Genomic DNA, 72,089 nt, shown 5'->3' on the forward strand with positions numbered 1-72,089 from the left:
AAACCAGCACTAGTCCCTGCAGCCTGGTGTTGGTTTCTAAAATACGGTGGAACCCTACACATTTTGTTCCCCGTATTTTTAGAAACCACCAATGGCTGCAAGCCTGGGGCTGGTTTGGCTTTTGGGGGGGACCTTATGTAATTTTTTTTGTAATTTTTTACTAATTTTTTTTACAGGTTAACTAAAACGGGAATTTTCGGGAAATATTCTAGGGACCCCCCTAAAGATGTCTAGACATGGGGGATCACTATGGGTACCCCCAGTTTTAACTCCTGAAGGAAGTCGGGGTTTCTAATAGCCGCGGCAGGGAAAAACACCTTGCAAAGCTATTTAAAAACCCGACTTTCTTAAGCAGGCAAAAACGGGGTTACCCATAGTGATCCCCCATGTCAGGACATCTTTAGGGGGGTCCCAGACATATTTCCCGAAAATTCCCGTTTTTTTCCTTAAATGGGCTCAAGGGTCATTTTTTGAAAAACAGGGATAACTTTTCTAAGCACTATAGCAAGTGAAAAAAAATGCAAAATAGGGGTTTGGGGGTGTAGGCTTATAAAAAATAGCCTGTAGTTTTGGGAATGTCCCCTAAAAAGTAAATGTTCAAAAAAAAATGTCCTACAAAAAATCGGGACACCCTTAAAAAAATAAATTTGGGTTTAAAAAAAAATAGGGACACCCCAAAAAATTTATTAAAAAATTGGGGTGCAAAAAAAAAATGGGAAAAAATTGTTTAACAATAGGGAAATAGGTTCAGGGCTATTCTGCAAGTATGCGGCAGGTGTTTTCTAGAATAGATTTATAGCGGCAGGTGCACAAATGCAGAATTTTTAAAAACTGACTTTAGGGACATCAAAATATGCTAGTACCCATTTTCATGTACCCCAAATTTGATGGGACCACTAAAAAAAACCCCAAAAAATAACCTAAGTGCTCTTCTGCAACACTTCTTCAATGTCGGGAAAAAAACACCTGCTGCAGCTATTTAAATCCCCGACTTTCATTTAAAGGCTAAAACGGGGGTACCCATAGTGATCCCCCATGTTTTTACAACTTTAGGGGGGTCTTACAAATTTTTTATGGAAAAAATCGAAACTTTACGCAAATCCAACTTCGGAGGTTCCCGTTTTCGTCGATTTCAAATTGAATACGGGGATACGCGGGAGCGCGCCAATACTTTAACGCAGAAAAAAACTCCGATATGAAACGTTAACTTCGGCAGTGAAGTTAACGTTTCATATTGAATACCCCTCTAAAATGTCTTTTAAGAAGAGATTTTATCTTTACAGTGGCCTTAGTTCACATTATGCCACTTTGTAGTGCCCCTTAGATCTCATTATAGCACATTATAGTGCCCTTTAGATCCCATTATGCCACTTTCTAGTGCCCCTTAGATCACAATATTCCTTATTATTGTGCCCTTTAGATCCCATTATGCAGCTTTGTAGTGCCCCTTAGATCACATTATATTATACCACTTTGTAGTGCTCCTTAGATCTCATTATACCACATTATAGTGCCTATTAGTTCCCATTATGCCACATTGTAGTACCCCTTAGATCACTATATGCCACTTTGTAGTGCCCCTTAGATAACATACTGTCACACAGTACACCCACTTCAGTGCCACACTCACCTGGTCCGATTTACTTAGTCAGGCTCAGACTTTTTGACGGGCTCCTGCTGCAGCTGCTTCCCACAGTCACACCACTAATGTTCATGCTGTGTGAGTGGTATGTGCAACTGTGTGGGCTGTGTCTTTTCTGCGCCACCTAGCCCCGATAGGCCAGTATGTGTCTGTGGCTGGGCCAATGTGTGCCCAGCAGGCCGGCTGTGTTGTAGCCGCAGCACACCGGATGGATATCAAATATATTCAAATATGATTTGTTTCTCTCTTTCAATGTCCTGTTGCTAACACTCAGAAACCATATTGGGTTACTGTGTTTTGCAGACCTGTAAAGAAATATTATTGATTGTAGATTATTTTTTGCCTTATATAAACTTTATATAAGGCAAAAAATAATCTACAATCAATAATATTTCTTTACAGGTCTGCAAAACACAGTGGGAGGATGTTGTTATATAGGACTGTCATATTGATGCAGATTTATGTATATGCACAGATATTGACATACTGTACAAGAGTACTGAATAGTGTTTTCTGAACCATATCAACAAAGATTCAGTAGTTAGTCACTGAGAACTGATTAGTACTTATTTTTCCTACTTAATATGCCCATTCTGTGTGCTACATTACATTACAATGAGAAACACTTCAGGATTCCTTAAATTACACTTATGTCTTTATTACACATGGACATCTTATAAAATACAATCTGCAAAAACTTTGATTTATAAAATGCATTATATAGAAGCATAATCTATTCACTGCTTAGGGTAATATTCAAATTACTTACTTTAGTTTGAGGTGATTTGCATTAATTAATTTAGAAACATAGAATTTGACGGTTGGCCCATCTAGTCTGACCTTTTTTACCTTTTGGTAACCTCACCCTATGTGATCCTCAGTTCTTTGTAAGTATATTCTTATGCCTATCCCGTGCATGTTTAAATTGCTCTACTGTCTTAGCCTCTACCACCTCTGATGAGAGGCTATTCCACTTATCTACTACCCTTTCCATGAAGTAATTTTTCATCATTTGAACCTACCTCCCTCCAGTTACAGTGCATGTCCTCGTCAGTGGCGTATCTATAATGGGTGCAGTGTGTACGGGGCACACAGGCCCCTGGGTCCAGGGGGGCCCCGCACCGCACACACTGCACCCATATTTTTTTTAAACTTACCTGTCCGAGGTCCCGCGTCAGGTGTCACTGCTGCTCAGAACGCCGGAAAAATGGCCGCGGCGGCCATTTTCCGGTATTCTGCACATGCGCAGTAGACTCCAGGCACTAGAGTGTGCCCGGAGTCTACAGAACGCTGGAAAATGGCCGCCGCGGCCATTTTCCCAGCGTTCTGTGTATGTCGAGTAGACTCCGGGCACACTCTAGTGCCTGGAGTCTACTAATGCTTCGGTGGCTGGCCAGCCACATCAGTCGGCTGCCAGCCACCAGGGAGAGAGGAGTGGGCCCCGCACAAGAAGTGCACACAGGCCCCCTCCTCTTTTAAAACGCCCCTGGTCCTCGTGTTCTAGTACTTCTCTTCTTTTGATGAATGTCTCCCTCCTGTACCTTGTTAAAACCCATGGTATATTTGACAGTTTCTATCATGTCCCCCTTTCCCTTCTCTGCTCCAAACTGTACAGTACATACAGTATTAAGATCTTTTCATCTGTCCTGGTACATTTTGTGATGTAGGCCATGCACCATTTTAGTTGCCCTTCTTTGTACAGTCTCTAATGTATTTATATCCTTCTGGAGATGTGGCCTCCAGAACTGAACATTCTTCTAGATGTGGCCATACCAATGACCTATACAGTGGCATTATCACTTCTTTCTTCCTGCTACTGATTCCTTTCCCTGTGCAACCAAGCATCTGACCTGCCTTTCTCATTGCTTTGTTACAGTGCTTATCTGCCTTTAAGTCACCTGAAATAGTGACTCATACAGTAGATCTCTTCCTCCTCTGTAGTTTCCATTAGGGTACTCTTAATACTATATCTAGCTTTTGCAGTGGTGAAACCTATGAGTGGTGGGCCTAGGTGCAAAAATTTGCTTTGGGCCCCCCTCCTCTGCCCTACTACATGTTCAAAGTGCAGTGGGTGACAGGCAGAGGTAGAGGGTAAAAGGGGTAGGCAAGAGGTAGACAAAGAGAGGCAAGAAGGTGACAAGGAGAGGGTGACAGGGAGAAGTAGTGGGTGACAGGGAGAGATAACAGGCAGTGGGTGACAAGGAGAGGGAAGAGGCAGTGGGTGACAGGGAGATTGTGATAGGGAGAGGTGACAGGCAGTGGCTGACAGGGAGAAGCAGTGGGTGACAGGGAGAGGTGACAGGCAGTGGGTGACAGGGAGAGGGAAGAGGCAGTGGGTGACAGGGAGAGGGTGATAGGGAGAGGTGACAGGCCGTGGGTGACAGGGAGAAGCAGTGGGTGACAGGGAGAGGTGACAGGCAGTGGGTGACAGGGAGCAGCAGTGGGTGACAGAGATGGGGAGAGGGTGACAGGGATATTTGACAGGCAATGTGTGAAAAGGAGAGGGGATAGGTAGTAGGTGACAGGGAGAGAGTGATAGGTAGAGGTGACAGGCAGTAGTGACAGGGAAAAGCAGTGGGTGAGAGGGAGAGGTGACAGGCAGTGGGTGACAGGGAGAGGGAGGGGCAGTGAGTGACAGGTAGAGGGTTATAGGGAGAGGTGACAGGCAGTAGTGACAGGGAAAAGCAGTGGGTGAGAGGGAGAGGTGACAGGCCATGTAGCTGCCGGCCGGCTCAGTCACAGCCTTGATGACTGACCGGCAAGCAGCTGCACAAATGGGGCCGGGCAGTGTGGACCCCTATATTGCGGCAGGCTCCGGTGAAGTGCACCGGCTGTACCGCTGGTAGTTCCGCCCCTGAGCTTTTCGGTTCTTGAGACCAAAGTGCATGATTTTGCATTTTTTAGCATTAAACTGTATTTGCCATGTTCTTGACCATTCCTCTAGTCTACCTAGATCCTCCATCATTTGTCTTACCCCTCCTGGTGTGTCTACCCTGTTGCATATGTTTGTGTCATCTGTATAAAGGCATACTTTTCCTTTAATACCATTTGCAATGTCACCAACAAAGATATTAAAAAGCACAGGTCCAAGTACAGAACCTTTGGGTACACCACTCCTGAGACTGCACTCCATATACTACAACTCTCTGTTTCCTATTCTGAAAAACAAGTTCATATCCATTTAACTGTCTGAATCCAATCCCAAGTTTTCGAGTTTATTTATCAGTCTGCGATGTGGGACCATGTCAAAAGCCTTACTAAAGTCTAGATAAGCTACATCTACAGGACCCTCCTTGATCTATTACTTTAGTCACCCAGTCAAAAAAGTCAATAAGATTTGTTTGGCATGATCTCCCCCTAGTAAACCCATGCTGTTTGGGATCCTGTAAAGTGTTGGATTTGAGATGGTCCAAAACTCTTTCTTTTAATAGTGTGTCCATTATTTTCCTTACTACTAATGTAAGGCTCACTGGTCGGTATTTACTTGCCTTTTCCTTTCCCCGGGGGACTTAGGTTTAGGCGGCGGGGAAGGGGGGGGTTAGGTTTAGGCACTTAGAGGGGGGATTAGGGTTAGGCACTGGGGGGAAGGTTAGGGTAGGCACCCCTAAGGGAGGATTAGGGTTAGGGGAGGGAATTAGGTTAGTCAATACTTACCTTAGGGACGATTGGGATTTTCACCCATGTCGGGCAGCCGTTGTCGGGATTCCATCCACCGGACAGGCGTCTGGCTATAAATCATACTGATTCCCTCCCAGCAGACCACAGTACAGTTTAGAAAAAAAAACAAAATTTTTTTTTCTAAACTTTATTGTGTTCTGCTGGGAAAACACAGTGTCCGAGCAGACACCGGAGCCAGAGGAGGGACCAAAGCACTGGTGGGAGATGGCGGGGGACCTGCAGACGCTGACACAAGTAAGTGTCACCTGCTATTCGCCACCTCACAGTTGGTGGATAGTAATTCCATCAAATTCCGAAAATACATAATTTTCGGGGTTTGATGAATAGCATAATTTCCATATGCCCATGCTAATGTATGGGGAGTGTGGAAATTAACGCAAGGGGACTTAACCAGGAGATATCAGTGATATCTCCTGTGTTAAGTCTCTTCATGAAAACTAAAATAACGGTAATTAAGGAAAAATGTCCGTAAAAACGTTATTTTAGTGTTGATGAATAGGCCCCAAAGAACTGTTGCTTTCAGTATTGCACTTTTTAATTTATCCCACCGCTCCTCTACTCCTTTCAAGTTCCTCCAATCTGCCAATGAATTGCTTACACATCTCCCCATCTCTGCAAAATCAGCCTTCTTAAAGTCTAACACCTTTGTTTTAGTTTGGCATGAGACGGACCCTGCCTTTATATTAAACCATACTGCTTGGTGGTCACTGGATCCTAAGTTTGCTCCAACATTTACATCTGATATTCTGTCACCATTTGTGAGTATAATGTCTAGTATAGCATCTTTGCAAGTGGGCTCCCTCACCAGTTGTTTGAAGGATGCTCCCTGCAAGGCATTTAGAATGTTCACACTTCTAGTGGAACTTCCAAAAGACCCCTCCCAGTTTACATCATGTTGATTAAATTCTCCCATGATTATTACCTCTCCTTGTATAGCCATTTTAGTGATGTCCTGCAAAAGGTTCTTGTCTAGTCCCTCCCCCTGGCCTGGTGGTCTGTAAATCACCCCAGTGCGAATAATGTCCTTCGCCCCTGTTTCTATGATCACCCAAAGGGCCTCAATTTTTAATTCAATATTTTGTATTGAAGTATTCTTTATGTTGTTTTTCACATACATTGCTACCCCACCTCCAATTTTTTCCCATTTTGTCCTTTCTAAATAAAGTATATCCCGATATAGCTATGTCCCAGTCAAGTTTTTCATTGCACCGTAATAGCCACAATATCCAGATCATCCCTTGTCACTTTTGCTATTAGCTCTGGGATTTTATCTGCTAAGCTCCTTGCATTTGCACACATACTGTAGCTCTAAGGGTTTTGTTTGTGCCTCTCTTATTCCTAGCCATACAAAGAAAACTCTAAAGGCCCACATACACGGTGCGATATAGCTGCCAATCCAACGGATTGGAACGATATCTCTGCTATATCGTTCCGTGTGTGGCTATGATATTATCCGCTGCACGCTCCCGTGGGCTCGTACATCACTCCTCCTGATCTTACATGCTGCACAAGAGATCTGGTAATGTGATGTACAATCCCATGCAGTGCTATGCAGGGGGGAAGGGGGTAGCCGGCATATCGGGCAGTCGTGCAGCGAATCGCTCCGTGTGTGGGGACTACCCAATTTGTCGGCCTGTCGAAGCTTCTATCACATTGCAAGATGCATATCGCACCGTGTATAGGGGCCTTTAGAGCAATTTAGATATAATTGGTTGTTACATTTAGTTTTTGCTTTGCTTTCATTATTTATTTTGTTACTGATTTTGTTGTGTTCTAGATTTCTATACTTTTTGAAACAACACAACATGAGAAATGTTGAAATAGTAAAAATACCTATTATTTGATGTTTCATGGTATGACCTTATGATAGTATATTCTTTGTGGGATGCCCAGTGCATTAACTTTTTCCATGATCATGTGACCCTCATTTGGAACACTGAGGATTTTGTTAATGAATCACATTTTAACCAATTTGTATTTTCATCATATTTCTGTGCTTTAGTTTTGCATTTCAAACATTCTGCCTATTGTTGTAATGCTGGCATTTTATGATATTTATGAAATTATTAATTCATCCCATGATGCTTAAAAATGTTCTTAGCTCTGCATGGTTCAACCTGGTTAGTTTTCCAGCACCTCGATATGATGCATGCAAAGCAAGGGGAAAAATGCCTCCACTTAGGGCACTAAAAACCATCATCGTGCAATGTATTTTTATATGTAATTCTTTATGTGGCTATAGTGAAAATAGAGTAGCTCAGGCCTCTATTATTAATTTGCTGTAATGTGGGGTGCACACTAGGGCGTAGCTGGAAACATACAAATGGAAAAAGTAATGTTGCATTTTTAGATCTGTGTAGATAATTGGTTTGCAAAATAGAAAAAAGTCAGCTGAAGATTAAACTTTCAGCTCATTAATGTTTCTGTTTAGCCCACAGATATGTGTAGATCAAAAAAAGCAATATAAGCAAAAAATAAATATATAATCATAAAAAGAAGGAATCCTTTATTTCAAGGTTCAATTTTTCTTTTTCATTTTATCATTTTAAATACAATTTATGTGCACAGAGTGATGTCTATGTTTCAGATTATGCAAGAAGAACCTATAATAGGTGAAATGAGGGATGGAAAGACTGTTTTTTACAGGGATAAAACAACCTATGTAAGGCAGTACAACTACAAATACAGTACTGACACAATTCTCCCCTATATCCAGTTTACATTATGGCCTGTAATTACTGTACACACTTTTTCTTGTTCCATTCCCAAAAGGTCCCAGCAGACCATGCAGTTTAAGGAATAGGGTATAATGCTTATCTTTATTAATCTTGTCATAAGTAAAGAAAATTATAAGATAATAAATAAACTCAAATACAGTCTGGAAGACAGTTACGGCAAACAATGCAGGATTATGCAGAATTCCTGAATTTATTAGCTGTTTCAGCTGTTACTATCAGTAATGGTTTAAGAGTGCAAAATTTGTTGGGTTTAACCCCAAAGAAGATAAAGTTATCCATGGTTTGAGGACCTGAAAGATTAAAACAATGATTTAGTGTACAAGTTTTGAATTTTGTTCATACCTTATATCTTGTAAATGACACTAATTATGTGAGGTACTCTGTATGTATCACACATTTATTGCACATGTGCAGTAATACAATTACATGAAAATTAATTTAAGGTTGGCCTTACACCTAACTCTACATGAGTCCCAGGGGAAGATGTATTAAGTCTTGGGGAAGGATGCATAAACATCACATTTTGCATGTGAGGCATCCCGCCACTCAACGCATGCATGCCGGCCGGCAGGCATCAATAACGCTGGTATGCATTAATAACCTTGCAGAGGACAGCTCTCCTGATAAGAGCTATCCTTTGCGATAGAAGGACTTCCAGGTTTATGACAGTATGAAGAGTGCGCCCTGCTAGTTGTGCTCTGCCGTGCGGCAGCTTGCTGTATTAAGTCGCCTCATGGCATATTTAGTCTCATCATAACGTACTGAGATGCTGGAAAGGCCAGAGAGTGTAATACAATTTTCTGTCCACCGATGTCACTTTTCCTGAACTGCACTGCGCATGCGTAAAACAGCCAGCCAGTCTGTAGCACCGCCCGCTGATTGGCTGACTGAACCTGTCATTTGGTACACTATACAGGTACAGCATGTTCTTCATGGATTGAGAGCTGTAATTGAGTGTGTAATAAAGGATTCGGTGTACAAGGCTTGTATTTTTTAAAATGTTTTAAATATTTTTTTTATACTGGTAGTACAGGTGTCAGCCGTCATTTACTGTCCAGACATGCGAGATGCCAAGGCAGTCTGACTGGGACCTGTAAATGGATAAATAGATAATACAGTATCACCCCTTATTTTACACTATCAACCCTACACATCCAGGAGATGAATTCATGGTAACGATTGTCAGGATACTGTGCGTAACTCACTACACACTGTACCTTCACACCATCTCTCCCAGACTTCATCCTTATGCCATGCCAACAGAGACAGGTTTGCTGCTAATCGCCACACACATTGCCGCGCTCAATATGACGCCAATCAGTGCACGTCACAGCAGTGGTGTAAAGACGCACTTTCAACTTACACTGAAACCAGATGAATTCATGGTAACCATTGTCAGGATAGTGTGTGTAACTCACTACATACTGTACCTTCACACCATCTGTCCCAGACTTCATCCTTATGCCATGCCAACAGAGATAGCTTTGCTGCTAATCACCACACACATTGCCGCGCTCAATATGACGTCAATCAGTGCACGTCACAGCAGTGGTGTAAAGACGCTCTTTCAATTTACACTGAAACCAGATGAATTCATGGTAACGATTGTCAGGGTACTAAGCTTAACTCACTACACACTGTACCTTCACACCATCTCTCCAGCCTTTTGAGATGGATAATCAAGCAAATGATTATCCAACACTTAATTTAGATTCTGCAGTATACTCTTACATGTACAAATGCATACACGGGTCTTTCTAATTTAATAAGTAATAGTATGCTTATTTGTGAAGTGTTTGGTTGTATTTAGAATTACTCAGTAACTTGCATTTAGCTCTCATTTGTTACCAGATTAGCTTAGTACTTTTTTATAGACAAGCAAAATATTAATTCATGTAAAGAAGAGGGAAAGTCTTTGTAATCCAGAAGAACATAGTCTGCTTTGTGCTTATCATTACATAAACACTGTACTCCCAGATGATAATACAACAGCCATCAGGTGTATTCCTCCAAATATCACTAAGTGCCTAAAATAATAAACAAAGTACACATAACAGAAGCTTAATAAACCTGGATGCTCTGCTATTATTCTTCTATCTCTCATAAAATAATTAAAGGTATTATAAAGAAAGTCTATTAAACTCTTCAACTATTAATTCCCAAGCCATGTTTATGCTTCCTATTCATGTATTGTTTCATCTTATCAGAGATGAGAATAAAGAACAATTTCAAGGTGATGAATAATCTAATCATTTTAAAGTGTCATTGAAATGCTATTTTATAAACTCTTACAATCTCTATTGCCAAGATAAGGAAAGTAAAACTAGTAGAATAAGTGTGTACTGTGTGCAGCTCAAATTCACTCAAATAAAATAAAAATACCCTTATTCTTAAAGTGGACATATTAATACTTTTGACATGGATCTTAATATTTACATCAAAATGTGTGTTTTCATGGTGCAGTGTAATATGACTATAATAAAGTCTGCAATTGGTTACCAATGATGTGTGTGCATATACTTACACAATTGTGTACTGTAATAGGTAGAAAATCTCATTGAGTAGAGAATTCTGTTAGACTTTGCTTTAAATGCTACATTTAAAAATGTTATTTATTGTGGAAAGTATGAGAAGTTAGTAGGATCTAGGATGCTCTTTATTGCTCAGTTCTTCTTTCCATCAACCAACTTGTGTGATATTTTCATGCTGATTTAATTCTTATACTGTACTGTTGTCAGCTTCATATAAAATAAAGTGACATTCATTTTTTTTTCCAAGTTTTTCAATACAGTTTAGGATTCCAAAAGATTCTGCCACAGGTGACCAAATAGTATCTTTTACTAAAGCTTTCAGATACTAAATAGCTAAAAGATTTTCTGTAACAACCGTGTGGCGATATACTGTCACTAAAAATAGAAGCCAAAAGTTTAGCCATTGTAGAGTATCATTGATAAGGTTAGGGTACAGTACTTACCAGCCCCAGTCGGGATCTTCAGCATTCAGGCTTGCGGCATCGGTATTTAGTCAGACGGATTCCCGGCCGTCTGCATTTCATACCCAACCCTATAAAGCATGTAAAGCAGAATAAATTATCTATAAATCAGATAAGACCAGAAAAGACACAAGACAGAGGATAAACAGGGGCGTGGTTTCGTAAACTTTTGCAAGCTTGAAATCTAGAGACAGAGGAGATGTTGAAACATGAGGAAATTGTTGAATTGGGAGTTATGAATGAGATCTAAAAATGTCAGTTAAGCTGGGCATCCACTATACAATTTTCTGTCAGATATCTGTCCAATCTGGCTGGTTGGAATGAAAACCTGGTAATGTATGGGAGCAAATGACAGTCGATCATATGGTTTTAAACACTGAAAAAAGGACCAAAAAAATTGTTCAATTGGTTAAATTTGTGTGTTTTAACCAATTTGTCTGAATGACCATTTTTGGCTATTTACCAGTGTTTGTGAGCAAATGGACTATTGACATTTCATCGCACACATTACCAGGTTTTCATTCCAACCAGCCAGATTGGACAGATATCTAATAGAATATTGTATAGTGGATGGCCAGCTTAAGAAAAGTGTAAGATAGAATTAGCACAGACCAGTTTGAGTTAGAAAGCCTCTATGGAGAGAACAGATAGTGAATGTTAACACAAGATCAAGGTATTAGAGGTAGTGCAGGCATCAGGTCTCAAAGAGGAACTAGGACAGCTTGGAAGGATTATTCCCTGTGGAGGCACCATGAGTTGTAGGAAGTACCAATATCTAGTGGGGCTGGAACTTTGATGGCGCAGGTTCCAAAATGGTGAAATGGCCTAGATAATGGAGAGGGGCCAGATGAAGCAGAGGTACACAGTGATTTCAAAGCTGTTTTGACAGGAGAGGCTCTACTTTTTTTTCTTCATAAATTATATTGTTTGTGTCAATGTTAACGTATTGCTTTTTTTAAAATCTAGCTACCAAATTAATATTTCTTGTATGACAAAGTATTATTATGAAATATTTAGATATACACTAAAATATCAAGTTTGTGTGGGTATGATTCACAATGGCAATATGTACTACTAAACACATCCATATACACACTACTATAAAAATAATACTTGTCAAACCTGTAAAAAAACACACAATTTCATACACACTTATACAATAGGAAACATATTTGCAAACAACACATAGAGGGGTAGATGTACTAAGCCATTGAGAGATATAAAGTGGGGTATGATAGAGTACCAACCAATTAGCTCCTAACTGTCAGTTTACAGGCTGTGTTTGAAAAATTCCAGAGCTGATTGGTTGGTACTTTGGGGTCTATGTACTAAGCCTTGGAGAGAGATAGTGGATGGAGATAAAGTACCAACCACTCAGCTAGTAACTGTCATTTTTCAAACACAGCCTGTAAAGTGACAGTTAGGAGCTGATTTGTAGGTACTTTATCTCTGTCCACTTTATCTCTATCCAAGGTTCAGTACATAGACCCCTCTATCTCTCTGCACTTTATCTCTCTCCAAAACTTAGTACATATACCCTACAGTACATAGTCAGAAAGTTCTTTAGATTACTATTTTAACTCTTTAAAGAACAATTCCATTTTTATTAATGATTGGATACATTTTGCTAGCATATGGTGGGAACTATATCAAACCTTCAAAAGAGTGAAGAAGCGGACAAGTGGAGAAATTGCCCATAGCAACCAATCAGCCTTTACCTATCACCGAATATACTTGATAAATACTAGCTAGAAGCTAGTGTGATAAGAAATGTCACTTACATTACACATGAACAGGGCCTGAATAAGGGTTCTGGATGCCGTAGGCTAATACACTTCTAGAGCCCCCTATAATGCTGCTAAACACAAATCACGGTGTGCATGCATGCTCATGAAAACTCCAGTCATACTGCACATTTGCAGTTAATGAATATTATACAACAGACATGTTTGATTTAATGATCTAATCTAATGATGTCTGTGTAGTGTAAAGGAGACTATGGCTTCTAGGGAATGGAAGGAAGACTAAAGAGAATGGCATGAAACTGTTCAGGCTACCCAGATGGCACTGTAGCAGAATGATTTTAGCAGTAAGTTACATGGTCACATAGGCACAGCCATCTGGTTGTCACTGTAAGAGCTTTCCCCTCAACACCACCTTGGGATGGCTGAATAACAAATAAGCTTCTTTAATTAAGCTGTGTGGCCCCACAAACATGGAATGAACTAGATCTTAATTTTATTCCCCAGCTGCCAACTATCTACCCCCCCCAAAAAAAAAAAATCTGGAGCCCTAGGCTGCAGCCTAATCATCCTAATGGTTGAAAGACACTGCATCCTCCACTGGGAGCAAAAGGAAATTAAGAAATGGTGGAAGAAGATAAGTCATTAAAGCCCTGTCTAGAGTGATACCTGCTATTCAGCAGCAATGTACCTTACTTTCGATTACCATAGTGTTACTATGGGAGGGGTATGTTGATTGTCCACTCCTGACAACTTTTCCTGCAGCTGGAATAAAGTCCTGACTGATTGTACAGTTTCCCAATTTGGGACTGTTGGCATAAAGCAACCTGTTCTTGTAGCTTTGAATGTTCCCTCTCTCCATCCCTACCTCCCTCCAATAACCTTGAAATTAAATCAACCACACCCACATTCAATAAGTACACCTCACTTTCCACAATCATCCCAAAAATTAAATGAACACCATTTATATTTGAAAAAAAGGGCCATTTCCTCCAAACAGTCACAACATTAAATGAATACCATTAACATCTAATAAATATCCCTTCTTCTTCTGCAACTGACCCCTCCATGATCAAACTAATGTTGTTCATAGTCCCATCACTGCAAGTTATAGTAAAATGCACTACCATGAAACCCCTGCTAAATAGGCCCTATGATCAAAAGCAACCCACCATTAAAATAAAAGCTCAATAGGAGAAAGAGAAAGCATCTATCACACTAGGAATTTTCTTAAAATTAATGTTTTCGTGTTAACCCCTATATATCAAAGATAAATCAAACTGTATATAGAAAAATAGGGGGTGCTACCACAGACAAGAAAGGGATCATTTACTACATAAAACAAACAAAAAAGTATCTGTAAATGCTACACTGATGATTAAAATATAACTTTTATTAACAAATATTAAAATGATGTACGGTTTACGTCAAGTATGTTTAAAACCAAGCAGTAAAAATATTTGTGATAAAAAAGTTGCATAGAAGGAAATTAGTGATAAAATATTTCCCAACTGTGTGCCTGTCTTGTGTCTTCTTTTAATATTTCATTTATTATTATTCTGTAGTTTTTTTGTATGTTGTTTGGTAATATTAATAATAATTATTTCTCTAATGCTATTAATATCCAGCTAGACATGTGACAACAGACACAGCTAACTCTGAAGATAGTTGCTCTGGATCAAGTTATTGGTTGTATGCTTTTACTTATATTTATACATAACGATATTTCTTCCACATTGAGCTGATTAGTCACTCATAAACAGGGGACATCTACTTTTATTAGCTAGTTGTAAAACTCTCTAGACATTTTTAGTAAGTGTCTATAAGATATTTATATAGAACAATATTTTTTCACATTACGCTAATTAGTTACTCATAGACATGGAACATCCACTTTAATTAGTTACTTGTAAAACTCCATAGAAATTTATTCTAAGTGTCCCCAAGTACAGTAAGTGTTGTGTCCATGAATTGAGGGCTTTACATTATGCAAAACACTGGGATAATCCCTCTAAATAATGTTTTAGAATATAGACTTAATTTATTAGAAATATATTATTTGTGGCACATACAGTATCTTTCAGGGCTTGAAATAAACAACACAGGGCCTGATTCACTATGGATCGCTATTCTGCTATTACGCACGCAACGCAGTTGCTAATATCAGCGGTGACATGTAAATGTTTGCATTCGCATTGCGATCGCAGCCTGACATAAAGACGCCCACTTTCCCTTACTCACATCCGTATACTTGGCCAACATAGAGAAACAATCGGTAACATCGAGTAACATCGGACAGTTAATGAAGCCCTGACCTTGCTCAGGTATTGCTTACTTTGCGCACGCTATGACGCCTCAGACGGCATCTGGTATCACAGTGGATCATTTATGCATGCCCCTGCAATGGCGTTGAAACGCACTGGTATACCTGCATTCGCCCAACCACCCCCTGTCACTACCCACAAATGGCACTTCCTGTCAATCAACCAGCCATGGGTCTACGTAGCCTATGTGATCGCTGTTCCGATCGCAGCATCTGGCTTGCGCTCACGCACTGCGATGCATATGCATGCGCAGTGCAAATTAATCGACCAATTGCATGCGTATAAGCAACTGCGTTCCTTGCTGAATCAGGCCCACATATAAATAGCTTAGTGGAGGATAAGTTATTATTTATTATATATTCCCAACAAGTTACTTCACAAAGTTCAGTGCACCTTTTACAGACACTTTTTTGTTTGTTTTCATAGTAAAGTAAAATAAAAGCTTCCAATAAATGAATAGCCCACGCCTCCCACCCACTGTAATCTGCAGCATTATATACTAAGGGCCCTCCCACACTTATCATTTTCCATCTGGACTATTTACTGTAGCTGTATACTGTAGGTAGCAGAATCTTCTGTCTGCCTGTCTTGCTACCTGTCCATGTGGGAAAGCACTGCTTGTGGGACATGGTGACAGTGGGACAGTCTTCACAGTAGGGGCTGAGCTATTTATCATGCATGGTATGAAAATCGAGGAAGATGATGCATCGTGAGTGGTTATATGTCTCCAGCTTTGAAGCAGGAATATTTATTGGAAAGGTGACATGCACATAATGGGGGGGTATTCAATTAGTCACAGGACTTACTGTACCCCAGGCTTTTAGCTCCAATGTTAAGAGCTTGGAGATATTCAATTGCTGCCTACGGTAAGTCCCGTGGCTAACGCAGTAAGACATAGAGTATGAGTTAAGTGCCTAGAGCTATGCAGTTACCACGTACATAAAGCCCATGGTAAGCCAGAAGGGAGCTAAAGGACAGCAGTAAGTTCTGCGACTAATTGAATTCCCCCCCATAGACTCTACTACTCTATAATATAATATAGTTTGATCAGCAAACTCTTAGGCTTGCTTTAGTGCTTGATATAATACTGTAAGTTGTTGTTATTGAGTATTTGAGTATGACTTCAAAGGGATACTGACAAATAATGATCTATTGTAATTGTTATTACCCGGTTTATGCAATATGCACTGGGAATAGAGAATTGGAATGTTGTGTAAATTATTGGCACTGTCACTTACTACTGTCATAGTCAGTAAGGTTTTGGGCAAGTTTTATGGGAAATGAAATGAGCCATAGAAATTGCAATATTCTCCGTCATAACCTACAGTACATACAAGTTCTTGTGAAATTCATCAGCATCACATAAGTTCAGCATCTACAGTGCTTACTGCTCTCCACAGATGAAAAATGACATGCCTTAGTGTAAAGCCATATATGATAATTCACACTCTTGTAGTGAGTTATGTAAAACAGAGGCTTATATCATCATTAAGAACATACAGATATTAATTCTATCATCATTCATCTTTGCATGTGAAGTAAATCACTCATGTATTCAAATTACTTTTTGTGATCTTTTTACATACAGATATGTCCTCATTCACCTACAGTTTTTTCGAGGTATGGCTTGAGACACTTGGCGCGACTCAGATGCTCTGCCATGTGTAGCGATTAGTACTTTTTCGTGAATTGTGCTTGTCATTCACATCATAGTCACATAAAAAGTCTGTTACAATGTACCAGACTGTGCACACATGCACAGGAGCCGACCAAGCGGGTGGTAAGTAATGCTGCTACTGAAGTACTAGAGCTACAAGTCACGGGGACAGCTGCTTTTCAGAGCAGCTGTCCCTGCAACGGGGAAATGCTGAATTGTTCCGGGGATAAGTAACTCCCACAACCCCTCCATAATGAATAGGTCCCAATATCAAACAATTAATTATTAACAACAGTTATTTGCAGTCCAAAATGTTATGAAATTTATTTTCTACTCCGGTGTAATAAACCAATAGGGCCCCAAACATAGGGTGAATAATCCATGAATAAGGTGATCAAGGTTTATAATACTGTGTGTGTGGCGTAAAACAGTTTCTAAAATATACTGTAGAGCACAAATAAAATGCACCAGCAAACCAATCTTTTTTAACACATCTTTATTTTCTTCACACATTCTATCTTGCTTTTATTTTGCTTGCTTGCCATGTGTAAAAAATATGCTTATCATGTGTAAAAATGTTGGATATGATACAATCCAATTTTTATTCAACAATATAATAAAAGTTACGTTTTAACATAATACTTTCCTGGTTATCTGTGTGCGCCAGCAAGAGACTTTGAGGGACATCCTGCACCCTATTGTGCTGAAGTTCTCCACCAAAGTCTCCATCAACTCTGCATAGTTTTCGGCCTTGTGATTGCCCAGGAAGCCCCAAACCACTGTGATAAAGCTGGTCCAAGCAGCTTCCTCCTTCTGAGAGAACATCTTTGGGAATTCCTTGCACTGCAGGATCTTCTTAATCTGTGGTCCCACAAAAACACAAACCTTGATCTCTGCCTCTCACAACTTAGGGAAGTAGTCTTGAAGGTACTTGAAGGTTGCCGAATCCTTATAACAAATTGTTTCATAAGGCCTAACTTGATGTGTAGGGTAGGCATCAGCACCTTCCTGGAGTCCACCAATGGCGCCTACTTGACGTTATTCATCAATACAAAGAACTATGGGCCTGATTCAGCAAGGACTGCAATTGCAAAGCTGGACGCATGCAGCTTTGCAATTGCGATCCTTGCAATTATGGCAATTCAGCAGGAGGCATCACGCCTCCTGCTGCATTACGTATCCGAGCTGCGTTGTCCAATGCAGCATCGTATACTCTGTGGGCCACCGGCCGGCTGCGTGACCCATGGCAGAGTTGGACTGCTCTGCAGCCCCCGTGTTGCTACCGCACTGAAGTATCAGAAATGTACTGGAAAATAGGAACATTTCAAAATATCTCTGACCAGGTCACAAAAGCATAGCTTGTGGGGAATAATTGGCGTTTTCTATACTCTTGGGGCATAGGCAATTAGGAAATAAAACTTCAAACACAAGGACAAACAAAAAAATAAAATTAGATACATAGTGATTCACATCGCCTTGTCATGAGCAACCTAGCCGGTGTTCAAACTGACTCACGAGATTACAACTGATGCAGGTCTGGGCATTTACAAGACATCACAGTACAGTGACGCCACCTACCATTACCATTACAACTGCTACCTTTGACTTTTGCCACTTCAGTGTATATATGCATTTGCAGCATGGAGTGTAATAATTCAGTTTGTTTTATATTTATATAATTTCCTAAGTATGTTTACATCCGCTATTTGAGGGTTGAATTTCAATGAATGCTCCAGCAACATTCTGACCCTCAAACCAACCTTACTGTGTGGTTGAATCATATAGCCCCACAAAGCCATTAGATTATCCATTAGAAAGTGCAGGTGTCTATTTAATGGATGTGCTTTTTATTTTTAAACGGTCTTATATGTATACTTTCTACATTTGTCTGTTTGAGGTAAATCAACTTTTGAAAATATATGTATAATTGCACAGTATATTAATTGCTGAACAATACCCAGATGCCAGGACTAAAAAATGCTGAAAAAATCCTGAAAAAAACTGGAGCTCTGCTCTTAGGGCCTGATTCTGCAGCGTACGCTAATGCGATCGCAGCTGGGATTCGCACGGAACGCAGATGAGAAAATATGCTAATGCCTGCCAAAGCACAGCCAGCATAAAGACACCCACTGCTGCCTTCTCATATCCGCCCACTGTCATTCTTCTACGTAACCATCGATGCACATCAGCCATTCACGCAGCATTTACAAGGCTGGCCAGCCGCAAACACTGCAAGTCTCCCCGCACACAGAGAGCTCTCATGCTGCGTATGCAATCACAGTGGCTAATTTATGCATGCCCAAAAAATGGCGTTCAAATGGACAGACACACCTGTGTTCTTCAGACCACGCCACCATCACCATCCCCAAACACTGACAGCCTGTCACTCACTTTGCGATGAATTCCTCTGTGCATTCGTAATCGCAACATACTCGCTGCACATGCACAGTGTGGTTTATATGCATGCACATATCCAGTGGTCGAAGTGAGCCGGTATACAACGGTATGGTATACCGGCACTTCAAGCACTGAGCCCTGCTGTGCCACCCGCTGCCTTAACAGCAGGAAACTACAACCTACCAGGCCCTTTTATGCCACACACGTGGGGCAATCAGAGAGACGCTGGTCTGGGTGGCAGCAGCGGGAGAGGAAGAGCCAGTGGGGGAGGCTAACTTTTGGTGCAGAGAGTCCCTACAACAGGTAATCCGGGGGAATGATCCCTACTGCGGGAGATGGACACCGATCCCCCTCTCCCGCGAGGTAAGCTGCTGCTGCTCTGCACTTCTCCTCCTGTGTTCTGACAGGGCTTCCAGACTGACAGGTCCACAAGCCAATTGGAGCTCGCCGACCTGTCAGCCTGGGAGCCCTGGCAGAGCGCAGGAGGAGAAGTGCAGAGAAGCAGCTTACCTCGGAGCAGCTTACATCGGAGGGCTTGGTGACGGTCCCCTGGATTTCCAGTTGTAGGGATTAATTGAGCCAAAAGTTACCCTCCCCACACATTCCCCACGGCTCATTGGCTCCTCCACCCTCCGCTGCTGCCACCCGGATCGGGACCAGGGTCTCCCCACTGCTGCCTCCCGCCCTCCAGTCCCTTGGGGCTTCTGCTGTTTGCTGAGTGCTGAGGAGCCATTGCCCTACTATCGATATACTGTCTCCAGCCCTACTCTCTGCTTGTCTGCCTACTACCTATCTACCTGCCTGCTCTCTACTTACCTACCTACTACCTGCCTACATACTACCTACCTGCTATCTACCTAACTACCTATTGTGTACTTACCAACTGCCCACCATCCTACTGCCTACCTTACTACTTATTTACAGTCTTCTGTCAACACTTACCTACCACTTGCCTATATACTCCCTACCTGCTATAAACCTAACTGCCTATTGTCTTCTTACCTACTGCCTAACTTATTACTTACCTGTCTACTCTCTACTTACCTACAACCTGCCTATACACTACCAACCTGCTATTAACCTAATCACCATTTCTCTACTTACCTACTGCCCACCTTCCGACTACCTACCTTACTACATACCTACTACTTACCTACTATCAACAATGCAGGAGAGATGGGATTGCTGTGCATGTAGCGGTCCATCAGCTCCAATTGACTAGCTGACACTGTCAGATTCAAAATGACTTCAGAGTTGTGCCGCTGTCTCTCCATGGATGCCTGCCGGGCACGGCACCAAATCCACACCTGGCACATGAGGGGGTGGTCTGCGGCTGCTGCCGTTTGCCCCATGACGTGGAGGGGAGAGGATGCTGGAGGGACAAGGGGAGGTAAGATGCTACGTGGTAGGGGGAGCTTTACTGTGGGGCATAATGGTTTAAGGGGCATTACTGTGAGGCATAATGTGTAAGGGGCACTAATTCTGCATGGCATAATTTGAAGCGGGCATTACTGTGTGGCATCACTTGTAAAGGGCATTACTTTTTGGCATAATTTGTTTAACGGGCATTACTGTGTGTGGCATAATGTGTAAGGGGAATTACTATTACATGACATAATGTGTTATAAGGGGCACTGCTATTGTGTGGTATAATGTGCATAAGGGATGCTATGGTGTGGTACACTACACTGATGAAAGGGGGCACGTCTTAAGGACACACTCCTTTTGAGTGACCACGCCTTCTTTTCCAGCACATCTACGATCTTAAATATTCCATACCCCCACTTCAAAATTCCCACTTCGACCACTGCACATATCCAAACAATTGCTCGATATATGCCCATAATCGCTATTCCATACGCTGCTGAATCAGGCCTATGGTGCTTCCTCCTCTCTTCCACAGGAGACAGGCCATGGGTGCAGGACCGCCGTCAGAGGGGGACTGCCGGGACTAGAGTCCTGGACCCGGTCCCTTGCTGAAGGAGGGGGGGCCCGCCCGCTTTCGCCACTGCACAGCCTGCAGCCCGAACCCCGCGATCTGAAGAAAAGGGGCCCAGCCGCTGGTGCTATTGCTACCGGCCACCACCCCAGTTCCTATAAATGGAAGAGTCCATGGGCCCGCTCGGGCCACTCCTCCACCGACCAACACCCGCCTGCCCCGTATATCAATAAAGTTTGCCGCTTTGAAGTTAGCGCACGTGACGTCATTATGTTCTGCCGCTCCGCTGGAGGAGGAGCCTGAGGTAGGAGGAGCTGCGGATCAAGAGGAACTGGACCAGCGTCTGCAGTGCTGGGGAAGAGGCAGAGAAGAAGTTGAAGACTTCTTCAGGAATTAAGGTAAGTGACAAAAAAGGTGTGCACAGCGGGCAGAGACTGGATCTAATAACCGGGGAAGGGGAGGGAGTGGAGTGGGAGGATAATTTGGATTTAATAAGGAGGGAGTCGGGAAAAACAATGTTGTGCAGAGGCTGGATCTAATAACAGGGGGGGGAAATGCTGGGCAGAGACTGGATCTAATAACAGGTGGGGGAATGGGGGGAAAAAAGCTGGGCAGAGACTGGTTTTAATAACCTGGGGGGGGGAGGCTGCCTATTTTGCCAGTCCCGGGCCCCCCAATTTCTGATAGCAGCCCTGCATGGGTGACAGACTCAACAACCGGTGTATATTGCAGAATCATAACAATTGCCTCCTGCATTTAGCCAGTAGACTGTTCAGTGCTGTACCCTTTCTGACAGCACAGGCAGGAGTTTTTTCGGCTGGGTCTTAAACCAGTGTATCGATTTTTTCTCTGGGGCACTGGCTGTTGTTATAATTTTTGTGAGGTCATACACTAGTTTATTGTTTTCTTGTGGTGTGTGACTTTTGTGGTGTGTGTGGTGTGTGACTTTTGTGGTGTGTGTGTGTGGTGTGTGACTTTTGTGGTGTGTGTGGTGTGTGACTTTTGTGGTGTGTGTTAATATATTTTTCCTTTTCTACTGAAAGTATTTTGATGACAGTTTTAAGAATTTCATCATTACATTACAGTAAAATGGATATAAGGTCACTTTGAAGATACAAGAAAAAGGGGATTGTTGTAATAGGCGCACAAATACAAATTATTAAAATGTCACTTTTATTAGTTCATATTAAAATGACTTATTCCATATCACATTGGTTATGGCCGAACCACAGTGAAATATATTGGTTAAGAAAGTAAACAATAATATCCGTGCAAAAAAAAAAAAGAACAAGGTGTCTGTTTTATTGTGTCTAGTTCTTTGTCAAGTACAGTATATCAACATAACTGCCCAATGATCATCATATTTTCCATGGTGGAGTCCAATATTATTACAGTATGTGCCAATAATTCAATATTATCAGATTAATATGTCGATTAGAGTAACGTATGAATTTTATAGACCAATCCATATTATATTATCACAGAAGATATAAATATCCTGGCAGGAGTGTATTTAGAGAGGTGGGGGCCCGTGTTCACTCACCACCCGAGGCCCCCTTCTCTCTCTCTGGCGGCCGCGGCGCACTGGCAGGTTCAGTAGTCTGTGAACACTGGGAAAATGGCGCGGCAGACATTTTCCCGGAGATTTCCCTACTGCGCATGCGCAGAACGTTGGGAAAATGCCCGCTGTGGCCATTTTCCTGGTGTTCTGTGTAGCGCCTCCCCAGCCAACGTGGGACTTCGGAGAGGTATGTATTAAAACATATAGGTGCAGATGTGCGGTGTGGACCCCCCTGGACCCAGGGGCTCATATGCTCCACACACCCTGCACCCATTATATATAGGCCCCTGTATCCTTGGTAGGGCTAACATTCCATGTGCAGTGATACCCACATACAAGATGCTGTCTCAAATAATAAGTGCCTCCTGTTATTTAATAAATGTCATCAAAAGGTAATAATACTTCCAATATTCTAGAGTTTTTATTATGTTCTTATTGTGGATTAGAGATTTCACAAATGGACAATAATATAGGTAAACAAGATAGCACATAGTAAACACTACGCATACCCAGTAAATCCAGTCACACACTTGTGCATATATGCAGATGAGTGATTTTGACATCTATGACCACCTGGGTCTCAAGAGGTGGGATTAGGTACATAAAGGGCATTCTATCATAGGTCAAGTACATCTATAAAAGCCATATAAATTGTGGATGGTGCAAAAACATACTGCTGATGGTGACAGTAACCAGCCTTACCTGCATTACCTAACTGCTTTAGATGTTTTCTTTGTTATGCCTGCATATTAGAGATGAGCGGGTCCAGTTCTCTGAGAAGCGGACCCACCCGAACTTCCAGATCCGAGGCGAGATCCGAGCTACAGTAGGCTCGGGTTTTCCTGCTTGACTCGGAACAAAAAACGAGGCAATAGGCAACATCCTCCTGCTGTCGGATTCTCGCGGGTTTTGGATTATATAAGGTCCCCGCGATCCGCTCCATTTTCACTCCAGCTGTAGAGAGAGAAGCTAGCAGACATAGTCAGTCACTGTCAGTCACTCAGTGTGTGTGTCCAGTTGGGGGGCTTGGCCTGAAGGCTGCTGCTGTGTTGTCTATAAAGGGGCTTAGGCTGCAGTATATAAAAGGGGGCTTCCTTCAGTGCGTGCTGCAGCTGCTGTGTCACTTGTCCTGTCAATTGACTGTGGCTTCTGCTGTTTTTGTCCTGTACATCAGGCTAGGGCTGCAGTCCATAAAGGGGTGCTGTGTTGTCCAGGGAGGGGGGGTGCTCTGTAAATTAGGGGTGCTCTTCCCCAGTGTAAAAAAAAATAAAAGTACATTTTTGCATTAGCAACTTAGCTGCGCTATTATTGTACAGTGACACTGCCGCAGTATATCGTTCATGTATTTGTTACTCTGCAGGTGTTGTCCATAAAAAAAGGGGTGCTCTCTGAGTTGTTCATTCGTGTTTGTTGATATGGCGAATGATCAGTTGAGACTTGAGAGGACAGCAGGAACCACATACTAGTGCTGGAGCTGCTGCCAGTGCCACCAGTCATGACGATACTAGTGCATCTACATCATCTACTAAAGCAGATGTCCGAGGGCATACAGGGCTTAAGTCAGGACATCTCAAATCAAGAACCAATCTTTTACAGTGGTAAAGAAGAAAACTTCAAAGGGAAAGTTAACTGCAGAAAGACATAAAATTGGCAATATGCCAGTTTCACCACATGAAGCGGCAAGGAAAGGCTAAGGCCTTGGCCTTTATTTATGACTGGTGGTTCTGCCTCTTATGATGATGTAAAAACAAATGAACATGCTGACGTAGAAACCGAGGATGCTTCTGTGGAAGTGCATCAGGATGAGCAGGATATCTGTGCAGCGGACGCTAATAAGGATGTTGATGATGAGGATGTTTATGATGAGGATGTTGATGATGAGGATGTTGTTTGTGTAAATTAGGCACCAGTGGATGAAACAGTTATTGCCCAGGATAAGGAAAAGCCTATTGTCATGCCTGTGCACAAGACAAAAAAATTTGGTTGTGTTGACTCATCTGCATCACCAGTGGGTTTTTTTTGGGGAAAGCTTAGTTTTTTCTTAGCAGATGCACTTGCTGGAGAAACTGAAGGAAATGCCACCGTTGCATCACGTGCCACTTGAGCTGACATTTTTCTTACCAACAGCTCTTTGCATCTCTTCAGATCTGTGTCTGTTGGGAAGAAAGACATAATGTCTTCAACCCTTTTGGGATGAAAATCCACTCCCAGCAGCAGGAGGCATAGCCCTCAAGGATTCTCAAGAAAGACACAACGTAAGACTAAAACCTTAAATTTTGCATTTGCTATGTTCAGATTGTCCACATATCTGTAGTTAAGTGGACAGTGGGTAAAATGGCATTTTGGAGGCCACTAATTAAGTTTTTTGTAATGTCCCTGTACAGGTTGGGAAATGCTTTTCTAGTGAAGTGTAATCTTTGCAAAGGATTATTTAATAGTCAATTGTTTTTTAAAGCACTACTAGTAGTCTTCCAGGTCCCCTTCTTGGATGAAAATCCACTCCCAGCAGCAGTAGCAGACATAGCGCTCAAGGATTCTTCTAGGGCAATGGCTGATGTGAATGAGTAAAATTTTTTTTGTAAATGCCTCCCCTCCTCCCTCATAAATTTGCTTCAGAATCAAACAATTTAATTAAATGTACTACTAATCAAATCTTTCTTTCCCTGCCTTCAACTACATACATACTCCAACTCCCTCAGGTCTCTTGAATAATAAAAACATTTGTTTCCTGATGTGCCATGTTGGAAGTTGAACTGCCACATGTTTGTGCTGCCCACTGCTGCCACTTAGCTTAGTCAGACAGCTAGCTTTGTGCAAATTTTGGGCCTAAACCGAATGAAAACAATATTGTGAGCTGTGAGGTAGTCAAAATTTCCTGGAAACGAGTGGAAATTAATGTTATTGAGGTTAATAATACTGTAGGAACAAAAAAAAACAAATGATGTGATTTAACTGATTTTATAAATTTTTTAAAAAAAATACAGATCGAAAACAAAAATCAAAACATGTAAGGGGCAGTTTTGACAAAGCCAAATCCAGATCTAAAACACAAGGAGATACAAATCCAAAACCAAAACATGGGGGTCAGGGCACATCCCTACTGCATACTGTATGTTATGTTTTCATGTGCATGCTTTAACATGTATTTCATGTACACAAAATGGATTTATGCCTGTTATATTGACTAGTTATTTTTTAAGTTTCAATGAATCCTAATAGTAATGGTGCATTTTGCAAGAAAAACAAATGATTATACATAGGCGTGAATGTTTGCGGCTGATGTAAATTAGGTGCATGTGCTTCTCATGCAGTCCGGCAATTTGAACACCTTACCTCAGTATATGATGACCATAAATATGATTACTCTACATACGACTGTATTAAATCTAAGTGGCATCCATTATGTGTCCAAATCAGCAATAGGCCCAATGTCTATCCAAATATAAGGGAAACGTTTGGCTAACTATATACGTGCCACACTTAGATCAGAATATAAATAATTCAGAAAATATATTCTGTCTCATAATCAGTTGTAGGAGTCTAAATGCCACTGTTATATTAGGTAGTGGTAATCAGGGCTGGAATATAGGCAGGGCGACAGGGGCAGTCGTCCAGGTGTCCCTGCCACTACTGCCCTTCCTCTCCTAAGACCAGCGGAATACAGCATTTAGCTGTCTCCGCTGCGGTCCTCCTCGGCAGTCACCAGTTTCTATGGTGACTGCAGCCGGGCAGCACTCACTGAGCACTTTAGCTCAGAGCACAGCACTGCTCCAGCCAGCGGGCAGGCTGCACGGTGGGGCTGTACGGCAATGCAGGCGTGATGTCAAAAGTCGCGCTGCACAGCCCAACGCCAGCCCTCAACAGCTGCATGGTCCGCATCTGAAGACAGTGGAGGTAAAAAGAATACAGTAGCTGCAGCAACTGCCTCGAGTCTGCTGCTGTGTAATTGGCCTGGAGGGTGAGTCGATTAATGTTTTTTTTATATGTGGGGTGCTGCTGGTTGCAGGGTTATATATATATAGTCAGGTGCATAAATATTGGGATATTGACAGAATTTTCATATTTTGGCCTCTATTCACTCACCACCACAATGGCTTTGAAATGAAACAAACAAGACTTTTAGATTTAATTTGAGGGTAATTACATCCAAATCAGGTGAACGGTGTAGGAATTACAAAGGTTTCTATATGTGCCTCTGAGACGGCCAGCTTGCGTGACCTGAGTGACCCCATGGTCAGCCGGGGGACAGGCAGATGATCCAATGTGGCGTCCAAGGACGCAGCTGGGATCATTAATGCATGCAAGTGACATGACGCCTCTTGCTGCATTATCATATTAGCAAGGATGGAATTGCAAAGCTGCTTGTGTGAGGCTTTGCAATCCGTCCTTTGCTGAATAAGACCCTGAGTTATATTCTCAGTATGCGATTCTTTCACATTATATTAATCGAAAAATATAAGAAAAAATAAAATAAACATTGAGCAGAGAAAACACAAAAATCCTGATGTTCAAAATGTCTCCTGCTCATTATCCCCACTCCTTATATTATCATGAACTGCAGTATCGGCTGGGAACACTGTGGCCCTGATTCAGAGCCGGACACTCTGACAGAGCGCTCGCTCTGAATCAGGGCCATCCTTCCTGATTTTAGAGCTGCCTCCTGGCCGCTCGCATAGCTGTGGGTGACCACCCACAGCTATAGCGAGCGGCCAAAAAGATGGTCGCGATGGTCAAGACCATCGCGACCATCGGGCTTGCGACGAGACCCTTGTGGTAGGGTCTCATCTGCTGCAAGCCCTGGAGTGCATTTGGCTCTATCAGAGCCAAAAGCACTCCCACTGACATCACTTGTGATGTCAGTGGGGCCGGCCCCAGATGCGCACTGTCCCAACATCGACCCGCTTGCGAGCAGGCGCTCAGCGCTCGCGAGCGGGTCTGAATCAGGCCCACTGTCTCTGTCACAGACATATCGATGAGGCCTATACAGTTAACTGGATGTAGCTAGCAGACCGGCAGACAGAATGTCACCGGTCTGAATCCCGACGGCAGAAGCCCGACACGGGACTTAAGATAGGGGTCAAAATTCCGATGCCTCTCTTAATTCCGATGCTGCCTTGAATACAGACAGATGCCATCCCGAACCAGGTAAGTCAGAGACGTCTTAGCTGTTAGCCATGAGGGAGGGGGTGTGTTAGGTTTAGGCTGCATAGCGGGGTTAGCATTAGGTTTTGGGGGCAGGGTTATGGTTATGCACCACTTGAGGGGGGTTAGTGTTAGGCAGTAAAGGGGAGGGTTAGGTTTTGGCACAAATGGGGGAGACTTAGGTTTAGGCACTAATGGGGAGGGTTAGGGTTAGGCTACAAGAAGAGAGGGTTAGGTGGAGAAGGGAGGAGGATAAGTATACTTACCCAACCCCTGTCGGGATACCGTCGCTGTTGACAGGAGGCATCCCGACTGCCAGTATTACATACCCATTCCCAGTAAACAGTTGGAAATACATATATTACAAATTATTAAATATAATAGGGCTAGTAAAATCACCCTAACAAACACTCCATTAACACTTTATTGCATTTTGGACTAATCTCAACTAATAACAAAGTTATCCATCCTCATAGAGGGTATGGGTTGCATGTTTGTCTTGTAACTACTTCTAGCATAATAAATGTTTGATATATTTGGTTAAAGCCAATAAATCTAGTATACATTTTAACTTTAGAAAAAAATGTATGTTAAGCGTATTACATCCTACTGTTAAATTAATTAGTTAAAAGAATGAAAAATTATTTTGGCTAGAAATTACTATATTTGTAAGGGGCATTACTGTATGTGGCATAATATTATAAGGGGCATTACTGTGTGTGGAATAATGTGTAAGGGGCATTACTGTGTGTGGTGTAATGTGTAAAGGGCATTACTTGGTGGCATAATTTGTAAAGGGCATAATTGTGTGGCATAATTTGCAAGTGGCATAATGTGTATAATTAGTACTACTGTGTGACATAATGTTAATGGGCTCTGTGTGGCATAATGTGAATGGGCACTACAGTGAGGTGTAACATGAATAAGGGGAACTACTGTGTGAAAAAACTTGAATAAGGGACACTACTTTGTGGTATAATGTGACTAAGGGACATTTCTGTGCAGTGTAATATGACAAAGGGGCACTACTGTGTGGTTTAATGTGACAAAGGGGCATTACTGTGTGGTGTAATGCCCCTTGCCAGCAAGACCACACCTGTTTTTTTTTTCATCGCAAAGCTTTGGAGTGCGCTCTCCCTGCTTCAATTGTGAATGGTAGCAGCAATGCTCTGTATGTACACAGGGCATCAATATGTGTAGTTACAGCTCTGCTTTGGTGTGCACAAATGTGTCCTCCTCTGTGTTCAGCACTCCTGCCCTAAAAATTCCTGCAGTGAACACTATCTAATCCTTTACAACTACTAAGATAGGGGTTGGTCAATAGGGAACATTTTTTGAAAAGCTGAGTATAAGGAGGAAAGACGACAAATAATGTAAAGGGAATAAAATCATGGCCCCAAATCGGTGTCTTGCTTAGCGCCCCATGAGATCTAAATCCGCCTCTGGAAACAAGGTACAGTATATATAGAACAACAACAATTTGTATTCTTCTGAAATACACAAAACACCACCTTATTGTTGGATTATATTCAATATTGTTTTCTAATTATATCTATTTTCCACCAAAAACTTGGGTCCGCCCCAGGTTTTTCAACACGGTTGAAAAGCCCAGGTCAGACCCCATTTGAACTGCACCTTGGACTCTTGTTATTCCTGGGTTGGCCCCAAAACCTTTGAATGTCAATAGAAATGGCCTTTTTCAGGCTCACAAAGATGAGGCCATAAAAGAGTGGGTGGTGACTGCATACTGAAGTTCCAATCAGTGGCTTTTTTGAATGACCCGGGTCAGATTCTCTCCTTAAAGCGCTGCGGAATATGTCTGCGCTATATAAATAACTGGTAATAAATAAATAAATTAATAATAAGATAACCTGGATAACGCCGTTTACACTGCACCATTACGCGGGTCCTCCCCAGATTTGACCCTGGTAGCCACCAGGGTCTGCTTCCTGGGTCACTGGATCCGGATTATTTTTCAAGGACCCTTTTAGGCAGAGTTGAGTCCCAGGTAGACCCAGCAATAACCCGGGTTATTGCGGCAGTGGAAAAGAGGTAAACTATAAGTGTTCATAGGAGCAAATATAAAGTGCATATCATTCTTCTTATATATATTTCAACTAATTATACACCTTCCAACATCTATTAATTTTATTTAGCTGGTTTTAACATGGTTATGTTTATAATGTCAACATTAAAAGTAATTGTTTAATACTATTTACTATGTACCACAAAAGACAATATTTTTCTCTTTGTGTATATTGATCATTTGGAGCCTTTAACTGCATGCTCCAATTCCCTTTCTGGCCTGCACAAGTTATTATGTGCTTTACAAATCATGGCCACAGGCTCATTTCAATTAGTTTGCTCACAAGTTTGAGATATTACACAGGTGACATTTTCAAGGCACTTTTAACAACTGATATGTGATGTAAAAAGGCTACTGCATACATAAAGTATATCAGCATCCTATCCTGGATGCATTGTAGAATGATCTAAAGGTAGTTTTCTAAATATCTCAGGATTCCTTGATGTTTAGAGGGCTATAGATTGCACAAATGTTGGTCAGTTCACCGCAAACAGACAAACACCATATAGCAATGCCATCATTAGGATTCTCTGAGCTGCTATTGTAGTGTTGGATAAAATTGCATCTCAAGTGCTAGATACAAATGTACATCTTTGCCCATAGCGCGGCATTCTGGATTCCCTGCCGCGGCATGTCGGTACGCGTTATGGAAGATACTGTCGTGGCGAGGGGTACTGTATGCCACGAAAAACTACACGCCATGCAGTACACAGTTTAGCCTCATGAAAACTACAGTGCTGAATACAATACTGTAGCAGTGCACGGTAATCAGTGAGAGGCTGGCAAATCACATTCAGGCAGTATAAACACTCAATCCTCGTGCTTGAATTGATCACTTTGTGTCAATACTACAGTAAATCGCACCAAGGCAGGGCGTGACTAGCATGGCGCACTACATGGTGTATGGAGCAAAGATGTAGTAGGACACATCTGTATGTCCCACAAAGGTGCGTCTTGATAGGCTAGCTGATCTGACCATATATGCAAAATGAGGCCAGCTCAGCCAGGGAAGCTCTTAATAAATTGTTTTAGATGATATTGAAACATTTATATATATCAGGAAGTGTAGTTTATTATGGACAGATAAAATGGCTATTAAATGTTTACAGAAGGACAAATTGATTGTAAAAAAAACCTTCTGATAACAGAGGGAGTGTGGTGATGTTAGACCACACCTATTATGAGGAAGAAGTCAATAGACAATTACTTAGAATATAGGTACAACTCTGCAAAATCCCTCATAAGTGTAGTAGTAATAGGCTATCATGGTTTATGTAATTATTTCTATATCCTGTATCAGTCATCTCTATACCATATGTGGAGAAATGCCAGAGGGAAGACTATAGGGTTTTCAAAAACAATCATTACTTTGTACAAACTGCCATCTTATTAAATGTAATATGTATTGTTTGAGTAATTTTAGGTGACTCAGGTTAAGGGTGTCCCCCAAAGCTAATTGCACCTCTGTTGAATCTACACATTCCTGTTGAGCACAAATTGATGAAGTATATATTAGCACAAGGTTTGTAACAGAGTATGACAACAAAGATGTTGACTAGTGCCAATGGTCAACAAAAGAAACAACAGTAGCAGCCAGGAGAAAAGAAGCTTTCAACCATGATCCTATGGTTCAACTTGTAAGAACAGTATTCTGGCAGATACTGTATTTTTAGCTGCAAAGTGATGCAAGTCATAATATCAAAGTCCTTAGTTCATAAATTTCAGTATGGAATCCAAAAACTGGAAATAAGAACAAACATATACACTGTGTGATACAAAATGTCCTTCAAATGGTGCATTGGTGCACTTTGTGTTGGTGATATGCACTCTTTGGACAATATTAAACTGATTGTTTACAAATAACAGAGCGGAATGGGTTGTTTGTCAATGTGATTTAGGGCACTTTGTCTTCTTAGCTGGTTAACCTCTTCTCAAACACACCAATAGTGTACACTGCAAAATAGACAGAACAGAAATAACAATTTGGATATTAATTTCACTAATGTAAACTGGTGGTGCTAATGCTTCTCAATTTATTTAGTTTATTTTAATTATATAAATATATATTGTTTGAGTCATTTTAGGTGACTCAGGATAAGGGTGTCCCCCAAAGCTAATTACACCTCTGTTGATTCTACACACTCCTTTTGAACACAAATTGATGTTTAAAATCATACATCTAAATAAAGAATTGAGCCACATGGACAAAATTAGAAAAATAATCCTTTTGGTGTAAAAAATATAAATATGTATAAAAATATATATATATAACTAAAATTAACATAAATATAATAAGTAATAAAACAAAACAAACATTAAAATGCAGTTGCTAAGACAAGGTAATGAATTATAAATTGAATAAAACAGTAGAATTAAATAAAATGAAATACTTTGAATCTAAACTCAACAGATACATAATTAATATTATTTAATTATGCCATGTAGAATTAGGGTAGAGTATGACTTAAATTTACAACTACTACCGCTTTCAGATATTAGACACGAGAAATAGCAGGGTCTATCAACCTGGCAAATTCCAGGGATTTCTTCTCTGGTTGTTTGTGTTCAGGTATACCAAAATCCTGGATTGATGCGCACTCACGTGCAAAAACCTGGGATTTTCATTTACAGTAGGTCTGAAAGGGGTATCACACTGTCAATCTGTATCTCTAAGGAATTGATGCCGATCCATTGCACTTAAAATTCCTTGACATTGACACATTTAGTCCTAACAGCAGAGAATAGGACCTTTTACCTCTCCTGGATTTTAAGCTTAAATACACAGATCCACAAGGATTCAATGATTACATTGAAATGCATTTTTAACAAGAATGTACCCTATATTTTGCTGCTCTTAAGTTGTACCCACATGTAAGATGTGTTGATTTTTTTAAGGAAAATGTATGATCGTTATAAAATGTTTTATTTAATTATTTATGTGCTACATTGTAGTAGACATCCACTGCCGTTGAGTTGAATGAACCAGTAACACTTGGTAACCCTAACTATTAATGATTTTATCAGCTTTTTTGTTCAGCAAAACTTGCTATAGTTTATCTTTATCTTTCTTCTATATATTATTATATGCATATGGCATTTGTATTTTTGCTAGTATTATTAGTTTTAAGAATATTGGAACACAGTAGACATTAGCCTAAGTTATGTTAATTTAATGTGACCTTTATATATCCACCACTAAACTCAGCAGTTAGTAGTGTTCCTGATTACATGTCAAAGGTAGGGGATGCTTCCAAAATGTGGACAGGCTATCTTCATTTTTGTTTAAACATATACTGTATGCTTTTTTATACTTTGCATGATATTATTTGTTGGATCAACATATGCATCTGGAACACAGAAAGCCTCCTTTAAAACACCTTATTATATCAACACATACAGGGTGGTCCAGAAGTGTGGAAACACCCTTATAAAAAGGAAATGAGTGCGGAAATTATAATCCAGTGTCTAGTAGTCATGTGACATATCAACCAGATGCAGATTTTCATAAGAACATCATTGTTTTTCTTATGAGATTCTGCATTTGCTTGATATTTCTCATGACTACATTCCCAATTAAAAATTAGAGTTCCATCCAAGATGGCCAATTTCAAGATTGCCGCCATAATGGTGATATACCCTAAAGAGTTTTTCCCCACTCCCATATCATATGTGTAGAAACTAGATTAATATTTCCTTACTAATTTCCTTTTTATAAGGTTGTTTACACACTTATGGACCACCATGTACATAATATTTAAAACAGAGGCCAATGAAAACTGGAAGCTAGATGGTAAAATAGTTCTAGGAATCATCTAAAGGCTGAGCCATCAAAGGTGAAAACCTATGTCTGAGCAGTTAGGACTCTGGATCAGATAGGCTTGAGGTAGACAATAGGAAATAGGCTTGTGTCTAATTCCTTTTGACACAGAAAATAACTTTGACATATGCTTGTAAATAAAAACATAATTTTGTAATGTCTGAACATTAATGATGATCAACTTTTTATCTGAAAAAACTCTTGAAACTCCTTCAAATACATACGTATACCTACATATGAACACCCACACATACACAACAAAGACATAGAGAGAGAGAGAGATTTATAGATGATAGATATATTTATAGGTGATAGATAGATAGATACTGTAGATAGATAGATAAATACTGTAGATAGATAGATAGATAGATAGATAGATAGATAGATAGATAGATAGATAGATAGATTTTGCATATTATATACATATATTCAATATATTTTGATATAGTCTCATAAAAGACCCAATGGTACTGTACATGCTGTTGACATGACAGTTATTTCTCATCTCTACTTGACAGTTTTATTACACATTCTTAAATATAAACTCATTATTTATTTGATGCTTCGCAATGATCATTTCTTTTGAGGACAAGTTTACTGTTAATGTCTCAGCCTCTACTGGCTAATACTTTCACATATCTTCATAAAAGTTTATATATAGTCATTAACATTAGACACAACAGTGTTTTTTTCTTCAAAGTACAATATTCACGTATGTTTAATTGTCCCAACAGGGCTTCAGCTTTACTTGTTATTCAGGAAATTGTTTTAATATAGATACGTTCACAACATATTTTATACAGAAGCAAGGAAAGATATTAACTCCAGTTTTCCTGTCTCTTCAGTTTTATACCCGTTCGCTCTGATCTGACAATCTTGCCCCCGAGCATCAACTGTTCTCTTACCCAGCATTGCCAGCATTTGCTCATGCGCCAAGAATAAACACGCCCCTTTAAAATGTCCATGACATACACTGCATCTGCCCCTTTTCAGTAATGAAGAAAATCCATTTGTCTCCTTCTCCAGCTTGCAAGTATTGACCATGAAAAAGCTACAAGCATTGTCCTACATGTCTGCATAATTTGAACAAGTAATGATAATGTATTCCCATGAATATCTAAACACAAAACTGAATACAAAGTTGCAGAGATGGGCATTGTATAGCTCTGAATAAACATCTGCTTATTACTGTAGTTGTAAAGAACTTGCCAATAACTTTGTGCGTCTATAATAGGATCTGAATGTTCAGCACCAAGGACAGTGGCAATGCTTGCTGCTTTATGTACAGATTCAGTACATAAGAACTGTCTTCAGGTTCCATCTATAATGTTATTATTCAAACCTTACATTTGCTGTATATTGCATCCATGACATTTTAGCAATATTAGGGATTATAACAGAAGACTGTGATGCTGCTATTTCAAAAGTAACTTAGTGAGATTTAGGCAGTACTTCAGCCTACAAAATCAAATGATTTATTTTATTTATCCTGGTTAATAAATATCTAAATGCCGTATACACATTAAATGTGGCGTGATAACTCTCTTTTTAATAACTATCTCCCCAATGTAATGCTGGGATAGCAGCATCTTGCTTGGTATGCATACTTTTACATCATTTTCAGATGCTGGATAGATGAAGGTTTCTATATTACAGGATTATATGGTACAGGTAATTGGTTATTGGTAATTCAAATCTTCTGTGGGCCTTTGTTGCAAGAGTGGAATGCGACAGGATGGAAACACATGCCCGTTCTCATAACACAGCATTGCAATACAACGTGCCTACTGTTCTTTAAAGCTTTAAATATTTTCCAAAACACAAAAGCTAAAATGCCATGAGCACCGACTTTGTGTATTCCAATTACACTATTGTGTTTGACACAAGTAACCAGGTCATAATCATGTCCTATTGGTAGAGATGGAATTATAATTCATTTTGTGAAGACAGATCTCAGAGCTATTACCAGGGGTGAGCTGGACTCACGGCGCAGGGAGGGGGGGACATGCCCCCTAGACCAGTCACATTTTGAATGTATTGAACTGGTGCCAGGCATTTATGTAGACTGCATGGCCTGCAGCTGACAGTAGAATCCAAAAGCACTAGCTCAGTTTTCTAGGTAGGGACCATGCATTCTATTGCTGCAGAGCAGCTAAGTGTGGACAAATCAGGGGCTTATAGCTAGTGTGGCGAGGTATTAAGGGGCAATATACTACATGTGGGTAGGTAGATGTGTGTGACATCAATGCAGCCTAACTGAGGAGAAGTGAGCAAGAAAATGAAGTGGACTTAGGAGATGAAGGCAGATGAGAAAGATGGTGGTTTTTACATTATATCTGCTAGAACTGCAAGCTAGAGGATAAATTCCCATTAGTTACCAGGGTTTATCCCTGCTCTGTTCATCTGCCTAGTATATAAAATATATCTGTGTAGTATGTTTTTTATTTGTTGCAATAACTTAGTAATACTGTTTATTGGCAGGGAAGACCCACTTTTATGATCAACTCTAAGAAAAAATTTAATATATTCAGTAAAATTAGATGATATGACACAGGCTGACAGGGATTTATTTAGTGACTGATGCTTAATGTAAGTACAATAAATCAGTGATTGTAATAGAATTACAGAAGGATACACACTATGAGCAATACTCTGTGTTTTCCTCATCGGTTATGTATTTCCTTCTGCCACCAAGTTATCTCTCGGTTTTTCTCTTTCTTTTACCTCATATTCACAATAATGCATCTGGCCGTGTGTCCCTAGACCGCTCTCTACTTGCTCCCTACCAGGTTTGTATGAGAGTATTACTCGTTCCTGACGGCTCCCACGGTCATGCTTGCTTTCTGCCTCCACTGTGTGCTGGAGCCCTCTACATAGTGTCTATTTGGGTTAGAAATCCTCAACTTGCCAATTCCAATTATAATTTGGTTGGAATTGGCGAATCAAGGATTTCCAACATGTTGGATTTTGCTGATATTTCTACACAATCATCAGCACAATGCAGAATTATGCCGATTGATTGTTGATGTATGGGTTGCTTAAGTCTAACACAATATTAAGGGGCCTATTCATCATTACATATTTATCACTTGTGTGATAATGATGTTTTTAACTCGCTGCGAGTTCAAAGAACAGTTCGGAGGCATTTATCATGCCTCCTTGCCTAAAGTATCACTTCCGAAAAACTGCTCTGCGGAATTGTGATACTTTCCTCCTTTTAGCTATGCTGTCTCCGCTTCCAGCACAAAGCCCCTGCCCCATTTCTCCCCTCTCCCAGCCCGCAGCCACAGCCCTGTGTCTCCCCTCAGACACCCCCCCACCACCTGTCCCAGCCCACCCGCTGCCACCATTCCCTCGCCGGCTGCCCCTGCTGCTCTAGCCACTTTCCCCATTCCACAGCCAGTGCTCGCTGTTCACAACCCCTTCCCCCCACGGCCACCACTGCTGCTGTATGCAAATCCTCCCCTGGTGTCTGTTCACCAGCAGTCGTCCTTCCCTCGCCAGCTGTTACTACCACTCTCCCCCTTCCTTGCAGGAGGTCTCTCCAGTGGGACACAGCCTCTGTATGTAACTGCCCCAGGCGTCTGTCCCCCCGCAGCAGCCCTTCCCCTGCCAGACATTATCCACTCACCACTCTTCCCCTTCTCCGCAGGAGGTCTCTCTGTCTCACTGACTGCCACTGTATGCAAATCCCCCTTCCCCGCTGCCACAATCCCCTTGTATCCCTGCAGGAGAAGCTGCAGCAGGAGGACGGACCTGCCTGGGGAAGGTAAAGAGAGAGATACAGCTAGAGGGATCTGAAAAGATCCCCCTGCTGCTGTGGCTGCCCTGTAAATCCTCACATGCTGCTGTGTAAATAGCAGCCTGTGTGATATTATCGGGGGTTGAATGCCATTTCAGGATGGCATTCTGTAACACCATCAAGTTCTGAAAAAAATGCTTTTTCGGAACTTGATGAATGGCCCGGACACTAATTTTTTACAAAAGTATGTGAAAATGTTAATTTTCACATGCTTTTGTGTATTATTAAGTTTAATATCCATGGTGGATGGTGGTTCAAATGATCATTTCACCAATGGCTCCCAGAAGTCTAGGTACAGCACTACATGCAAATGAATCAATGACATTTATTAATCAACATTTGATAACTCTTATATAATTTATTACCAAGGGAGAGATGTACTAACACTAAAATGCTGTCAAACCTCAGAAAATTGCAGTTTCCAGTGGTTTGATTGCATTTGTCATATGTATCAAGCTCCGGAAAGCTAAACTTGCACCCGACAGGCAACAACAGTCGTATAAATGGAATAACCTAATAAAAGTCTATGTGCTTCCCTTCAAAGCATTTCCTGAGAGGGAACCAACAGGATCCCACCCAGAGTCCTTCGTGACTCGTGCATGCATTGGCTGAAGGACACACATGTGCAGAAGGACTCCCAGGTCATGAACCCGAAAGCCCTCACACTGCAAAGACCAGCTCTTATCGGAAGAGCTGTCATTTCCAGTTTTATGTTCAATTATACATGAATTCACCATTAACAAAGGCTGCTATACATGCTGTAAGTGGCGGATGTATCACATTCAAAATGTAATGCATCCCTCCCCAAATATTTACCACTTATCTCAATAGTATGTGTAAGTATTATAACTATAGTTAAGGTGCTATCTGTATTTAGTGAATTAAAAAAAAGGCCAAAGCCACCAAGTAATCCTTAACTATTATTCTTTGGGTAAAACTGCCATTGCTACTGCAGGCACAAACTGAGGTCAGGCATCAGAACTCACACACTAGGACACCCTTAGTTATATCAGGCAGTCAATAGTGTATTTGTTACCGAGCAGGGCAGAATTCAATTTCTACATAAAACTCCAGGGAATTCAGTGCAAAGTATACTTACTTCTTCTGGCTATGTCTGAGGAATCAGATATTAGTGTTACCCAGGTCTGAGCTAAGTACCCAAGTCTGAGCTAATATATGTAGATGTTATCTTTTAGCTAGATATATAGTTAAGCCATTACAATGCTGTGGCTGACCAGTAGATGTCACAATAGAGCTATCCTTAATACAGGAAATAAGCACCAATAAGATAAATGTCTTTTACAGTTCATTAAGTTATACTTTTAATTGCGAATATATAAAGCTATAAAATTTCAAATTGAAACAAACAATAAAATGGTTCAAATATAGAATAATAAATATACTGTACAATAGGTATTAACTTTCCTTGTAATATTAAGCTACCTTGGCTTGAATGTCCTAAATTGTTAATGACATAATGAGCAGCAACAAATTTACAAATGACCCCTAAACATTATGTACAATTTGAAAATGATGTCATAGTGATGTCCAGGTCAACAAAATAGTCATCTGTACTCTAACCCATGAGACATAGACTGAAGCTTTCTGATTGGTCATTATCTTGCTTTATGTTTAAATAAGAGCTGTGCAGTACACTAACAAAACAAATCACTATACTGAGCCTCCAAAGGTTCTAATGATCATTAAGCATTCCACACTTACAGACTGATGGTGGGAGTTTAGTAAATATGACCAAAAGGAAAGATCCTTTCCACAGTGAGGATGAAAAACAAGCACATGCTCCTCATAGCCTGCTAATTAAATTCTCCCATTACCAAATGAAATGACTTGCCACACTATTGCCTCATTAATGTTAATGACTGCTCTGTATCACATCCTGCCATTTATACAGGTTGTTTGCTAAGTATGACTTAATGCAGCTACAAAAATGAATGGATTCAATGTTTTCTTGTTGCATAAATTGGGCTTCAATTCCATAACGAAAAATGCAGTTTTGTCAGTTGTTGCCGTTGCTTGTGTTATGATTGGTATAAGTAGACAAGAAAAATACTGACAAATGGAAATCCATTAGTAACATGTTCACATGTTTCCTGATCCACCTGCATTTCACCCTCTGCTATGACAGGCACCTCTATGGACTTTGTTTCCTTTCTATTTTTTTTCAATGCCACAGAGAGAGCAGAAAATTCAGTGTTTTATAGCAATTTATCCATTTGTCTTCTAAATGGAATCGATATGTTATACAGCCGGACGTCAGCCTGGCGGATGAAATACCAATGCCGGAAGGCCGGCCGATGAAGATTCCGAAAGGAGAGGTAAGTAGGCAATCCCTAACCCTCTCCCCCTAACCCTAACCCTCCCTTATGGGTGCCTGACCCTAACCTCACCCCAGCGGTGTCTAAACCTAACCCCCCTTCCCCGCACCCTAAACCTAACTCTCCCAGGGGGATGCCTAAACCTAACCTCCCCCCGGGGGAGCCTGACCCTAACCGCCCTTCCCTAGCCTAACCCTAACCCTCCCGGGGGGGTGCCTAACCCTAAGTACCCCCCGGGAGACCCTAAACCTAGCCCTCCGCCCCGCGGCTATCCACTCCTGACCCCCTGCTTACCAATGTTCTGACTACATACCTTCTGAATACCTGTGAAGCTTACCGACTGACGGCTGCTCCTGATTCTCTGCTAGTCACAGCTCCCTGCTTGTGAACGCAGTTATACAGACCAGTGCGTGCCCAACATGTTAACGGATGGTGTGGTATGTGCAACTCAAACTCCAATGAAAAGTTGAATTGCCTAATACTGTATATTTGTCTTCTAAAAAAATCAAATCATTATACTGTCTTTGGAAAGAGAGCACTTATATACTGTAACACAGTGAAAAAAACAACAAATGTAGCATTCAAAATACACATAAAACATGTTAACCTTTTCTAACATGAATGATTTACAATAGATTTTTTTGTATACTAACAAACGACCAAACCAGAACAAACAATTGCTGTTGCTGAAAATACAGTAAACATTTGTCCCTACCAAATAATCATTTCTGTGAAAGATATTTGTATTGCATTGTTATTGGAGTAGGATAAAAGTGTTTTACATGTATATGGATGCACTGAACATATAATATATTCATTATTGCTATGCTATGCTATACTGTGCATTATATCGCTTCTTATGATAATTTATAAGTACGAAATTGCAACTTATATGCTTCTTTTGATATTTGCATAAGTAAGAATAGCTTTATGTGGAAGGATTTTCAGGCCAAGAAAGTGGTATGTGCGGGAGAGTCAAAATTTGCACTAGGTGAAGGGAGGAGCTGATTGACATGAGATTGTTCCTTCCTAAGCACTTCTTCAAGCCTACATTTACACCAAGTGCAGACTAGATATATTCTAGGGCAAGATTATTTGAAAGATATGAACGATTATAGAAGATTCATTTGCAGGGGCAATTTTAGCTTTGCAGGATAGTTACCAAAAGGACTTGATTTTACTCCGCCTCCACTGTACCAAAGATCTCATCCATATTTTTATAATAAGACACACTTTGCACCTTTCAGCTGTATTTTTGCTGAAAAGCTAATTTCTAGGTGCATGTCATCTAATATAATAGAAAGCTTCAAAAACAGAAAGTGACATTTCAAATAAAGACTGACCCAATGTCCCTTCACAAGCTTTTAGGTAAACAGTAAGTAGCAGAGCAGTGATTGCACATAATTCAGAATTATGCTGAATCCATAATTTAAAAAGTTAGGGGACCTAATTCATTGTTTTTGGTTCCCATCATAATATATGGTTTTGTTTAAAATCCTCTTAGATGACCATTAGACCCCCTCCCATGTTATCAGACAGTCCATATGCCCCTTAAGTGCCAAACAGACCTCCCATGCCATTAGTCCACCCCCACATGTCCATATGACTCAACACTTAAATGCCAGTCAGGCCTCTCATTGCCATCAGACTACCTCTACATACCCATCAGACCACATGCCCCTTAAGTCCCAAACAGGCCTCACCAATGCCATTAGGCCCCTATTAAATGCTGCTCAAAAACCAATTGGACGTCCCCTATCCCATTAGACCCTGCATACCCTTTAAGTACCAATTATACTTTACCATGCCTCCAGACCTCCTTCACATACCTCTTAAGTTCCAATCAAAACTCCCTCTTGCTGTTAAACTACCCTCACATGCATCTTACTTCAAGTGCCAATCCGACCTCCCTCATGTCATCAGACCATTAAGTGCCAATTATTCCACTCCTGTGCCATCAGATCATCCCAACATGTCCCTTAAGTGTCAAACAGACCTATTTCATGCAATCAGACATTCCACAAGCCCCATAAGTGCCAAACAGACATCCACACATAATTAGTCCCCCTCCCATACACTTTAAGTGCCAAACAGACCTCTCATTGCCATAAGACACCCCACATGCCCCTTAAATACCAAAGAGACCTGCCCCACACCATCAGACACCCTGCAAGCCCTCACATCACCCACATATGCCCCTTTAGTTTGAATCATACCTCCCCATGCCATCAGATTTCCCATCCACCCTTAGTTGCCAATCACACCTACACCACGACTAGATGACTTCCCCACAGCTTCTGCCACAGAAAATAACTTCGCCCCAGTTCCTGGAGTACTGCCCCCTGTATGCGAGCTGTCATTATAAATACAATGTAATGGGAATGTACCGAGAAGCATATCTGTGAAATAAATGCCTGTGGCTGCACTGCTAGTGGGCAGGCGGAGGGTGGTTGATAACGGCCACACTAGGGGTGGTATATGCGCCGATTGTGTCTCTCTGAATCTGCCAGTAGACTACATTATCTGACCATCCAGGGCACATCATGCACCTTGAAAAGGACTTGGTGGACAAGTAGGTGCTTTTGCACACAGAGTAGTAAAACAGGCCTGCAGATTTTGTGGTTATTAAATTACCCTTAATGACAACAATTTTTGTTCAGTGCTATCATATGATATCCAAACCATTACAAAATACTGTTTTTCGTGGATCTAAAACATACACATACAGTTGTATACAACCCCTGCGAGGTACAAACATTATTACTATTTTTGTTTATTTCAACAGATTGAAAACAAATATAGAAAACAATAGATGTACAAAGATTGTGCATCGTTCCAATTAATTTATTAACACATTTTTAAGGCTTTAAAACTTAATCAACTTTTATGCCCAGGTGAAGACAATTCCAGATATGATCCTCCTAAACTACTCTCAAGAATTTACTACAGTAACAAACCATTACAAGTTAAAAGAAAAGATAATGGACTACAAAAAGCAAAGAAAGGCTATAAAAATGAAAATGATACATAAATTTCCCCCAACAGAAATATCATTAAGAAATGGAAGTTAAGGTAAACTTTAAATGTCAAGATAAGACATAAACAATCTCTAATAAAACAAATTTTAAACTGATCAGCTATGGAAACACGTCACTGGAAAGCACCTGCCGAACATTTAAGCTGATACTGGAGTAGTGGACCTATTATTCATTTGGTTGAGTGGCAACCAGTAGCATAGGAAATACTACGCAGATGAAAGGAAGAATAGATTGCAGTGAATATCAACAAATCCTAGAGGCTAATGTCACAGTCAGTGAAAGAATTGAAGTTGAAAGAGACTGGATATTTCAGCAAGAGATTCCAAACCTACCTCAAAATAGACCCTTTAGTTTCTTCGGGAACAAAAGATTAAGATTTTGGAATGGTCTTCACAGTAACCGGTCCTGATTTTTTTTTTCTCAAAAGCTGTGTGGAGACCTCAGACATGCAGCGCATACAAGAAAACCTAAAAATATTTCAGAGCTAGAACACTTCTAAAAGATAGAGTGGGAAAAAAGCAATAACAGCTCTTAGCTGGCTACAAGAAAGATTTTTGGAGTTTCTGCCAAAAGAAGTGTTACTAAGTACTGACTGGAAGGGGGCCCAAACCATTGTGTATGCCGCCGTCACCCTGTTTTATTTATTTATTTTTAATCTGATAACTTCAGCCAATAAATGTTACCTATACAATAAAATGTGCAGAAATATGTAATGCTTAAGACTTTACCTTGCAAAGCTGTGTTGACTTGTATTCACTAATGGTATAGATATAGCAAGAATGTAACATTATAACCAGTATGGAGTTCAATCTCTTGCATGTAACAGAATGACACAATGCTATTTGTCAGTGGTCACACAATTTAGTTAATCAAGATTTTATTTTTTTCTCAAACATAATGTTGATGATACAGAGAAGCGTCCATTCAATACATGTTGCCTAGTTCCGAAAATTGGACCTTCTATTTTGTGACACAAAACCATTTGTGGTTATGGGAAGCAGTCACCATGTCGACATTCAAAATGTCGACAATCATAATAGCGACACCACAATGTAGACAGTTATTATGTCAACATTTGCAGAATGTCGACATTCTCAGTGTCGACACGTGAAATGTTGACATGTAAAATATCAACATTCTGCACGTAGGGTTGGGGCTAGGCTACATGATGGGAAGGTTAGGGTTAGGCACTAGGAGGACTGGTTGGATGTGGAAGTAGAGGGCAGGAGCGCCAAGAGGGGGGGAGCGGGTACAGATACCCGTGCTGCCTGAGGGGCCCGGCACCACCCCCCCTCCCTCACAGCAGCCCAGCACACAGCGTGTGCTGAGCTGCAGTGGGAGACTGCTCGTGGCTGCTGAGCAGCAGCCACAGCAGTCTCCTATGTCTGTGGAGGGGGGAGCGATCACACTGATCGCACCCTCCCTGGCTTTGAGCACGGCTGAGGGTGCTCAGAGCACCACCCTCGACAGCGCGCAGCTGGAGAGGGGGGCGCTTTTTTTTTCATTATTATTACACAAAGTGGACAGAGAGCCTGATTCAGACCCGGTCGCTAGCGCTGAGCGCTCACAACCGGGTCGATGTTTGCCCACTGGGCATGCGTACGAAGGAGCTGGCTCCGTCGTGTGCATGTGCGAGACCCGGCTAGCGACGGGTGCTCCGTCGCTCCGGGTCTCGCACCAAAGGGGGCGAGCTGTCGATGGTAATTGACAGCTCGCCCCGTTTGGTAGGCGGGCAGGGGGGGTGGCTGGCCAAACGGAGGCATTCCCGAAGGAACGCCTGCCGTTTGGGGGCGGCCCCACTGACATCACCAGTGATGTCAGTGGGAGTGCTTCCGGCTCTATTAGAGCCAGAAGCTCTCTGGGTCTTGTGGCCACGAGACCCTACCACAAGGGTCTCGTCGCAAGCCCGATGGTCGCGATGGTCTTGACCATCGTGACCATCAACCTGGCCACTCGCAATAGCTGTGGGTGGTCACCCACAGCTATGCGAGCGGCTACGAGGCCAGACAAAGTAAAAAAAAAAGCCCTGATTATGAACGAGTGCCCGTTCAGATCGTCCGTCTCTGAATCAGACCCAGAGTGTACAATTATGCTATTAAAGAATGAAGGAGCTGCATAGCAACAGGTGTCCACAAACACCTTAAATAGCATATGTCACAAGAGGGTTATCCTGGGATTTACACATTGGACCCCAGATTCTTCAGTGTCATTATTTTAATACCTCTAACATAGTTGCCTCAGTGAAGAGCTATATTAACAACTAGATACATTATATGACTTAGGACTCTATTTATTAACATTATTTTTACTAAAGTAAAGTGAAAATGGATGTTTTCACACCCTTTTCACATTATTTTAGTTTCACATACATTTACTAAAGGGCAATTGGAGTAGAATTCATAAAATTTTACTCCAAACCCTAATTATCACATACTTTTAGTAAGCAGATCACATTTCCCATAATTGTAATGGAAAATGTGATCTGGTTACTAAAAATAAAATGAAATGTGAAAAAATACCGGGGGAAGCCCTGTGATAATAACGTCACCTGGAGATGGCATTATACAGGGTTTCCCCTGATTCCCTGACTCCTGCTCTGCTCTAACAGGCAGACCAGAGACAGGAGTCAGGCCCCAGAGATCAGCTGATCACTGCAAAAAAAAATTGTAAAGCAAATTCTTACCTGCAACCAGGGTGATCGGTGCTCCTGTGATGTCCTTCGGGGCTCCGGTCAGCTGGTCTCCCGACTCCTGCACTGTGACCCTGGTCAGCTGCTGCATATAACAGTTGACCGGGATTACAGTGCAGGATGGGAGACCAGCTGACTGGAGTCCCAGAGGACATCACTGGAGCACCGATCACTGGAGCTAAGTGTAATCCGAGTGGGGGGTTCGCAGGGGAGGCGGTCGCGAGGGGGGTGATTGCGGTAGCCGGTGGCGGGCACATGCGCAGACACACTCTCCCTGTATTTTTTGCAAAAAATACAGGGAGAAGTGTGCAAAGGGGAGACGCAGGGACAGGGCTTTATCGCAAGCTCTGTCCCTGCAAGGGATTTTTGATCAATCCCTGTAATATTTCCTAGATTCGCAATGCGAATTTAGTCGAAAATATCACACTACAACTACAACTACAAATGCACAGCACTTGCAAACGGGTTGATGGTCCCCCACTGCACATGCACCACCTTCGGCGTGCGCATGCGTGAGACCCGTCCAGCGACGGCAGCTCCGTCGCTACGGGTCTCGCTACAAGACAGGGCGGCTGTCGATGGTGAGTGACAGCTCACCCCATTTTGTAGGCGGGGAGGGAGGGTGGCTGCACAAACGCAGGCGTTCCCTTAGGAACGCCTGGTGTTTGTGGGCGGGCCTACTGACATCACTAGTCTATTCGAGCAGGAAGTCCACTCGGGCTTGCGAGAGCCGAGACCCTACCACAGGGTCTCGTTGTAAGCCCGATGGTCGCGGTAATCACGACGGACTCCAGGCCACTTGCACAAGCTGTGGGTGGTCACCCACAACTTTTACGAGTGGGCTGGAGAAAAAAGAAAAAAACGCCCATCAGACCTGCGAGCTGCCTCCGGCAGCGAGTGGTCTGAATCAGGCCCACAGTTCTGTCTGCTTTAAAGGGCAGACTAGATAGCCAAGTGGTTCTTATCTGCCGTCAAATTCTATGTTTCTATGCTTTAAAATCACGTGTACGTACAAATACTACACTAGCAAAGCACTTAGCTTGTAAAGATTAACATCATTTTATGCCTTTGCTGAACATAATCATTAAGAGACGAGAATGTGAGTATGGCCATTAAAATTAACACGCAGACATATTACCGCTATTCCCTGTGGCTACTTAGTTATTGAAACAAATTATTCTTTACTTAATGCAATGTTAAGGATCCTACCAGAGGCTTATCACTTGTCTACCTGTGGTATATAATTACACTCTTTTCTCAGCTGCCCAAAATTAGAGATTCTGGTGTGAGGATACATAGAATATAGGGCCTGATTCAGACCCGTTCGCAAGACTGTGTTCACACGGAGCCGTCAGCAGTCAAAGTATGCAAATCCCGCGATCGCTAGCAAGACATTAGCATGCCCACTATGTTTTGCTGTGCGATCGCGGTATGTATTTAGACGCCCACCAGCCTGACAAAAGACCCCCACTTTCCCTTAGTAACACACAGTATTAAACAATCGGTAGCATCGGCTGACATCAGACGCATACGCACCACTGGTGGCTGACCATACCCTACTGCAAGCACTGCGAGTGCTGCTGTGTTTAATTCAGCCATGTGACGTGTATGCTGACGCTGTGTCTTAATTATGCACGACCCTGAAATGGCATTTAGACTCACAGACACGCCAGCGTTCGTTCCACCACACCCCCGTTACCATCGACCACCCCCTGTCACCACCCACAAACGGCACATCCTGTCACTCATGCTTGCGGAGCATCTATGTACAGGGTGCAAATGCTTCCGGATCGAATGGACTGGTTTGCGCACTCGCACTACGTGTACGCATGTGCAGATTGCAAACATCGGCAGGCTGTGTGCAAACGCAGCCTTGCGACCGGGTCTGATTCAGCAAGGAACGCAGTTGCTTATATGCATGCAATTGGCTGATTGTTGCGTTCTGCACATGTATCGCAATGTGCGACCTAGCCACTGCGATCGGGACTGCGATTGCAGAGGCTACGCAGACCCAAGGCAGAGTGATTGACAGTAAGAGCTGTCTGTGGGTGGTGACAGGGATGGTTGGGTGAACGCAGGCGTGCCAGTGCGTTGGGACAGCGTTGCAGGGGTGTGCATAAATTTGCCACTGCGATACCATATGCAGCCTGAGGCCTCATAGCATGTGCTGAAGTTAGCAATTCCTGAGTGAGGTCTGACCTGCCTTAACTGTGCATATGGTTCCGATGTTACTCGATGTTACTGATTGTTTAGCTATGTTGCCAAAGTATACGGATGTGAGTAAGGGGAAGTGGGCGTCCTTATATTAGACTTTGATCGCAATGTGAATGCAAACAGTTATATATCACCACTGATATTAGCAACTGCGTTGCGTGCATATAAGCAGAATAGCGATCTGTAGTGAATCAGGACCTCATTCAGAATCGGTCATTGCGGCCGCACGGTCGTACGCCACCGATGTTCGCTAAACTGCGCATGCGTAAAATTTGCAATGCGCGTGCGCAAACTAGCTATTACGATCAGAAATTGCTCTCTCCTTGAACACAGCCAGGTCGTTAGTTTGAGTGACAGGATGAGGCATTTGTGGCTGGTAACAGGGGAAGGTGCTTGTGAACGGGGGAGTGGAGAATCGAACGCAGGCGTGCCTGACTATGCAAATGGCGTTTTATGGGAGTGCCTAATTAACTAGTGTCATGGCACATGTTACATGGGAGGTTTTTACACTGACTTGATCGTAGTGCTTAATAGAGGGTATGGTCAACCTTAAGCTCTACGAGCAGCTCCGATGGTTCCCGATGGTCTCGATTAATCCTTATATGCCCGGAGATGACGTGTAATGGGAACAAGAAGGGGATGCGTATTTTTAGTCTTACGGCCGCATCCTCCCCTTGCTCGTCCAGCTAACGATCCCATCTTAACGACGCAACTTGCGAGCGCTTCTTTTGCATATCTGGCCCCTTTTACCTTACGACCGTGCGGCCGCAACGATCGACTCTGAATGAGGTCCTCAGTCTCTATGGGCCTCATTCAGAGCCACTCGTAAGTGGCAGCTCGTTCGCTCCGAGCGATGTTTGCCCAACTGCGCATGCGTACGGATCGTTATACGCATGCACGAACCAGTCAGTGCGGCCTAAATTCATGTGCTCGCAAAATAGCGAATGCCTGCTAATTTGAGTGACAGGATGAGGCGTATGTGGGTGGTACAGGGGAAGGTGCTTGAAAACGGGGAGTGGAGATCTGATCGCAGGCGTGCTTAAAGGTCAAAACGGGTGTTTTATGGGTGTGCATATTTAAAACAGCAGCGTCATTGACCACGTCACTGGGTTATTTTATAGCCAGAACTGCTCGCAAAATTGTGGTAGCAAAAACCAACCACAAGAATAGCGAGCAGCTCATACCCTGTTCGATGTACTCGATTAATCTAATAAATAGCGGACATGACGTAGGATGCGAGCGGACAGGGGGCGTAGTTTCCCAAAAAACGACCGCAAGTTTTGTTCGCTCGTTCAGACCTAGAGGCTTGAACAGACCGCAAACAGCGAATGGTTCATTTGAATAGCCACCCCTATTTTCTGGACGAGCGAGCGCAAATAGCGACCGACTCTGAGTCAGGCCCTATGTTCTTAAGAAAGGTGACTTTTGTTCAATAAGATTAAGCAGTTTTGAAAAATACTAGCAGTTGCCGAGAATTTAAGATATGAATGTGAGTAACTATGCTATACTTTATTCCCAATTTAAAATGCTACGTGAAATTGTAATTGAAATAGCTCTTCCATTATTACTGCTGTCAACAAGTCTTACTACATTATTCACTAACCTGAAAAGTGTGTGTAACAAAGGAACTAAATAGAGGTACAATTAAGTTTTTTTAAGCTCCTTATCCGCTGGCATAAAAAATTACAGTATGCTGGTACCAGCATTTTTATGTAAAATCATGTAATATTGTGAAGAACCCAATTGGTTGTAATGACCCATCTCCAGGAACCCTGGCCAGCCGCACCCCCACACCATCCCTCAAATGCTGCAGCATGTCAATCATGTTTCGGCTTGGGTGATCTGCGAGCGAGATCGCAGGACCTGTTCTGCACATGCACAGAACGGGTTCTGCGCATGTGCAGACCCCAAAATATGGCAGATACACGCAAACCATCGGGCTTGCGTACATCTCTGAATCAGACCCTTAGTCATGAAATGCATGCAGCATATTAGCATTTACTTGATCTGACTTGTAATTCAAAATAATATTATTTTATACACATCTGTTTAAACCTTTCTGCGAATTACAAGGCCCGATTGTTTTATTTGGTGGTACGACCATGTTGTGCATAAGCATTCTGCGACTCTCTGTCCTTTTTCTTGTAACACAGCTACAGGCTTGGCTGGCACTATACTGACTGAGCAGGAATGGCCCTTCCTGCTGCTTTGTCTCTCTCCCGGCAGCCTCGGCTCCGTCACATGAGGCTGAGTGCCCGAGGTCATAGGAGGAACTCAGCCATACATGATCGAGGCTGAGAACATATAGGATCAAGTTAGTCAGTGGTCACCTTATTATTATTATTATTATTATTATTATTATTATTATCCTTTATTTATATGGCACCACAAGGGTTCCGCAGCGCCTTACACAGTACATAAACAAATAGGCACACAAGAAAACAGATATTAACAGTACAAACAATACAGGACAGATACATGATTTATACATTGCTGCATAACACTTAGATAAGCAGCATGGTGTCTGTAACCAGGGGTTGGGTGCTGTTGTAAATTAGAATATAATTAAGTGAAGGAGAAGAACATGAGGGAAGAGGGCCCTGCTCGTGAGAGCTTACATTCTAAAAGGGAGGGGGCAGACAAACATGGGTGACACAGATGGGCTGGATACAAGGGTCACAATAATCTAACATCTATGGAAAGGTTAGTCTAAACTTAAGAGGAAAAAAACAATGAGTACAGCAAAATTGCACCAAGCCTCCTGATTTGGGGGCCACAGCCAAGGACCATTTGAGAGGTCATCTTGCTGCGTCATTCGGTAAGGCATAGTTGTAGTGGATAAGCATGTTGCATGGGGAGATCAGGAGGGATGCGGGCAGCATTGGAGATCCAGGTGCATGTCCCTGTATTGAGAATCAACTTCAATGTGTAGGACTTCTACAGACCTGGACAACTGACACAATTTGAATGCTGACACAAGCTGTGTAACATCCCCCTGAACCGGAATCATCATGAATATTTATTTATGTATATATATTTAAGCAAAATTATATATAATGTTAAAATTCATTTACGTGTACCCCCCACGCCAGAGCACTGTAGGAAGTAAAATTATATTTTATATTAATATTTATTCAAAGAAACCTCCTGGACTTTTGTAATGAAAATTCTATTTTAGTAATCTGCCCCCCTCCAGCACTGCATGACTGCTAAGTAAAATTATATTTCATATTAATATTTATTTAAAATGTAAAAAAAAACATGATGAGGGAGCATTATATGTAATTAGAATTTGAAGCAGAAACAGCTGAAGCGCACACATATTATATGCAACCAGTTGCTGGGGCTTGTAGTACCACAACAATTGAAGGGCAACAGGTGACATAATATGGTTGTGCTTGAGCTTTGTACTGTATTTGAGTATTTGTCAGTTCACGTTTACCGTGAAAATACATCGATAAATGTAATGTACAAAATACATGAAATAATATACTTTTTTGGGCACTGTTAACTGTGAGACAAATTTATGAAGGACGTGCATGTAATAGGCTATGCTTTTTAATTGGCCACATAATCTGGGGTGCACAATATAAACAGATGGTAAACTTAAAAACCATTAAAAGCTTTTTTAGTGTTACAAATTATTTTAACCACTCTGGGGTCAAACCAATTACTCAAGAAGGGGGAGAGTTGCTGTTTCAATGGCGTACAAACGCCGGCAACAAAACCCAAAATCGTACCCCTCATAGTCCCTTCACATGCCAGACTCGCACGTTTTTTGTTTTGTACGCAGCTCTATGGTGCTGCGGACAAAAGTCTGCGAGTCAGGCAGTACTGTAAGTGTGGCATACAGCCGCACTTACATGCTTCCTAAGGGGACTCGCGGGTAATTGGATTGACTTCTTACCCCAACACATACCACCCAGTGGTGAAGACAATATCCCCAGTGCTATCAGCATGGGACCATTTTATTCCTGTATTGGGCTAGTTGTTTTTGCAGGAACAATTTCAATAGGAAGTATATCCTTGTTCTGACAAGGTGAGGTGGAGTGACACCATTACAGGGATTTCCCTGTCATAGTGGGTTTAGTCATTGCCTGATGCAGGTTCAGGCTTTTGTGCCAAAGCTGTATTAGCTATAACCAGACCTGGCTATGAGCCTCAGTGCTCATTTCACTTTGGCGCTGGCGGTGAAAGGTGGCTATATTGGGATTGTTTATTTATTCACGGACAGTCTCTTGTCCCTGTGATATCACTGGAAACCACAACAAGTTTAAGGCCAATGGATCACTTCTACCACACCGGCACTGTCAGTTCATCAGCTGGCATGTTCCTGCTAGTCAGTCTTTCCAAGCCACACATGCTGTGACATGTCTCTGGATGATGGCGTTTCTCCTGAGGTCGGAGAGCGTTTTGGTCAGCTGACTATTGAGGCTTCAAATGCTGACCTAATTCTACCCACATGATCTGTGCTACCAATCATTGTCCAGAGCGCCCTATTTAAATGCCTCACTTGCACTAGCACAGTGCCAGTACAACTTGTATTCTGCTAGCTCTTGGTTCCAGCTTCAGTAGCTCTGACTACTGACTCCTGCTTCAGATTGTGTATTCCATTGTGTATCAGCGCACCTATGCTCATCTCCAAGCACTGTGCTAGTTTTCTCCTGTTTTTCCGGAATCTGTATGAAATACCGGCAGTCGGGATGCCTTCTGTCAAAATGCCGACAGTGGCAGCTTGATGCTCGGTATCCCAACAGGGGTCGGGTAAGTATGTTAACCTTCCCCCCTTGTCTCCCTAACCTACCCTTCTTGCACCCTAACCCTCACCACCCCGCAATCTAACCCTAACCCTCCCCCTTGGTGCCTAAACCTAAGTTCCCCCTTAGTGCCTAACCCTAACCCACCCAGTGGTGCCTAACCCTAACCTCCCCCCGCAGCTAACAGCTATGGTGCACCGATATACTTACAATCAGGATGGCAGCTGTCGGGATTTCGGCGTCGGTATCTAAACTGGCGTCAGCATTTCGACGCCTATCTTTAGTCCCAGGTCGGGATTTAGATGCTGGGATTTCAACACGCAGCATCCCCTCCGCCGGCAAACTGACTGTATGCCGTTTTTCCTGCATTCAGTTGGTGCTCAGCCTTTCTTAATCACACCAGTGTGCTTCTCTGCCTCAGCCAGCATATCTGCGGTAACACATCAGCCTACACTTTCCTGCGTTCAGTCCAAAACTGTACATACCTACCTATGTACACTAACTGCACATACATACCAACGGACTCTACCTGTATTTATTGTGTGCAGTCTCTACCAGTATATTCATGCATGCTCTATTTGCCATCTTACAGTTATCATCTTACAGCAAAATTTGTAGCCTGTGTATGTATTCCTGTATACAACTCATACTATGAGTGTGCTAAATACCATACTGCAGTACCTGTCTTATTCCAAACCTCCTGAAGAGTGTACATATCCCTAATGTGTATTCTACGTTTGGACTGTTCCAAAGTGTTCCTTACGCTACAGTGCCACATAAAGCACCATTCTTTTATTAGCGTTCTAGGCTTCAGTTTCTTACTGCCACAGTCAGGCACAGTAGCACACCAGTTTCTCTGCCTAGTAATTACTATGCTCTCCTTCCTGTTCAGTAGTCTGTGAATAAAGCTTATGAGGAGATGTGTCATTTGTGTACCTAGTTTTATTCACTCCAGCAAAAGCTAGTCCTGCCCACTGGTCCAAGTGCTGTGCCCAAAACCAGCGGTGCCGAGAGGGGGGGGAGAGTGGGTACAGATTACTTGGACCCAGACTTCCTGAGTGGCTCGGCGGGGGCCCGGGTCCGGCGCCGCCCCCCCTCCCTCATAGCAGCCCAGCCGACAGTGTGTGGTGAGCTGCAGTGCAGTCTCCTATGCCTGTGGGGGGGAGCAATCACACTGATCGCACCCCCCCTGGCTCAGAGCAGGGCTGAGGGGCTCACAGCACCCCCCTCCCCAGGGCGTAGAACTTTTTTTTGTTCCGGGAAGGGGGCGTGGCCACGCCACCCGCGATTAGGCCATGCCCCCTCTTACCCGGGCTTGCCGCGGCTCTCTGGGGGCCTGTCCAAAACAAATACTGACAGGTCATCACCGAGGTTTCCATAGAAGGTCTTGCAAGGTGAAGATGGGCTCTCTATACTGTGACACTAATGAAAGAACATGTGTTAAGGTGATTTCATATTACCTACAGTATGATGTCACTGAGCTAAAGTACATAGTCATTCTATTAAAAGTAAAAACAAAATTTAAAAAAGTTAATATTTCCTAAAAAGGAAAACAATTATTAAATGTGAAAATAAACATACACACCATTTATATACATTTATTATAACTTATTTATTTATTTTACGTTAATTAAAATCACTCCGAGAAAGATTAATTTCTTGTTAAAAAAAACAGGAAATGATCATTGCTTGGGATTTACCACCTGTAGCTATCTTGAAGTGATCGACCACTTTGTGCACCCTAAGGGCCCGATTCAGCAAGGATCGCTATTCTGCTTATACACATGCAGTTGCCAATATCAGTGGTGATATGCAAATGTTTGCATCCACATTGCAATCGCAGCCTAACATAAGAACACCCACTTCCCCTTTCTCACATCCGTATACTTTGACAACATAGCGAAACAATCAGTAACATCGGACCCACGCACAGTTAAGGCAGGGTTAGACCTCACTCAGGAATTGCTTACTTCAGCACACGCTATGAGGCCTCAGGCGGCGTCTGGTATTGCAGTGGCTAATTTATGCATGCCCCTGCAACGCCGTTGAAACGCACTGGCACGCCTGCGTTTGCCCGACCACCCCCCGTTACCACCCACAAACGGCACTTCCTGTCAATCACTCTGCTATGGGTCTGCAGGGTCTGCGATGCATGCATCAATCGGCGGATTGCATGCATAAAAGCAACTGCACTCCTTTGCTGAATCAGACCCTAAATCTTGAAAGAGGATCAACATTCATCACGTTTTGTCCTGCATGAGCCATTTTGTAATTTATTTTATAAGATGCCCATTTGGATTATATTAGAGGTAGCACTGGACCATTTTTGCTGGTTTTGGTTCTAATTTGTCGGCCAGTTTTGGTTTTGTCAAATTGCCGTGCCTGGTTTTGGTTTTGGAATTTTTTACAAAAATTGGCAAAAAAAAGTCTAAAATCACATAATTTGAGCCTTTTTTGTTCCTAGGGTATTATTAACCTCAATAACATTAATTTCCACAAATTTCCAGTCAATTTTGACCACCTAACAGTTCACAATATTGGTTTCAATATTCAATTTTGCGGCTGGGTGAGAGCTGTCATAGCTGCTTCCCCTTGCAAAGGATTGTTTCACATTTTTTTTTAATACTAGACTTCTTGGTGCCCTCATGGGATGAAGATCCATCCCCAGCAGCAGACCTAGCACTAAAGAATTCTTCTGAGGAATCTTAGTTAGGGAAAGAGTCATCTAGCCTTTACAAATTGGATGTAGGACTACCATTGATAAATACAATGGATAGTGAAAATGAATGTGTTGGCGGTAGAGATTGCAGGTGCTGGGATCTAGTTGGACTTGAGAGAAGGGAGCTAGCTGATGCTGGACTGCTTGTTGTTATATTTAAGCACCAGTTTCTGATGTAAAATTTTTTTAGGAGTTCGCTTCAAATATCGTAACAGGGAGGAGGCTCCGAGAGGGTACCTCTGCTTACCGTGGTTTAACAAATGCTACAGATGGCTTAACAATTGTCAGGATTTGGGTAAAAATAATTCCACACATAAGAGCTGCATTTGTTGGTCCTATGCCCAGGCATTACAATGGCCTTCCTCTTATCATGGTCAAGAGCTGCTTCCATTGGTGCCTGACTTACACAAACAACATCCTCATCCTCAACATTATTAGTGCCTGTGTCAGCTATACAAATTTCACCCTCTTGCATTTCCTCGGTGATCCTCAATTTCTATGTCATCAGCTATATTTGTGCTGCTCATCCCCACATTTACAGAGGGAGCAGAAATGGTGAAAGGTGGCTTCAACCAGTATCAGAAAGGTCAGGCTCACACATAGCACTCGTGGACACACTCTCCTAAGGGATTTGTGACATTTCTGTTTCTGAATGCACAGTTTGTTCTACTACCTTAGTAGGTTTCATTTCTTGCATCTCTTCTACACTCTGAGGGCCTAATTCAGCAAGGAACACTATTCTGCTTATACACATTGATGATATTGGATCAGAACCTCTATATACCCCTGCCTGTAACTTCTAAAATCCTACTTATAAACCTCTAAGGATGATGCCAATTTGTGTACGCAGTCATACAGTAAATAAAAGACTTCAGACTTGGAACATGTGATTCCGAAGCACAAAGTATTATTCAAGTAAAAAGTACAGTCAGTTACATGCTATTGATCCAGACACAATTAGACGCAAAGGAATTATACAGACCCCAAGTACAGTATACATACGCAGCACATTCTGGTCCAGATGTTAGGCATCAGCAAGAAACCCCTCGTCCCTCAGCGTTCAGCAAGAAGACTAAAGACCCAGTGTTTGAGCACACATATTTATACCCCCCACAATAGACAGGACAATAGAGAAGTTTCTTGCTTATGCCATTGGTTCCCAGGGGGGAAGCATCTGTTACAGAGCGTTTAACAGGCTGGTTCAAATAGACTCATCCCAGCCTCTAACAACTGGGGGTCTCTGCCCTCCTGCCCCCATGCAATCATCCTAACAGTTGTTCATATAATATACATTTTGTTGCTTGAAGTCTCTGCGGTCCATAAGTTGAGAATGCATGATGCGATCTCCACACAGATAATACCGGAATTCTGTTGAAAGAGAACGCATCAATACGAAACCAAACATGGCTTTCTTAGCATGTATAAAACCTTAGTTATCAAATATCTTTATTTCACAGCATTTATACTAACTGAACCAACTTAAATCTTATACCGTAAAGCTTATTAAACCTTTTATGTGGATATGTAATGTGTGAGTATGCGGGGTTTGATATAAAGATGCTAGTTAACTTGGGGCAGATGCGTGCGCATGAAGCTAATAAAACAGTGTTTTCATACAGGATCTTATGCATTCGCTAATATGCGATTAGTTACCAGCGCAATTGTGCATATTAATGTGTGTATGAGGAATGGTGCACTTAAATCTCACTTACTAAGTGAACATCTAGCAGTGTGACATGCTGAGCCTGATAGTTCCACATACCCCCTCTCTCAGCAGCCCCCCCACCTTTCCCAGGCTCAAAAGAAAAAGTCCTTTGTTCTTCCAGACTCTTGTGTGGATGCAAATTAACCCAGCTACAAGACACAAACCTATGATAACACTCTAGTCTTTGAAGTTATTTCATTGCATGAAGCCTGCTAATGTAAGGTGTGTATTCTAGCCGGGCCACCTGGAGTGAGAGCAGACGTTATCCAGGAAGCTTATCTACACAAGCTAGTTGTCACTTGGCCATTTGCTCTGTTCAACTAATGCAATCCAATTTTGGCATACTGTAAAGCCATTTCTGAAATATATATATCCTTTATAATACGTAAAGTAATGAGATGGGCTTTTGGTGAATCCCGTAACCTATGGCGATGGTCACAGATGCATTCGCATGATGCTAATAGTATTATCGCCACATGTACTAAAGTGTGAGTTTATCTAAATGGCGCTTAGGTGGCCATTTCAAAAAATGGCGTCTTGCGGCCAGTCGCAAGATGGTGTTGCTGCGATTCAATTTTAAACTGATCTTGTCTCAGCCAATAATCCAGTTTCAACAACATGCTACTGTATTGCTAATATCAGCGGTGCTATTTAAATGTGTGCATTCACATTGCATACGCAGCCTGACATAAGGACACCCACTTCCCCTTACTCACATCCGTATACTAGGGCAACATAGCAAAACAAACGGTAACATCGGACCCATGCGCACAGTTAAGGAAGCCCAGACCTTACTCAGGAATTGCTAACTTCTGCGCACATTATGAGACCTCAGGAGGCGTCAGGTAATGCAGTGGCTAATTTATGCATACCTATGCAATGGCATTGAAATGCACTGGCACGCCTGTGTTCGCCCAACCACCCCCTGTCACCACACACGAACTGCACTTCTTGTTAATCACTCTGCTCTGGGTCTATGTAGCCTCTGCAGACACAGTTCCCATCGTAATTGCTAGTTTGCACATGCGCACTGTGATGCATATGTAGTGAGAATTAATCAAACGATTGCATGAGTATACGCAACTGCGTTCCTTGCTGAATCAAGCCCTGAGTGATAAGGTCTTGCATTGTCATGAGAGGCAAAAGAAGATGCATCATTGACACTTGCAGAACCACCACTCATTAATAAAGGCTAAGGCCTTAGGCCCTCATTCAGAGCCGCTTGTAAGCAGCAGTACGCTCGTAGCGTTCCGATGTTGTGAAACCACGCATGCGCCGGTGTTACACTGCGTATGTGCGTACGGCTGATTGCGAGCTTTTTTTAAGTCGTTCGTCGAATAGCGAACAGGAAGTGACATGTCAAATGTGATTGACAGAACAGGCCATTTTTGGGCGGTGACGGGGGTGGAGATGGGAAAACGCAGGCGTGGCGAGGCATTTTGTGGGCGTCCCTAAATTATCTCATGCGAAAGGCAAATGTGATCGGAACAAGTCATACGTCACTGTCTGATCCACTTTCTGTTCAAACTGCTCGCACAGCTTGTGGTCTGGTATACTCTACCACAATGTCGATGGTCTCGTCCTCCTTCCCGTGCCTCTTCGATGTTTCTTCGATTTATCATTTCAGGCCAGAAAAGCAATCAACTTGGAATTGAAAACAAGCTTGTAATGTGTATAGCAACTAGTTTTTTTTTAGTAGCACAAAACCGTACGCAGGTGAAGTACTCAGCTGCTAATTTCTGGTTTAGACAATCAATTAGTGTACCAATTTTTCTTTTTTTTTTTTTTTGGTTTTGTGTTATTGCAACAATATTGTCATCATGTTTGTGTTTTAGCAACATTTTTAATGGTCCCGGAAATTTCTTATCCATTTTGTTTGGGCAAAGTGTTCCTTTAAACTCCTAAATGGTTTTTAACCCTTTGTAATCTGTTTTTTTTTGGGGGGGGGGGCCGGGATTACCTAAAAACCATTTTGAGAATAATGTCACATTACAATGGAGCAGATTTTGAATTGTTTTTATTTTTTACACACATTTTTATGTTTTCATGTGCATTTGCCAGTTTGCAGTTCTGGCTTACGTCAAAAATTGTGCCAAAAATTAAAAAAAAAAAAATTAGTGGCATTTTGCATAAATAAAATAACACACATTAAAAACAATTCACAAGAAAGGAGAGGAAAGTTTTGGCCCTTAAGGAATATGGGGCAAGCACAGAAGGATTGTGGGAAAATTAGCCAGTGCTGTCATCACTTTTTTCCCCGTTTGGCTGGGGTAGGGTGGGAGCCTGACCGGGTCCGGGATGTCCTTTAGCTGGCCTCTCCAGAGGCAGATGTTGGGGCCTCTGGAGTAGGCAGAGGGCTAGGCACATTTGGAGGGATGGCTGTTGTTGTGCCAGAGGTGGAGGATCCTGATGTTCCGGCAGGAAGGGAGGGCTGCTCCACCATGTGCTGGCGAACGAGCTGCTCCAGGGCATTGGCAATTCGGATGTTGGCCCTGGTATTTTCCGCCAGGGCCTGACCAATGGTCACGTTGGCCGCAGCATTTTGCTCCATGGCCTCCGCCACCCGTAGCAGACTGGCGTCCATCCTCAGCAGAATCTCCGTGTGGTGATCCGATTTAAAATTGAGATCCGTGAGGAGGGCCACTGCCTGCGAGGGGGATTGCCCTGGACTGGCTTCTGCAGGGTCCCCAGCCGGATCTACTGCTTCCTCCCCTGCAGAGCCAGCAGAAATTCTGCGGCCAAGGCTCCCCTCTGGAGCAGACTCATCCGCCTGTGTCTCTGTGAGAAAAATGAGAAAAGAGTAACATTAGAATCTACATATTGTCACAAACACATTTCAGAGTTGGTAACATAACAACATTTACCTGGGAAAACATGAGGAGCCGCAAAGTCTGGCATGTCCGTATCCATGTTGGACACACCAAACACCTCCTCATCCTGCACACACCCCTGTGCCAGCTCTTCCAAGTCATTAAGCTCCAATGGCACAGGGGTGGGACCCCCACCTGTCCCCCTTGCATGCCTAGACCTCTCTGCCAGTTTTTGTTTCAGCCGATATTTATAATCGGTCCATCTGTGGGTGAAAAGGTTGGCATTATTCCTGCAGTATTTGGCTCTGTAACCACTTTTTTAAAAAATGTAGTTTTTACGTACCGGCGTTTGACATCCCGGGGTAGACGTTCAAACTCACCCACCCTATTGACAGCACTGGCTATCTCCGCCCACATTTTCCACTACTGGCTTGCACCCATATTCCGATCTGCCTGTGGCAGGATGTCAACACACATTTGTACCAAAACCTCCATCTCCTTTCTTATGAATTGTGGCTGAATTTTGGATTCTTTTGTTGGCCTACTCAGCCCAGCAGCCTCTTCCATGGCATCCTCAACACCTTGTTTCAAAAACATTGTTTAAATTTAGATGTTCAACTTTCTGTAAATTCGGGTTCTAAATAATCATTTACGCCGAAAGAGTCAAATACTTACCGGGCGCCTCTTGGCCATTGTTTTGCTGCTCTGTAGCCATTTTGAGCACAACAACTTGAACTACAGCAGACCGTTTTGGATTTTCCGTGATGTATATATACATGCATCCATATTATTCGTCCGCATCATTGATTGTGCGCTCCTATGATCCGTCCTTAATTTGAGCGGGAAAATAAAGACTATTTATGGCTTTTGGCGACTCGAGTCGAGGTGGCGGGTGATGATTGTTGGAGGTTTCGTGTGTAGTAGTGGATTGTTGGCGGGATTAGTAGATTGAGGCGGGTTTTGGGAGTAGGAGTTGGTTCTTGGTTTTTTTCCTGATTTTCCGTTCGCTTTTTTTTATTGCAGTTATTTTCTTTGTCGGTTATTTTTTGAGTAAGTATTTTTTTCAACTCCTTTAAAAAATAAGGGATCTACCACCATAATGTTCTTATTTTTATTTTTTTTAATTTTTTTTGACAGTTATTTTGGCTGGGCCCCATTGAAGTTTTTGGACTGTGATTTATTAGTCGAATTTCTGTAAGTTTATCTTATTTCCTGATTTTCAAAATTTGATGTGTTGGTCTTCGCATATATTTTGTACATTACTGTTTTATTTCTAAGTTTAACAATCATGTATTAACACTAAATATAGCGTAATGTTTAGCCAAATATATTTCCTTTGTTTATCCCTTAAAAATGCGAACTATTTAGCGCACTAATGTTTCCTTATTCCCCATGTAAAAATGCGAACTATTTAGCGCACTAATGTTTCCTTATTCCCCATGTAAAAATGCGAACTATTTAGCGCACTAATGTTTCCTTATTCCCCATGTAAAAATGCAAACTATTTAGCGCACTAATGTTTCCTTATTCCCCATGTAAAAATGCTAACTATTTAGCGCACTAATGTTTCCTTATTCCCCATGTAAAAATGCGAACTATTTAGCGCACTAATGTTTCCTTATTCCCCATGTAAAAATGCAAACTATTTAGCGCACTAATGTTTCCTTATTCCCCATGTAAAAATGCAAACTATTTAGCGCACTAATGTTTCCTTATTCCCCATGTAAAATGCAAACTATTTAGCGCACTAATGTTTCCTTATTCCCCATGTAAAAATGCTAACTATTTAGCGCACTAATGTTTCCTTATTCCCCATGTAAAAATGCTAACTATTTAGCGCACTAATGTTTCCTTATTCCCCATGTAAAAATGCAAACTATTTAGCGCACTAATGTTTCCTTATTCCCCATGTAAAAATGCTAACTATTTAGCGCACTAATGTTTCCTTATTCCCCATGTAAAAATGCGAACTATTTAGTGCACTAATGTTTCCTTATTCCCCATGTGAAAATGCGAACTATTTAGCGCAAGAATGATTTTTATATTATAAATTTGGGCATTCTTGTTTGTCCACTCAATGTAGGGTGCATTTTCAAAATAATGTGTGCTCCCCCCTATCTTTGAACACATTTTGCAAAATTTAAAAAATTCAAATCTGTCCCCACAAAATTCTAAACCGAATTTCTAATTTTGAAATGTAGGTTGTTGCACTCATGACAATACCCCGGCATGTAAGCATCTTTGGATTTTGCGGCAAAGATAAGTATTTTTTTGAAAGATCATTTTCCACAAACATTAACTACCTGGCTTACCATTTCAGGTTGATGTTGGTCATCTTATTTTGGCCATGCTACCAGAACCTGACCAACCTCAACCTCGTCCCAGACGTAGGCATCGTAGGCGTGCAAGGCCCAAAATATATAGAATACATGTCACCCTTTTTGGAATGCCCGATGATGAGGTTTTAAGACGATACCGTCTTCTTCCACAAATCATCATAGACACTCTCTCATTAATAGAGAGTGATCTGGAGCGGCAAATTGACAGTCCTACAGCAATACCACCACTTACGCAATTAATGGCGGTGTTACATTTCTGTGCCTCAGGATCCTTTCAAACTATGGTGGGAATAGTGGCCGGAATCTCCCAATCCTCCTTTTCAAGGATCCTGAGGGCAGTGATGGAAGCCCTTTTCAAGCACCTCCATCATTTTATTAACATGCCATTGGATATGGGTTCCCTTAGTGTGGCCAAGGCCAATTTTTACCAAATAGCTGGCTTCTCACACATCATAGGGGTTGTGGATGGTACTCACATACCACTTCAGCCTCCAGCACGGCTGGAGGCAATTTTTAGGAACCGCAAGCACTATCACTCTCTGAATGTAATGGTGGTATGTGATGCCTCCCTCCAGATCCTGTCCCTGAATGCAAAATTACCCAGGAGTGTACATGACTCATTCGTCATCCGGCAATCAGGGATTTGGCATAAATTAGACAACCTACAAGCTGGTGATGTGTGGCTTCTGGGTAAGTGGAGCCCTTTAGTTGAAACCAATGCAAAGCTTGATACACAGTGATCCTGATTGTTGTATTTGTTTTTTCATAGGAGACAGTGGCTACCCTTGCACGCCCTGGCTGCTCACTCCTTATTTGGTTCCCACACCAGGGCCACAAAGTGAGTATAATTCCACACTTACAGCCACCAGGCAGGTGGTGGAGCACTGTATCGGCCTTTTAAAAGGCCGATTCAGATGCCTCCACCACTCTGGTGGCGAACTCATGTATTTGCCGGCTATGGTTTCTAAAATTGTGGTCCTGTGTGGGATCTTTCACAACATCGCCATAAGGAGTGGTGTCCCAATGCAGCCAGACGATGCCTTGCCTGAGGATGGCCCCCCGAGGTTGGTTGGAGGACAGTATGTGGGGGGGCCATACGCGATGATGTGGTGGCCCGATTTTTCAGGTAATTATTGTCAAACATTTACTTAATTGACACAATGTCGACATGTATCATTGTAATGTTCCTTTTTTAAATAAATTTTTTAATTTTAAATTTTCTTGTCTTCCTTTACACAATTCGACAAAACGATGCCTACTACCTGCTCCACTAAATTGTGTACATGTGGCCACATTGGATCTTACTTTGGAATCAATTATTTCATCGCCTCATTTGTGGCTTTATGTTGTCCTGCTACTTATTTCATCAGTTCTTGATTGTTTCTTTTTTGGTTTGCTTTTGGTGTTGGGTTTTTCGGGGATTGTCTTTTCACTGTGTGAATTGCTTGACACAATTCACTTTCTGTATGTGTTTGGTGTGTATTAAATTTTTGTTTGACGTTAAAAAGACTGTTTTTTACTAAATTCTAGTCACGTGTAACCTGGCACAAAAAAGGCCAACTTTCGTAATGCCTAATCCTGTAATGTGTGAAATGTTTACGTGTTTGAACATGCTTTTTGGCTTAACAAAAACATCAAAGGTATTATGTTTAATCAGTAGGTTTCAAAAACTAGGCCTAAGCTGTTTTTTTTTTAAATTACATGACCCACCCAAAGAAAAACATGAAAATGTTTGATTTGGTAATAACCTATTGGTATGTTGAGGTGTTTAATGTGGCCGCTTACATACTTCCTAGCTCTTTGTACAATATAATTTACCTTCCTTTAAAGAACATGATCAAATAGTGGACTTATGGAAGGTTAAACAATGTAATTGTTTCAGACAATGAATGAGACTCGTTAAAATACAATGAAATTTTAATTTCCAAACAATAATTTGCCCCCAAAAAACAAGGAAAACAAAAAATTATTGCCGAATGGCCGTCGTCATGTGGTCAAGGACCACTAACATGGCAATCATGTGGCCACGCAAGGCGGCCAAACCTTCCTGGATACAATGCATCCGCCTCTGGTCCTCTGTTGGAAAAAACAAAGAGAAAAAAACAAAAACCTTACATTAGAAGTTTAAAAAACCAATTCCTCCCAAAAAAAAGTGTAAACAAAGATCCAGTTGTGATGAAAAAAACAAAGTACTGGCAAATGCAAAGATGGCAGAAATACTAAATTACAAATGAACACACAAAAAGGCAACCACAAACAATAAGAAGTACCCTTGTTAGGGTAACCAATAACTACCCAAGTTTGGACATGTGTGATATGTATCATTGGTAAAAAACCAATACATTGTCTATCAAAATAAAAAGTCAACAAGACAAAATTTTAAATTTATAACAGGGAAACCTACCGGTCATCGGGAATTGGGGGTTTGTAGGCCCTACATCCTCCTCTTCCTCGGAGGTGGGACAGTGATGTAGGCTCCACGGAGGGGAGATCTGGGAGCAGCTTGATGGCAATGAAAAGTGCCGGGGGGGAGGGGAGGGTGAAGAAAAGAGAAGGGGGGGGAGTGGAGTCGTGAATTTGTGGGGGGCTACAAATTCCAGAGGGAGGGGCCTCAGGAAGTGGCCGGTCAGGGGTGGAGGGGGAATTGGGGGAAAGTTGGGGAGTGGCTGCTGTGCTTGGCGTTGGACTGAGGGGCCAAGTCCGGCGTCTGTGCCTGCAGCGATGGCGGATTCTGCGTTCAGCCCCTAAATGAGCAGAGAAAAATGTTTTTAATTTTTTTTGGGGTGGGGGGGTTGGGCCACAAATTAACAGCTACACAAATGTTAGAACATTTTAAAATTTGAAAACATGCACACGCAGGCATGTCCAAAAAATAACAACAGGGCTAGACTTTCAACATGCACATGCAGGCATGTCCAAAAAAATAACAACAGGGCTAGACTGAAAACATGCACACGCAGATAGGGCCGCAAAAAAAGAAAGGAAAAAAAACAAACAAATACTTACTTTCAGCTATCCGCTGTCTAAAACAGGCCAGCAAGCGTGGCGTGCAGCGGCGCAGATCCGACCACCTGCGCTCGAGCTGCCCGATCTGTCGGCGTGAGCCGAAGGAGCGCAGGCGGCGGTGAACCTCCGCATAGGCGGATCGCTTCTGGCGGTTGCTGATGGGGGGAGGCTGGCTGGTGATCCGACGGTCCATCACCTCCGTTAGGACCAAAAGCTCCCGCCTGGTAAACGCGGAGGCTCTCATGATGGCAATGGTTTTTTATTAAAAAAAACAGTTTTAATAAAGGCCAGAGAAAAAATTTGATTGGCTAATGTAGTTGGTAAATTAACACGAACCATTCTATTGGTTATTGTATGAGTCATGTGTCCTCCAGCCTAAAAAATACAATGTGAGTTATGATAGGCTTGATGCAGTGACATTCGTAAGGTAATTTAAATAAAGAAATTAAAAAACTAAAATATGCCTATCACAAACACAGGAAAACAATAGGATCATTGGTTCAAACATGTATTTTTTATAAAGTTAAACATTGTAGAAACCGTACGTATTCTGCGGGAAAAATGACACACGGACAAGATTAAAGTTTATTGAAAATGAAAAAAAAAATGGATTGCAAACATGTGAAGAGCAATTAAGCTAATTAATATATTGATTGGCATGAAACGATTAAAGTATGTATGCAGAATGAACGAGCAGGTAATCGAAATCTGACAGGCCCACTTCCAGTTTGGACTTGCGCAAGCGTTCTCTGCAACCAAATTGGGAGATGGACGGTCGCAATTTTGCTCGCTCGTTAGCTAGAGGGGGGTTGGGAGACTTTGGGGCGGAAGATTAGCTACGAGCAAACTTTTGAGTGAGCACTGGAATTTACATTTTCTCGCTCGTTCGTCGAACGAGCGTACTGCCGCTTACGAGAGACTCTGGATCAGGCCCTTAGTCTTTCCTTGCCACTGCGTGTGGTGAATGGCATGTTGGCAATTTTATGTTTATCTGCACCACACTTTCCCTTTATTAGATGTTTTTTCTTTAGCACTGTATATTGATTTTTTTTTATTTTAGATGCCCTGACTTAGACCCTCTATGCCCTTGAGCATCAGCTTTAGTAGATGACATTGAAGCATCGTCATCATTACTGGTGGCAACAGCTGCAGCAACAGTATTTGGTTGCTCATCTTCTCTAAATGGAACATTATCCATTTTTCTATTCACAGATCACTGTGTAGCTTATATATGCACATGAGCAAAACAAAGCACACAAAATAGTACAAACAATATGCAAGACTTTTTTTATGGCTCAGCTCTATTCCTGCGTGGACTGGAGCCACAGGGCTTATACATGCACATGAGCAAAGGGCAAAAACAGTAAAAACAATACAATTTTTTTTTTTTAAGGTGAAGCTGTATTTCTGGCTGGACTGGAACCACAGGGCTTACATATGCACGTGAACAAAGTGCACCAAATAGTACAAACAATAGAATTATCTATTTTATTATTTAGATTTTTTGATGTTGCAGCTCAATTCAAACTGCGTGGAGTCACAGTGCTTATATATGCATGTGAACAAAGCACACTAGGGTAAAGTGCACCAAACAGTACAAACAATAGAATTTAACTATTTTTTTATTTGGATTTTTTGATGTTGCAGCTCAATTCATACTGCGTGGAGTCACAGTGCTTATATATGCATGTGAACAAAGCACACTAGGGTAAAGCGCACCAAACAGTACAAACAATAGAATTGAACTATTTTTTTATTTGGATTTTTTGATGTCGCAGCTCAGTTCATACTGCGTGGAGTCACAGTGCTTATATATGCATGTGAACATATTTACTGACGGACACAGCACAGCCAATTTACAGCAGAGTACAGTGCAGCGTACAGCAGCGTGCCTCCCTATACACTTTGGCTAAGAGCAGAACAGCCACTTGTGAATCTGGACATAGCACAGCCTATATATATCAGAGTACAGCGCAGCAATCAGCAGCTTGCCCCCTATACACATTGACTAAGAGCAGCACAGCCACTTGTGAGTCTGGACACAGCACATATACAGCAGAGTACAGTACAACATACAGCAGTGTGCCCCCCCTATACACATTGACATAGAGCAGCACAGCAACTTGTGAGTGGACACAGCACAGCCTATACACAGCAGAGTTCTGCACAGCATACAGCAGAGTGCACCACCTATACACATTACACATTGACTAATAGCAGCACAGCCTTGTGACTAAGTTTGGACACAGCACAGCCTATACAGCAGAGTACCATCCATGGTTCCTTATATAGAATCCAAAACCCACGAGAATCTGCTGTCAGGTGGGAGGACCTGAGCCGCTGCCCGGATTGCATTTTACAGATTACAAACACAGCTTGTCTGCACTTAGATAAAAAATTATTGACTGTGTGCCAGAAGACCATAGAGGGGGTGATAGATAAAAGACCCTATTCCAATGGGAAGCATGGTGGATCCATGATCTGGACACTGTCAATCCTAATGAGCTTAATGTACAACTTATTCTTAATAGGTTTTTCTAAAAGTTTTTTCTACAGTATTTTTTGTTTTCCAGCAAGGTTCAATACATATATCTGTCTAGTAAGTTTACTGCTGTTTTTTCATGTATTATATATATGCAGATACTGTATGTTTGCTATATTTTTTTCAGCTTTAGCTTTATTCATATAATTGCTCTATACTCTGTAGCTATGCTTCCTGGTGATGGTTTCCATGCACGCCGCATCCGTTGACTATTGCCTGGCAACTGACGTAATTGCGGGTGCGGTGGGATGCTCAGCTGACATCAGTGGGAGCCTGGAGTGGTAGACAATGCACTTCTTTGAGCACTGGGTAAAGGTACTTAAGGTAAGATTTTGTATGTATTTGTTATATCCTGACAAAAATTTTGCTTAAATTAAAACGTTGATCAATTTAGCCTGTTTTACCTTATACCGGCTTTATTCTTTTGCTGCAAAATCCTGATAGTGCCGCCAGTTACCTTTGATCTCTCTCTCTCTCTCTCTCTCTCTCTCTCTATGTATCTATCTGTCTATCTATCTATCTATCTATCTATCTATCTATCTATCTATCTATATATATATATATAAATAATTTTGGCGCTAGGCCAGTGTATGACAATGTGAAATGAAACAATAATAAAAATAAAAAACACCCTATATGGGTATAAGTCAAAGTCTGTGTTTCGTGCGTAGAAAAATCCACTCATATTGGACGGCCAAAGCTCTTTCTTGTCAAGCACACCAACTCCTTCAATCTGAGAAAAATAACAAAAAACAAGGGCGCCTCCTAGTTCAATAACTGTGAAACAACACCAAAATTGTGTGAAGAGGGCTAAGAGTGAACCCGTACCATGTGCATAAAATGATGACAGCTTATCTCATGTCCTTTGTGAAGATCCTCATAAGGTCACTGACATCAGTAGTGTTTTTCACAGTTTTAATGGCAATCCAAAGGCATAAAAATAGACATACATAGTGTAACACAGTTTACAATTTCAGAGCTTCAATATTGCAGATGAATGCCCGTACATTAGAGATAGTGAAACACAGCTTATCTGAGAATCAGCATACAGTAAAGTACCCCTTTACTGTATGCTGAAATTGTAAACTGTGTCAGACACATACACACACTTGCACAAGCCCTGACCTTACTCAGAAATTACTATCAGCCACGCACACTATGAAACCTCACACTGCATATGGCTTCACAGTAGCTAATTGATACACGCCCCTGACACTTCCTGTCAATCACTCTGCGATGGTCTGTGTAGTCACTGTGATCGCAGTCCCAATGGTAGTAGCTGGCTCACGCAGGGCCGTATTAAGGTCTGTGGGGGCCCCAGGGCAACAAACATGTGGGGGCCCCCATCAATAAGTTATATATATAAATAAATATATATAATATATATATATATATATATATATATATACACACACGCACATACACACACCGGTCTATCTGCCTGATGTCCAATGCCCCCTGTAGTTGTGCCCCTGCCCCCTGTAGTTGTGCCCCTTCTGCAATGCCCCCAGCAGTTGTGCCCCTTCTGCAATGCCCCCTGTAGTTGTGTCCCTTCAATGCCCCCCTGTAGTTGTGCCCCTTCTTTAATGCCCCCAGTAATTGTGCCCCTTCTGCAATGCCCCAAGTATTTGTGCCTTTCCACCAATGCCCCCAGTATTTGTGCCTCTTCTTTTATGCCCTTTGTAGTTGAGCACGTACTCCAATGCTTCCAGTAGTTGTGCCCCCTGCACTGCCCCCAGTAGTTGTGCCCCTTCCAATGCCCCCATAGTTGTGCCTCTTCTTAAATACCCCCAGTAGTTGTGTCCCTTGCAATGCCCCCAGTAGTTGTGCCTCTTCTTAAATACCCCCAGTAGTTGTGCCCCTTCCAATGCCCCCAGTAGTTGTGCCTCTTCTTAAATACCCCCAGTAGTTGTGCCTCTTCTTTAAATACCCCCAGTAGTTGTGCCCTTTGCAATGCCCCTAGTAGTTGTGCCTCTTCTTAAATACCCCCAGTAGTTGTGCCCCTTGCAATGCCCCTAGTAGTTGTGCCTCTTCTTAAATGCCCCCAGTAGTTGTGCCCCTTGCAATGCTCCCAGTAGTTGTGACTCTTCTTAAATACCCCCAGTAGTTGTGCCCCTTCCAATGCCCCCAGTAGTTGTGCCTCTTCTTAAATGCCCCCTTTAGATGTGTCCCGTAAAGTAGTGCCCCCAGTAGCTCTCCCTCCCCTCCCACACCCCTGTTAAAAAAACCTACCTGTCTTCGCTCCACGCTGTCACCTCTCCCGAGTCCCGCCATCACTGCTACTGCTGCTGCCGCTGTCTGCTGGATCTAACTGGATCCAGTAGAGGCACGCAGGCTCCTCTCCTCTGCAGTGCGCGGGTGACGTCATGACGTCACCCGCGCAATGCATCACTGGGAACGATGGCCTCTGATGCAATCAGTATTCAGAGGCCAACGTTCCCACTTACCTTAGTTGATCGTGATCTACGGGCGGGAGCTCCGCGAGCTTCCAATAGATCGCGATCAACCTTTTCGCCGGGCATGTGTCCAGGGGTCGGGGACAGTGTGTGGGGGCCCCCTATGTGTGGGGGCCCCTGGACGACCACCCCTGTCGCCCTTCCCTTAATCCGGCCCTGGGTTCACGCACTGCGATGTGTACACGCAGAACGCAACAATCGCATGTTTGCGCACATATTAGCAACTACGATCCAAGCTGAATCAGGCCCATAGTAAACTATTGAAACTACTGTTTTTGCTTTTCGATTATTGTCTTGCATGAATGGTCCTGTTTTCTTACCAAGCAATTATTACCAGGATGACTGAATAAAGCAGAATAGTAAAAAGCTAAATATTTGGTAGCATTGTCTATAAGTGAATATAGTAAATGATCCAATTCCTTATAAAGCTCAGCTTGGTGCTGCATGAGACAACAACAACATCAATCTAAAATATGAGATCTAGAAATGCTTATTGCACATTTTGGTTGTTGAGTGAAGCTTGCTGCTGTTCATGGCTGTATTCTCCAAATACTTCCAGTCTATCTGCGGAACTAGAAATTACCAAGCTCATATCTCATTTGCAACAACTGTCTTCTAACAAATGTTATCTCTATGATCATATAATCTAATTGCCTTGAGCACAAACTTCTATACTATAGCTTATGCATTTGGTCTGTGCAAGTGTATTAATATTAGTCCTCTGACAGTACTAATAGTACAGCTAGAATCAGCAGTTAGCTGGTAATGTATGAGCCATCCTTTACCGTTATAGTCAACGTGCCATCTATTATAATGTTTACTTTGTTTTCTCAACATACTGTGTACTGTATTAAATAAAGTATAAGTGAATTTCTGTAATAGGAACCTCTTCTTTCCTTTATTTATTCTCAGAGTGAATAGTAGTATGAATAATTAATAGTAATTACAAATATGTGTATAACATACAGATATATGTAATTATGTTTATAATTAATGGAATATATTGAATAGCTTAGAGCAGTGTTATATAAGCAATAGCCCTCATGAATATAAGTAGATGTGCATGGGGTTTATGTTACAGCATGACCAAATAAGCAGGGAACACATTACTATAGTGGGGCTAGTGTTAACCGTGGTGAGATTAAAAAGTATTGCACACTAGTCGTAAATCATTCAGTAGAGAAATAAACTGTAGCTGGTATATAGAGTAGGAGATGGAGTAAGGTGACAGATGTGAGAACAATATGGTGAGAGAAAGTGCAAATAAAAAGATGGATGACGGAATTATATAAAAGGCATGGGAAGATGAATAAGACAGAAAAGCAATTAAGTAAAGAGCGAGAAAAAAAAACCCAATAACTGAGTCTAATAGAACGCTTATCAATTATAGTACTCACATGCTGGCTGGTAATATTCAGTTATTATTACTGTAACTGGTGATTATACTTCCCTTATACAAGTTCTGCAGAGCTATGCTTGTGGGGTGGGGGGGGGGAGCTAAGTGCCACTAGGGGGGTGGGTGCACATGGGGGGATCTGCAGGCACTGGAAGTGGGATGGGAGGATGCCCCTTAAAGGAGGGGGGTTGTGCAAAATATATATGGTGACAAATGGCGTTGGAGAAGGTGTGGGGACCTAGGGACACTGGGGCTGAGGGAATTATGCCACTGGGGTTTTATCACTATTGGGGGCTGTATTGCCACTGGGGGAGGTGGGTAATGTTGCATCGAGGGCCTATGTCTGAAAAAAATTTACAATTTTGAAGAACCTTTTTGTACAAAAATGTTTGCTTCCAGAAAGGTGTACATACAGTACTGTATACGCATACATAAATCAGTGTATATGCCCTGCTAAGTAAACGTGCAGATGCAGCTCCAGCTTCAGTCAGATGATGGCAAACCTTGGCACGAGGCATGTGTCATCCAGTCCTCACTGTGGTAATTATACAATTGTTCATCAATT

The sequence above is a fragment of the Taudactylus pleione genome, unplaced genomic scaffold (genome assembly GCF_031769625.1).
Source record: "Taudactylus pleione unplaced genomic scaffold, aTauple2 ptg000391l, whole genome shotgun sequence".
Lineage (NCBI taxonomy): Eukaryota > Metazoa > Chordata > Amphibia > Anura > Myobatrachidae > Taudactylus > Taudactylus pleione.